At 37.7% G+C, this 72,089-nt stretch overlaps 3 protein-coding genes and 1 non-coding gene across 5 annotated transcripts; 2 read left to right on the top strand and 2 right to left on the bottom strand.

Annotated features, from left to right (window-relative positions):
• Positions 1 to 29,358: 29,358 nt before the first annotated feature.
• Positions 29,359 to 37,264, top strand: LOC118484036 (cell division control protein 48 homolog A-like; the record flags this gene model as incomplete). Its single annotated transcript, XM_035979919.1, has 2 exons — positions 29,359 to 29,381; positions 36,889 to 37,264. Coding segments are annotated over 2 exons (399 nt in total), but the record flags the coding sequence as incomplete, so codon positions are not given.
• A 3,953-nt stretch (positions 37,265 to 41,217) lies between these two features.
• Positions 41,218 to 41,303, bottom strand: LOC118484630. The gene has a single exon (XR_004873733.1). It is a non-coding gene; the product is annotated as a small nucleolar RNA SNORD25 (small nucleolar RNA).
• Positions 41,304 to 42,023: 720 nt separating this feature from the next.
• On the top strand, positions 42,024 to 44,708 carry LOC110869567 (protein FAR1-RELATED SEQUENCE 5-like). The gene is made up of 3 exons (XM_035979918.1): positions 42,024 to 42,299; positions 42,852 to 44,406; positions 44,482 to 44,708. The coding sequence occupies exons 1-3, from the start codon at positions 42,276 to 42,278 to the stop codon at positions 44,706 to 44,708; spliced, it is 1,806 nt and encodes a 601-aa protein (XP_035835811.1). The 5' UTR covers positions 42,024 to 42,275.
• A 1,993-nt stretch (positions 44,709 to 46,701) lies between these two features.
• On the bottom strand, positions 46,702 to 52,810 carry LOC110872091 (increased DNA methylation 1). Of its 2 annotated transcripts, none has more exons than XM_022120858.2 (9): positions 52,537 to 52,807; positions 50,639 to 51,916; positions 49,790 to 49,919; positions 49,601 to 49,692; positions 48,740 to 48,984; positions 48,571 to 48,657; positions 47,615 to 47,714; positions 47,105 to 47,315; positions 46,702 to 47,024 (listed from the first exon to the last, which is right to left on the bottom strand). In XM_022120858.2, exons 1-9 carry the CDS (start codon positions 52,633 to 52,635, stop codon positions 46,855 to 46,857), a joined length of 2,412 nt encoding a protein of 803 aa, XP_021976550.1. In that variant the 5' UTR covers positions 52,636 to 52,807; the 3' UTR covers positions 46,702 to 46,854. The 2 variants fall into 2 exon arrangements, 1 of the variants encoding a protein (XP_021976550.1); XR_002554138.2 differs by lacking the exon at positions 46,702 to 47,024 and adding an exon at positions 47,407 to 47,539 and having other exon boundaries at positions 47,180 to 47,315; positions 52,537 to 52,810.
• Positions 52,811 to 72,089: the final 19,279 nt, after the last annotated feature.

Genomic DNA, 72,089 nt, shown 5'->3' with positions numbered 1-72,089 from the left:
TTTTTGTCGTTTCGAGCGTATGTTTTGTCATTACGTGTCATTTTATGAAGTATATTTTCTATACGTGTCGATCTAATGACATTTAGTTCCATGCGGTGTCGTATTCCATGATTACGTGTAATTTTGTTTGGAATCCACTTATACTCTAACGTGTCGTACGGTATCATAACTTGACATATTTTGTAATGAAATATCGGATTGTGGTGTATATTGTCTATACGTGTCGTGTTATAACGTATTATGGTGTATTATGTCTCTAACTGTCATATTGTTCCGTATTATGGCATATTATGTCCATACAGTGTCGTATTTTTGCGTATATTGTCGATTATCGTATCCATTAAACAAACAAAAAACACTTGAAATACGTTATACAAACAAAATACCTATAAAATAAAAAATTAACCTATATGATACATATACGGAACATTTACTACACCTATATATGCTCATACGAGACCTATACCTCACCTATAATATAGTATACTATACTACATCGTACGATATATATAGGGGAAGATTCATTTGAGAAGAAAATTTAATTGAGAAGAAAAAGAACAAAGGGTAATTTTGTAATACATTAAATAGTTTTTTCACTTATCTCATTTTGTAGGATCGGTTTTCGACTCCCGAACGATTGCGTATCGACACGTGTGACGTGCGGAATCTGTACACGTGCATGGACTGAACACGAGAACGTAATACAAACGTGATTCTATTCAATATACGACAAGTATAAAGCACCACGAATCACCTTGAGCACTTTCTCTCTCTAGACTCTCTATCTCTCTAACATTCAAAGCTCCAAGTCTCTCAAATGGAAAAAGTCCTAAAACTAAGACACTACTCTCCTATTTATAGGCCAAGGGGTTTAATGAGACTTCTCATTAATTACAATATTGCCACCTTGTCTTTTCACTAAATATAACACTATAATGTCTTGATTTCTTCAGCATCTGCTACGGACTGGATTGACGGAGGCGACAGACATAAATGTACTAACACACTTATTATCATTTTTACTAATTAATTAGTCATAATGACTATTATCCTTCACACTAACTTTTTTTGCCTACACACATAAAAAATTATCATAAATATTTCGAAATTCATCCTACACGTTGAAATTTATCCTACACAACTCGTAATTTATTTTACACAACTTGTAATTTATCCTATATTTTAAATTATTTTATTTTATTTTATTTTTTTGAAAAAATATATATTTTGAAGATAAGTTACAAATTATTTAATGTAGTTAGCTATTAAAGAAGAAGCCTACAAATTAATAACCTATGTAGATTTACCAATGTACCCTTATAGTAACATTAAATACTTATATTAAATGAAGTAAAATAAAGCATTCTTATTAGTAGAAATTTATTCTTTTTTCTTCTTACAAAAAATTTCTTCTCATTTGAACTCTCCACTACATATCTATATATACTAATAAATGAGATGATTTTGGTCATGTGTCATGTGATGGTGGAGCATTTTTGCTGATGTGGCATGTTAAGGTGGATTAGAAGGTGATTTTGGGAGGGAATCCATCTCAATTCTCAATACACAAGCCAAAATTCTCAAAACACAAACCAAAATCAATATAGACGCGGGATCTGGCTTTAGTCGGGTCAGATTTTTAGGCTTCTAGATATGTGGATTCGGATCTACTATAAATTCATTTTTTTATTCGTTTTTACACACCGTCTTTCATAACAACAATAGAAATAGGGTTTCTTCTTCAATCCCTCTGCGCTCCTCCATCAATGTGTGAACCTGATTGGAGAACATGCTCCTTCTCCATGATACAACATCGCAAACACTAATTCTTCAAGCTTAGCCTCTTTGTGTCTAAAGATCAAGGTACGTATCTCTAAACCTAATTCATTAAATTCATTAACACGTATTCGAAATCCCATAGTTTTGTTTATGATTGTTTGGATCGGACTAATGGATCACCCACTTCCACCTTTTTAAAACATAAACACAATTAGGGTTTCTTCTCCATCTCTCTTCCGCTTCTCTATTCTCCATGGCTCTTAGATGCTGCTCCGTCAATGTGTGACCCAAAAGTAGAAACATGCTCCTTTTTCATCATACAACATCGCAAACCCTAATTCTTCAAGCTGAGATACTTTATGTCATAATACAACAACGCAAACCCTAATATTACGGATTTTTGATGTGTTGGTGATGATGTTAGGGTGAATACAACCATCAGGTATTGCATCTTTTTTTATACATGTTAATCTGTTTCTTAATCTATTATAATTCACTGATTGTTATAAATTAATCCGATTGAGCCTTAAAATATTGTACTGCGATGAAGACGATTGGAGTATGTGATGGTGGTCTTACAGCAGATCTAGGGTTTAATGATGATTCCAGGAGACGGCTAGGACTAGGCTTATGGTGCGAGATAGGAAGGGCGGCTCATCATGGAGGTGGTGTTGGCCGATAAGATTTTGGTTGCATCTTATATGGTGGAAAGAAGCAAACCGATTGAAAAGGATTTCCAGCGAAGCTTCTGGTTCCCTCAGCTCAATTTATACTCTTCTATACGTTAAAGTCACATTTAGATTAGCCATCTTGATCGAAGAGGTATTTAAAATTTTGCTTTAAATGTCATCTAGTTCCTTTTTTTGGCTTTATAACTTTCAACCATTTTTCTTTAATCTTTTGAGGATTGTTTACAATTGGAATGAGTGATAGGAAGGTTTGATAACTGGTTTTGATTAGCAAGTTTTACGCAGGTTATTATCTTTGGCTATACTCCCTTTAAGCTCCGGTGTATCTGGCCGCCATTCTCGAATAGGTCGTTGCTGATGTAAGTTTGGTTGTTGTGTTTTCTGATTTAGAGTGTGCTGGTTTTGATTAGATTTTGTAAATTTACCCTCTTTTTCCCTTGATTGTAAAATAAAAGACTATTATTATTTTTTGGTTAGATTTTTTTTGTAATATATTGTCAAACTATGGGCGTATTGATTTCTTATCCAACTAGCTTCCCGTAGTGCAATGTTTTGAGTTGATGAAACTGATAATTTTGCACCATATACATACATATTAATTAAAGTTTTGTTTGATACCTAATTAAAATTTTTGCTAAAGTTTGTTACATTTGTGGTTTCCCTTTCGTTAGCACATAAAACTGATTTAGAGTAACTTTCCGTTGAAGGGACGAAGGTGTGGTAGTGTTCTGGCGGTGGAAGCGGTGCTGGCGCGGAAGTTTACAGGTTCCGGTACTCCGGAGTGGCCGTGGATGAAGCAGTTGAGGGATGGTTGAAGACTGACACAGTAGATATGGTTCAACGAAGGCACGCAGTAGGCCGTCACGTGACCTACAGACCGGACGACACATCAGCCGTGAGTGGGGATGCGATTTGGGTTGAAACTTTTGCGAATTCATGTATGCAGTAAATTCGTTCATTTTCAAAGGTATATGATTCATATGTATATCATACATTTTGAATGTTTTTTATTTTTATTTTACTGAAAATTCACCTCAGAACCTTTTTTTTTTGTTTCATTAGGCTTCGAATTTTACATTTAGCGTTTTCTAAAATTTATTGTTAAGCAACTATCCATTAGTAGATATAGTAGGTACTATAAATAAACAATTTGGATTCTTTTTGTGCTCTGTAGATTTCAATTAGAGGCAACATGTTCGGAAATTTACTTAGCTAAAATGGAAATGGTTCAAATGGGTCAAACATGTTAAAAGTTTCCTAAAGTTCTGATGTTTTGATAATGTTTCAGTTGTTCTGGAAAATTTGTCAAAATCCAATTTGATAAGCACGGGAGAATATCAGGAGCAGCCATAAGGACCTATCTTCTAGAAAGGTTTCGTGTTTGCCAAATAAATGACCCTGAGCCCAACTATCACTGCTTTTACCTATTATGTGCAGTACCACAAGAGGTATCGTGTTTCGTAAATCGTAACTAAATTGTATGCAAAATATTTTTATTACCTGATGTTATATACTCTTCTATAATCAGGAAATTGAGAAATATCACTTGGGGAACCCAAAATCTTTTCATTATCTTAACCAGTCAAAATGCTACGAGCTTGCTGGTGTAAATGACGCCCATGAATATCTTGCCACGAGGAGAGCTATGGATGTTGTTGGAATGAGCAAAGAAGAGCAGGTATTTTGTATTTCCCTAAGAAGTTTCTTTTTTGTTTTTTTTAATAAGAGGTAGTAATTTTAACCCATTTATGAGTAAACTGGTTGGTTGATTTCGGTTAAGTGGGTAAAATTTTTGAAATAGCTAAAATGGAAATGTGTCAAATGGGTTAATTTAAGAAAATGAGTTAAAATGGAAACGGGTCAAATGGGTTAATTTAGGAAAATAAGCTAAAATGGAAATGTTGAAAAGCACCCAAAGTGTATTTTAAATGCATAAAACCTTCTAAATCATTTTAATACGAACTGCATTGTAATAATATAATTTTCTTAATCATTAATCAACAGTAAAATTCCACAAAGAAAAGACTATTTACAGGATTTTTAGAATTATTACCTTTCTCTTACTCTTACAGGAAACGATATTTAGAGTTACTGCTGCTATTCTTCATCTTGGCAATATTGAATTTACCAAAGGGAAAGAGATTGTTGATGCATGGAATGTCTGTTGACTTCGTCTAAATCAAGTCTTAGGTCAAGACTGGTCAAATTAGGAGCTAGAAAGTCAAAATTGTATTTTATGATTTAGTTTCGCTTGTATGTACTCTTAGCTAGAAGTTCCGCTTATATGTCATTAGATAGGTTCGCTTATTAGGTAATTGAGAAGGTTCCGCTTATGTGTTATGCACTATAAGCGAAACCACTAGGACTATAAATAGTAGACATAAGCGAAACCTTGTCATTCATGCATGTACGTTGAAGCGAAACTGTTGAGAGCATTTGGTACCGGAACTCTGTCAATTTGTAATCAGAATGCAATAAAAAGAAAGGAATTGAATAGGAAAGCTGTTGTTACTTCATTTACGTTGATTTCGCCTTCGTACGTGAAGATGAACGTTCTCTACTGACTATTTAGGGTCGGAACACGGTCCAACAAGTGGTATCAGAGCTCAGGACGAGGAGTTCATACTACTACAGCTCGATTCTACCGATTTCTCTGATTTCTACTCACTTTCTCTTATACTTTATCGATTTGAAGTGGTTCCTACGGTTGAAATGGCCTAAATTTTGACTATATCGTGTGATATACAGTAATACAAACCCTAGAAAGTTTCAAGTTAAAATTCGGACTAAAACATGGTGAAAACTGGTTAGAACTAGGTTCCGCTTGTACGGACTTCGAAGGTTCCGCTTGAAAATACATAGTTCCGCTTGAAACGAACTGAGAGTTTCGCTTATTCAGACAAGTAGTTCCGCTTATTTGTGCATTTTCGCTCATAGGTTTCGCTTGAAGGAACATAGTAGTTTCGCTTGTAGTGACAATTAAGTGGTTTCGCTTTTCAGTCACTGATAGTTTCGCTTATCCGGATTTGTTGGTTTCGCTTATAAGGACAACTTGATAGTTCCGCTTATAAGAACACTTGTAGTTTCGCTCATTTGAACCATATTGTTTCGCTTATACAGACACTTCTAGTTTCGCTTATCAGTCAAACACCGTTTCGCTTATTTGTCACATTTTTCAAAATCTTGAAAATTTTTCTAAGTGTTGGTTGTTTTTGCAGGTACATTCACGATGGATGATATTTTCTTAAACCCATTCAGCGACATGTACGCGTTTGCTGGAAATTCCGGAAATGATGATACATCGTCAAGCAATGTGAATGAGAACCCTCCGAAAGAAAAGAAAAAGGAAGCCTGGGAATCGGAAAGTTAAACCCCCAAAGCTTATGGCTATCGAGGAGTACAGTAGGTGGTCCAGAAAGTTTGAAGATTGGATGATGGCATTTGCATTTCCCAGTTGGAAGAGTTTGAAAACCGGCTATGATCAAGGAAACAAAAATGGTGAAACTTTATCTTCAGCTGATGAGATTGAATCGTTTGTAGCTGAGCAAAAATGCGTGGCTTTGTTGTTCCAGTCTGTCCGGGAAGACATCATCTCTTTGATCGATTATACGAATGCAAAAGATCTTTGGCAAAAGTTAGAAAAGAAATGTTTAGGAAGTACTGAAATTGTAAAAAGTAAAAAGAAACTTCTTAGGAAAGAGTTTGATATGTTTGGTTGTCTTAAGAATGAGTCAGTTTGTAAAATGATAGAAAGGTTCGGTCATCTGAAGCTGGAATTAGCAAGACATGGTATCAAATATTCTGATGAAGAACTTGTTGACAAACTGTTCGATTCATTACCAGACGAGATGGATTGGAGATATTATGCGCTGATGTTGAAGAACACTATTGCTCCTGAAAATTTGAAACCAGATTTGGTGATTGAGAGACTTGAAAGTCACGAGTTGGAACTGAAGAAGACGTACAAAGTCAATCACTCATCTTATCAACAGAATTTGGATCTGTACTATCCGAAAAGCATGATGCCAAAAGCAACTTCTCCTAAAACTGCATTTTCTACTGAGAATGTGTCGACAGCAAGCAAAGAAAGTCAAAGCAGTCAAAGCAGTGGAAGTCACAGTGGTTATCACGGTGGATCTTCATCATCTGCAAGTCATTCTGATGCGAAGTTTCAATGCAACATTGCAATAGATTTGAAGAATGCACAGAATTTTGACGAGGAGTCGGCTAAGCAACAAATGGTTTTCTTAGCGTCGGTGTTAGAATCGTATGAAGGATTAGTAGCTGGGAAGATAGGCAACACAAACCTAACGAAAGAGGACTATGACCAAATAGATCCTGAAGAAATGGAGCTAATCGATATTCGTTGGGCTATGGCTAGTGTTGTTCGTCGTGCTCAGCGTTTCAAGGAAATAACGGGCAGAAAATCAATTGGTGGTCCGTCTACAAAATTGGGTTTTGATAAATCCAAAGTGACGTGTTTCAAGTGTAAGCAGAAGGGTTACTTTAAACGAGAATGTAGAAACGCGTATGCTGATGAGTCGGAGAATCCTTTCAGAGAGGATTACTACAAGAAGGCAATATACCATCAGAATAAATCTGAGCTGCCTACATTGATGCAGAGTGAAGACAACAGAGAGAAATCTAGAGCTCTTGCAGTGATTTATGATGATGAGGGGTATGATTGGAGTAAAGAGGTCCTACCAGAAGAAGATGCGGTCGGTTACGCATTCATGGCGAAAATTGAACCTATTCCGTGGAAAGATGATCGTACTAAAGAGCAGAAGTATAAATACAGAAAAATGATTTCTGAAAACAAAATAATTAGACTTTCTGGTATCTATCTGGAAGCGAAGAGAGCGAAAAGATGGGATCCGGACAGGGAATGTTATCTTGATCCGTATGGAAACATTGCCATCGACCACAAAACTCTTGATCTGGAAGCCTTAATCAAGGAAATGAAAGATGAGGATGAGTATTGGCAGAACAAATGGTGGGGAACTCCAACTGAGAAAATGAAAGAAGAAGAGAAAGATGAGAAAGAGAAAAAAGAGAAAGAAGAGATTGAGAAAACAAAGAAGATTGATACTGGAGTTATCGATACTACGCAAGAGTTGACTGCAGAGAACCTGAGAAAAATGGCTGACAAAGTGCTGGCTGCTAAAGCACTTGAGGTAGACTCTAACTCCGTGTCTGATTCAAAAGGCCAGGTCAGTCCAAATTCGTCAACGAATGCGTCAGGTAAAAAGATCGAAGGAAATGCTGATTGCAAAAATTGCAACAAAGAGTGCAAATTTTGTAACACTGTCATGTATCTCAACGGTGAGAAAGTTAAAAAATCTGATAGCAAAGGTCAAAAGCGTTGAGGATCAAATTCTTGGTCGTGACAAAACAGTTAAAGCTTCAACTGAACGAATTAAAGAATTAACTGCTCAAATTGAAACTGATAAAATTGAACATGAAAAAATTAAACGAGAAAATGAAAAGTTAATTCTTGAAACCGTCAGATTTCTGAAAAATTTGAAAAACTCAAAAGCACTGTGAAAGATAGTGATGATCGAAATGGTAAAACTTTTAAAGAAAACGAGCATTTAAAAGCAGTGCTGAGAGTAAAAGAAGAATCAATTAACAAACAACTGGATGAAATCGCTAATTTGAAACTTAAAGTTCAAGAGGCTGAAATTGAAAACGAGCGAATCCAGTTGAAGCTTAATAGCTATAGTTCCGCAAGTTTTGTATTGCAACATATTGTTCCCAAACCCATCGGGAAAAACAAAGCTGGCGAAGACGTGTATTCTGATGGAACCGGGGTGGGTTTTCACAAAGTTCCACCGCCGATTTTGCATAATTACACGAAAAAGGAATCTGGTTTGGTTGAAATTGAGGAAGAAAGTGAAGTTAAACTTCCGGAGAACATTGATGTCACGTTCACATCTTCCAATGACGATAGTGTCCAAAATGATATTGTAAAAGGTGTTGTTGAAAATGTACTAAAAACAGATAGTGACACTACTGAGGAAGATGGGTGTTTCTTGGACAAATACATTCCGAAACAAAAGTCCAAGAACAACTTAAGTGAAGAATCAAATCTTGTCATGTACAATATGTTGGGTTCGGATATGTTGTTTTCGGATCCAGAGTTTCCGATCGAGAATGTAAACATGAACAAATTGACAAATATTTTCAAACTGGTAGAAGTCGAATTGTCAGCAGTGAATAATCTGAGTCAAAAGAAAAGTAAAATGAGGTTTGAGAAAGAAAAAGTTTACAACAAGAAATCTGTTAATCCACCAAGTTTTTACAATAACAACAGAAACAACTGGTCGGGTGGTTATAAGGAGGGTAAATCGTATCAGAAAAGAAATGTTCCAAACAAGAGGTTTGTCGAGAAGAAAAAGTTTGTGAATAGTTCGAGTTCGCTTGCTGATGAAGAAAAAGAATTTTTTTCAAAATCAAACAAAGAATTTTTTGAGAAAAGAGCTTCTCAATCTCAGTCTGAAGGCACAAGTCGAGTGGCTGATACTCGAACTTGCTTTAGATGTAATCAAGTTGGTCACATTGCACGAAAGTGTACCAATGTGAAGCCTAAGACTGAAACTGTGAAGACTCAACAGAAGAAAGTTGATGTGAAGGGTAAAACACCAATTGTTGTTGAGAAAAAGAGTGTGAAAAATGAACCCGTAAAGAAGTTGGTAACTAAAAACGATAAATTTTACAAAAGGGTTGCATTATCTCAACAAGTTTGGAAGCCAAAGATTGAGAAGAAAATTTCAACTTCTGAGGTGAAAAAGGCTGAAGAATCAATTACAGTTGATTATGATGCAAAATTTCCACCTCTCAAGGCTGAAAATTTCAAAATTCAAATTGCGAGAGTCAAGGTTACACCTAAGGCTGATGAGGCCTGGGTGGACTCCATGTTTGACTAAACAGTTTGAATTGTCGGAGCTTCCTAGATCGCGAAGCATGAATCGGCATCTTTCTTGAAGTTGTTTAAGTCATAGTTTGTTATGTGCAGGATCTTCCAAAACTTGTATCCAGATGGATCATGGACAGTGGAGCGTCAAGACATATGACAGGGAAGACCGCGTTATTGTATGATGTGAGAAATATAAATGGTGGTTACGTAGGTTTTGCTGGTAATCAAGGAGGAAAGATTATAGGTGAAGGAACGTTATCCAACGGAATCGTAACATTTGAGAGAGTTAACTACATTGCTGAGCTGGAGAACAACCTGCTGAGTATCTCCCAGATCTGTGACAAGATGTATACTACTCATTTCACTGACAAAGAATGTTTGATCTTGAAACCGGGATTTGTGATACCTAAGGAATGGATCATCATGAGGGCACCAAGAGTCAATGATCTGTACGTGTTGGACATGAGCGTAACTACTACAACCACGGGTCAGGCTTATTGTTTTGTGTCAAGGGCAACTGAGAAAAATCAAGATTATGGCACCGGAAAATGGGGCATATTCACCTAAGGAAGATGAATCACTTGGTGCATAATGATTTGGTCACAGGAGTTCATGTCAAAGGTTTTCATCTGGAAGGAGAGTGCATAAGCTGTGTCAAAGGCAAACAGAAGAAAAAGTCACACCCTACAAAGCAAGTCAATTCAGTTTCAAGACCATTGGAAAGACTTCATATGGATTTGTTTGGTCCAGTGAATGTCAAGAGTATTACAGGAGATTACTACTGTTTGGTCGTGACTGATGATTATTCCAGATTTTCGTGGGTTTCATTTTTGAAAACGAAAGACGAAACGTTTGATAGTTTGATGGCGTTGTTTAAGAGAATTGAGAACCTGTACCAGAGGCCTATTAGTAGAATTAGAAGTGATAATGGTACTGAATTCAAAACAGTAAGATGGAAGAATTTTGTGATGAACGAGGTATACTGCATGAGTTTAGTGCTCCGTACACTCCACAACAGAATGGAGTCGCAGAACGCAAAAATCGGACGCTAATCGAGACGGCTAGAACTATGCTTGCAGATTCAAAGTTACCAATTAATTTCTGGGCTGAAGCTGTTTCCACCGCATGCTATACGCTCAACGGGGTACTTACTGTCAAGAAGTTCAACAAGACGTGTTTTGAGCTAATCAATAACCGCAAACCGAATTTGAAGTATCTAGAACCGTTCGGGTCACCATGTACAGTGATAGAGCCTCATGGAAAGTTTGGTCCGAAGAGCATCGAGGGAATATTTGTTGGTTATGCCAATCCAATGCGACGTGTCTTCGTTCCAAGTGAGAAGCGGATTATTGAAGCAGCAAATGTTGAATGTCAAGGTTACACTATGCCGCCGCAGAATCCTGGCGATTCATGGAAATATCATTATGATAAACTTTGGGATTCGTTTGACATGAGAGAAGATTCAGAGGATGATGAAGATTTCTTTGATGAGCTGGATATTTTGCGAGAGTATGAATCGCAACTAAGGTTCCCAGCGGAGTATTCTAGAAGACCTCGGGAAACTACAAATGATGATGAAGCAGGTCCTAGTCATGCTGGTGAACATGATGATGAAGTTGCTCCTGGTAATCAGTCGGAGGTGAATGATAATCAAGAAGCTGAAAATATGCCAGTTTTTTATCATGGTGATTCAGACTCTGAGGGGGAGCAGATCCAGTTTTCAAGTCAAACAAACCAAGTTGGTGAACAAGATGCAGAACAGAATGTTACTAATCTGGAGGGAAATGTTGATATTCCAAGCGAAGTGATGCCGCGAACTCTATCTTATCATCCAGAGGAGTTAATCATAGGAGAACTGCATTCAGGCGTTCGTACAAGACGTCAAATAGACCAGGGCTTAACATGTTTTTATTCTACAGTAGCACCTTTACAAACTGAATTTTCATTAAGTTGTTTTATCTCGCAGGTCGAACAGAGAACTTACAAAGAGGCGCTTACTGAAGACTCTTGGGTCATAGCGATGCAAGAAGAGCTAAGTCAGTTTGAAAAGTTAGGAGTGTGGAAGTTAGTGGATTTTCCGGATGGTCAAAGGAAAATCAATACGAAATGGGTATTCAAGTGTAAGAGAGACGACAGAGGAGTGATTGTAAGGAACAAAGCTCGACTCGTTGTTCAGGGCTTTAGTCAACAGGAGGGGATTGATTTTACAGAAGTCTATGCTCCTGTAGCACGACTAGAGGCTATCAGAATTTTCCTAGCATTTGCATCTTGGAAGAACTTCAAAGTTTATCAGTTGGATGTAAAATCGGCGTTTCTTTATGGGAAGGTCAAAGAGGAGGTTTATGTCGGTCAGCCGCCCAATCCACAAGAACAAAGTTTATCTGCTGGACAAAGCGTTGTATGGTTTACACCAGGCCCCGAGAGCCTGGTACGAGACTTTGTCTCAACACCTACTCGCTAACAGCTTTATCAGAGGGAAAGTGGATGCCACTCTCTTCACTAAAGAGGTTGACGGACATCTTCTGATCGTTCAGATTTATGTAGACGATATAATTTTTGGGTCAACGAATGAGAAATTGTGCAAAGATTTCGAACAGGTGATGAAGCAAAAATTCGAAATGTCATCAATGGGGGAGATGAAGTTCTTTCTGGGTTTACAAGTTGAACAACTTCCTGAGGGAATTTTCATTCACCAGACGAAGTACGTGCATGATATTCTTGAGAAATTTGGAATGTTAAGTTCTACTCCTGCTGCTACCCCACTTGAGACTAATCATGGGATTCACCTAGATCTCACCGGAGACAGGGCTGATGAAACGTTCTACCGTTCCATGATAGGTTCTTTGATGTATCTAACTGCTTCACGTCCTGATATCATGTACCCAACGTGCCTCGCAGCAAGATATCAATCTAACTCGAGAGCTTCGCACATGATCATTGTCAAGAGGATATTACGTTACTTGAAAGGAACACCCATATTGGGGTTGTGGTATCCTAGAAAAGGCGATTTTACGCTCGAAGGGTATTCCGATTCGGATTTCGGATGCTGCAAAGTCAATACCAAATCAACGACTGCAGGATGCCAGTTCTTTGGACCTAGATTGGTTACCTGGCAGTGTAAGAAACAAACGTCTGTGGCGTTATCTACATGTGAAGCGGAGTACGTTTCTGCTAGCAGTTGCTGCTCTCAGATCCTGTGGATACAGCAACAGATGCGCGACTACGGTTTGCAGTTTCTTAACACACCTCTGCCGCAATAAATATAACTAAGAATCCAGTACATCACGCTAAAACTAAACATATAGAAATTCGTCATCACTTTATTCGCGATTGCTTCGAGAAAAAGCTGATACGAATTGAGAAAATCCACACTGACGAACAAAAAGCTGATTTGCATACCAAAGCTTTTGATAAAAATCGATTTCAATATTTGTTAAAACTTAATGGTATGAAATTGCTTTCAGTGTCGGATGGAATTGTGAGCGTTGATGAGAGTACTGTTGCGGATGACGACGAGAAACAATCTGCAATGGTTTGTCGATTTTTTACGTGTTTTGGTATTTAGGGGGAGTAGATAGTTTGTAAATAGATATATTTTCTGAAAATACAAAAACAGTAAAAAATGCAAAAATACAAAAACATGATAAAATCTGAAAAAGAGCTTGTGTATATAGGGAAAATGATAGTATATTGGCTAGACAATTACAGTATGCTAAAGATTTGTAAAGACTAAATGAGTTAAACAGTCTCACTAATGATGTGTCGATAGGTTTTCGCACATTTAGTAGATTTATTCGGGATATAAACCTAAAATTTCAAACTTGTGAAATTTGTGGGGAACACTACTTGGATATATAGGTAACCCCTGAAATCTCGTTTGAAAGGTCTCGTATTCTGATATACTAGGTTTTTATACTCAATGATGTCTGGGGTATTATTCCGGGACTTCTGCTGAACGGAAGTTCTGACCTAGTCCTTGGCTAATACTTTCACCCAATGCTTGAAATATAGCATAAACCCTCAGCATGCAGATGAAACAATAAAATTGATAGTCGCTGCTGTTGTATCTAAAAGATCCTCTAAAGGGGACATACTGAAAAGTCGAAGCTGATATCTCTCTGCGTATACGGAAGTATCGACCTGAGATCCCTCAGCCCTCGCATACCTAATTTATGAACAGATATCATTGTAGTATACTTACCTGTAAGACTGAATATTGGGATTCTGGATACGGGAGTATATTCAAGAGGTGGGACACATGAATTGAGCTTACTGCATAAAACATCTAAATCGTATCCTGAATAGATTGAAATCTGTGTGAGAATTTAAGATGGATCAGTATATCGACAATCGAGGTGAATTGTTTAAGTCTGAGCATGTAATTAAGCTTAACGGTACTAGTAATTTGTCTAAAAAGCTGATATGATTCCCTGACACGCTCGCCAAAAATAAGTTTGTATACAGTTCAATTTCTTTATATTCTGCAATTTAAGTTTTCTGTTATGTCATTTAGTAGTTTAGAACACATTATAAAATCCAAAAAAATTTTATTTCTGTTTTAGTTTAGACAAACCAGAGTGGAAAGTTGATTGTCTGATTCTCGAGATTTGAAGCAGATGCAGGAGATTCTGAGCTGAAGAATGAGGAGAGCTTACTTTGTCAAAGATTGAGATGTTTTAAAAGTTAAAACAAGTTCATTAAGTTGATGCTTGTTACATTGTTTTTAGAAAATGTGAAAATGTTTTTATAAAATCAGTTTGATTCGTCAAATGATCAACCAGGGTCATTAAGTTGAACTTGGTAGATTAATTGAGTATCAGGGTCATTAACTTGGACCTGAATACTTGAGTGGATTTCTAAAGCTGATTGTGTTAATGATTTATTGTTGGAAAGATAGTTTGTAATGTTATTGGTTGAGTAACAGGTTTGGACTTCATTATTCCCAACGATAGCTAAATGTCAAAGCTTGAACCAGATTTCTCAGATTCTAGCATATTGAGAGGGGGAGTCTGTGAAAGGGGGAATCTGGATCAACAGTCAATGGGAAGATAGAAGTTAGAGTCAGGAAATGATCCTGAAACCTGTGAAGAATGCTTTTGATGAGAAGACAGAGAGTTGGAGAAAAGACCAAGACTGAAGACTCAAGAGCTGAAGACTACGTCAACATCCAAGGGGGAGTCTGTTGATGCATGGAATGTCTGTTGACTTCGTCTAAATCAAGTCTTAGGTCAAGACTGGTCAAATTAGGAGCTAGAAAGTCAAAATTGTATTTTATGATTTAGTTTCGCTTGTATGTACTCTTAGCTAGAAGTTCCGCTTATATGTCATTAGATAGGTTCGCTTATTAGGTAATTGAGAAGGTTCCGCTTATGTGTCATGCACTATAAGCGAAACCACTGGGACTATAAATAGTAGATGTGACAACTCGAGTTTCCGAGATTCCACTTTCGCATTTATTGCACGTTCACTGTTTGTTTAATTGCTTACTTGCACAATTGGTTTGCTTTGTAACTGTATACGTTGTGATTTGATAAAGTGTATTGTGATTGTTGCAAGGTTATGTGTTATTTTATGAATGATTGAGAAATACATGAACTTGGTGATGAAACTGTAAATTATATGTGGAGTGGGTATTTTGTGTAAAGGATGATACTTAGGGGTGTTTAGTGGTAGTAGTGAAAATAAAAATAAAACCCCTTAACCCTAATCATTCTCACTAGTTTTCATCATACGTCACTTCAAATCATTCTCTCTACAATCATTCTCACATCATTCTTGGCTATCATTCATGGCTACACAAGTTCTCTTGCATCAATCTTGATCTTCCAATCCATCTAGAATCAATCTAAGGTAAACATTTTCTAATTGTTTGTTGTTAATCCTTGATTATGTGATTCATGTAAAACCCTAGTTCTACATACAATAGTTCTATATTTATTGATTGATTCTGATTATTGTGAAATGGATATGATTGGTTGTGTAATCATTTTCCTGATGTTAAGATGCATGATAAGAACTGATTGTTAATTGGATTACAGCACTGGCCAATGTGTGAAATTAGGATTCTTGATCGAAGAACGTAACTGTTACATTGCTTATCTTATGTTTCTGTGCGACTAGGGTTTTGAGTCCGAATTATGTGATTGAAGTATGTCCGAGTTTGTTAATGCTTATCCAGTCCAAAGTTTTGATTAATACCATGATAGGTCCGAATTTTATATACAATTACAAGGTCCGAGTTTTGTTTAAACATACAAGGTCCGAACTTTTGTGTAAGGTTGTATAGGTCCGAACTTTGCAAAGAGGGTATTGTCCGAATTTTGTTTATCACATATGGTCCGAATTTTGTGATGAGTAATTAGTCCGACGTTTGTGATGATTTTCTAGTCCGACTTTGTGTGATGCATAGACAAGATCCGACTTTTGTATACATGATATGTCCGACTTTCATTAAGCAAGAATGGTCCGACCTTTGATGGTTAATGATCCGACTTTTGAATAATATACTAGATTGGTCCGAATTTCCTATGTTATGAATGGTCCGACTTTGTGTTGTTTATGCATAGTCCGAACTTTGGATTTAAACATGAGTGGTCCGAGTTTTATGTATTGTGTTAAGTTGTTAAGTGATTAACTCTATTAGTTTGTTAATTATGTATAGCCTATTAATACTGGAGGGCATGTTGTTTCTTTCAAGCATGTTAACTGAGTTAAGTTATGCATGTAACTTTGTTAAAATGTAACTCTGTCATATATGATAATCCAGTTAAGCTTATTAACTCAGTTAAGTGTATTATTGGATAAAGATATTAGAATAAACTGTGAAAGACTCTGATGTGAAGTATGAAAGACATGAAATTGATTAACTGCTTATATGATACATGAGATTAACTGTCAAGCACTTTGTGACATAGATTGTATGTGAAACTTGACCAACATGAACTGACTGTGTGTAAATGCATTACCTTAGGCCTTGATTGATTGATTGATTGTTTGCGAGCACATAGTTTAGCATACCGAGCAAACCAAGGTGAGTTCACACTCTTTACCAGGCATGGGATTCCTGGGGTTTGGGAATGGGTTGAATGATGGAATTGAACGATTTCTCGTACTTACACGGTTACTAGACTATCTACCATGGTCCTCGGGTTAAGCAGGACACTTACGTAAAACCTACGTAAACAAGCACATACTACTGTCTTCCAGAGTCAGGAAGGACACTTACGTAAAACCTACGTAAACCCCACGCGTACCACTGTCCTCGGGTAAAGAAGGACACTTACGTAAAACCTACGTAAAGCTCGTACGTACTACTGTTCTCGGGTTAAGAGGAACACTTATGGTTACGAATAGTCTAGAGAATATGCAAACATGGGAAGCCCCCACCAATAGAACATACTATCGGCCTAGTAGAGCCACATGTGACGAACAAACTTACTATTACGAACTTACTTACCGTGAACTTGCTCAACTAGTTGTTGACTCTCTGTTACATGCCTTGCAGGTCGTTAGGTATACATGGAGCTTGCACTGGGAGGCGCGGTCGTTGTGGACAAGGATCGTGATTGCTTTGATTAAACATTATGACATTACATACTTTATCTATGTTGGGCTTTTACTCATATGCTTCCGCTAAACGTTGAATTTATACTTATGTTTTGAACACCTTTCATGTGGATTGGTTTGGTTAAATTACATTTACGTTTACTATTTACATTGTTCTATATGATTGGTGGCTTGATCCTGGTCAGTCACGCTCCCAAGGGGTAGTACTCCGCGTGTGGATTTTGGGGGTGTGACAGATTGGTATCAGAGCCATTGGTTATAGAGAACTTGGTTTTAATATGGGGAAAACGTTTTTATTAAAACCAGACTATAACCAGTACAGTGCTCAACGATCCACAACGACGCCTCGCTCCACGTGCAAGACTCAACATCCTAGGTAATAAGGTTTATGTTTATTGCCTACATGCTAGAATTACATAGAACTTTGCTCGTGGTATGCTTAGATTACATTGCTCACTATTTGTTATATCTTGAGAACACTTGTGTGCTTACTCCCTTCTGTCATCGCACTATTCGCGAACCTCTCTCACTTACGTTACATTTGCTATGAAGATCATGGCCGGACGTATCAACTTGACTTAAGCCCAGTTGACGGCTCTCATTAACGAACGAATTGCTGCGGCACTTGCAGCCATACAAGCAGGAGGTCAACACGCTCAGTCACCTATTCGCACCTTCAAAAATCTCAAGGATTGCCGACCTAGTACCTTCAGCAGTACAGAGGGAGTTGTAGGCCTCCTCCATTGGTTCGAGAGGCTCGAAACTGACTTTGACGTGTGTGATTGCCCTGAGTCTCGTAGAGTAAAGTTTGCTACTGGAACACTCGAAGGTGCTGCATTAACCTGGTGGGAAGCACAGGTTCAAATGTTAGGGCTGGCAGCTGCTAATGCCACCCCTTGGAACGAGTTCAAGGACCTAATTAAGGAAGAGTTTTGCAGTCGGGAAGACATCCACAAACTAGAAGTAGAGTTCCTCAACTTACAGATGGCGGGGTCTGAAATTGAGGCTTATACGAAGAGATCAAATGAATTAGCCACATTTTGTCCCACTATGGTAGACCCTCCCACCAAACGCATCGAGCTGTATCTCAAGGGTCTGGTGCCCGAAATTCAGAGTCATGTGACCGCAGCTAATCTTGGCACTATCCAGCAAGTCACTCGGCTTGCTCATCGTCTCACAGACCAGGCAGTAGAACAAAACAAACTACCGAAGTGTGTTAAAGTTGCTACTACATGTGCTTCTAGTGACAACAAACGCAAGTGGGATGGAAACCTGAGCAATGGATTAGTTCCGGTTCAGCCTCTGCCGCAGCAGCAAAAGATAGATGACTACCAGAGTCCCAGTCAGCAATTTTCTGGTAGTCGTGGGCAGAGTGGATATCGAGGAAATCATCCAAAGTGTAACAGATGCAATAGGCACCACAGCGGTCAGTGCAACAAGGGTCGTTGTCAGAGGTGTCTCAAGATAGGTCATGAAGCTAAGGATTGTCGAAGCTCACGTCCTGTAACTCAAGAACAGCAACGGCCGCCTCAGTCTCCACAGAATCAGCAGCAACAACAGAGTTTTAAAGGATGTTTTCAGTGTGATGCTAAAGATCACTACAAGAGACATTGTCCGCAAATAAACCAGGACCAGACTCAGAACCATGACAATGGAAACAGGGACGACAATAGGGATAGCATTGGGGGTAACAATGGAAACAATGACGCCGGGGCCGCATGTACGTGATTGGTCAGGGTGACGCAAGGAACGATCCTAACCTAACAATGGGTAAATTTCTTCTTGACGACTTTTATGTTACTGTCTTGTTTGATTCGGGTGTGAATACCAGTTATATGTCCTTGAAAGTTAGTCAAATGTTAAAACGTGCACCAACTCCCTTGAACACCAAACATGTCGTAGTGTTAGCTAAGGGTAAAAGTCTAGAGGCCACACATAGTTCAGGGTTGTAACCTTATCCTCGCTGGTCAGACGTTCTCTATCGACCTCATTCCTATAGTTCTGGGCAGCACCTATAGCTCGCGCACCGTATGGCTTAGCACCATCAGAATCGGAAGAACTATCGAAGCAACTACAAGAGCTCTTGGATAAGGGCTTTATTCGTCCTAGCTCTTCGCCTTGGAGAGCTCCCGTGTTATTTGTGAAAAAGAAGGACAGTACTTCAGGATGTGCATTGATTACCGCGAACTAAACAAGGTCACCGTGAAGAACCGCTATCCTCTTCCACGTATCGACGACTTATTCGACCAGTTGCAAGGGTCGAGCTACTACTCCAAGATTGATCTGAGGTCAGGTTACTATCAGCTGAGAGTCCGAGATGAGGACGTCTCTAAGACAGCATTCAGAACTCGCTACGACCACTACGAGTTCTAGTCATGCCGTTCGGGCTAACGAACGCGCCTGCAGTTTTCATGGATCTTATGAACAGGGTGTGCAAGCCCTATTTAGACAAGTTCGTGATTGTTTTCATCGACGACATTCTGATTTACTCCAAGAGTCAGGAGGAACACGAGCAGCACTTACGACTTATCTTGGAACTTCTTCGAAAGGAACAACTGTACGCCAAATTTTCAAAAGGCGACTTCTGGCTTCGTGAAGTCCACTTTCTAGGCCACGTGGTAAACAAGGATGGGATCCATGTTGATCCATCCATGGTGGATTCGATCAGGAACTGGCCTACACCGCGTACACCAACAGAAATACGCCAATTCTTGGGTTTGGCGGGTTATTACAGACGGTTTATCAAGGGTTTCTCAAGGATTGCGCAGCCGCTTACACTACTGACACAGAAGGGTGTCACCTATCGTTGGGGTAATCCCCAGGAAACCGTTTTTCAGCATGTGAAGGATAGACTATGCAGCGCACCTATTCTCTCATTGCCAGAGGGCACGGACGATTTTGTGGTCTATTGTGACGCATCGACATAGGGGCTTGGTTGTGTATTGATGCAGCGAGATAAAGTTATTGCTTATGCTCCGCGCCAACTTAAGGTTCACGAACGGAACTACACGACGCATGATTTAGAGCTGGGAGCTGTTGTTTTTGCGCTTAAGATATGGCGACACTACCTGTATGGTACCAAGTGCACTATCTACACCGATCACAGGAGTCTAGAGCATATTTTCAAGCAGAAGGAATTGAACATGCGGCAACGTCGATGGGTTGAACTACTCAATGATTACGAATGTGCTATCAAGTACCATCCAGGCAAAGCCAATGTTGTGGCTGACGCTCTCAGTCGAAAGGATACTGTACCTAGGCGTGTACGAGCCTTGCAGCTTACTATTCAGTCTAGTCTTCCTGCACCGATACGAGATGCTCAGGTAGAAGCATTGAAACCAGAAAATATCAAGGCTGAAGCCTTACGCGGTTCAAGGCAGCGATTAGAACAAAAGGAAGACGGCGCCTACTATGTAACGGGGCGTATTTGGGTCCCACTGTATGGCAGTTTACGAGAACTTGTGATGGATGAAGCACACAAGTCTCGCTACTCGGTACATCCAGGTTCGGAAAAGATATATTACGATCTCAGAACTACGTATTGGTGGCCAAGCATGAAAGCTCTCATTGCAACCTAAGTCAGCAAATGTTTAACCTGTACAAGGGTCAAAGTTGAATATCAGAAACCATCAGGCCTACCTCAGCAACCTAAGATACCGCAATGGAAATGGGAGGAAATTTCCATGGATTTTGTCATTGGCCTGCCTAGATCCCAGCGTGGGAATGATACTATTTGGGTGATCGTAGATCGACTCACAAAGTCTGCACACTTCCTAGCTATTAAGGAAACGGATAAGTTCTCCACACTCGCAGACGTATATCTTAAGGAAGTTGTCTCAAGGCACGGAGTGCCAACCTTCATTATTTCAGATCGTGATGCATGATTCACTTCAGAACTGTGGCAAGCGATGCACAAATCTTTTGGCTCTCGATTAGACATAAGCACAACATATCACCCTCAGACGGATGGGCAGTCTGAGCGCACTATTCAAACTCTTGAAGACATGCTTCGGGCATGTGCTATCGATTTCGGCAACAGCTGGGAAAAGCATATTCCTTTAGTGGAGTTTTCATACAATAACAGTTACCACACCAGCATTCAGGCCGCTCCATTCGAGGCATTGTACGGACGTAAATGCCGGTCACCTCTCTGTTGGGCAGAGGTGGGGGATAGTCAAATCACAGGTCCAGAACTTGTAGTTGATGCTACAGAACGAATTGCACAGATACGACAACGCATGGCGGTAGCTCGCGACCGTCAGAAAAGTTACGCTGATAAGCACAGGAAACCGCTCGAGTTCCAAGTTGGGGAACGAGTGCTACTCAAAGTCTCACCCTGGAAGGGTGTGGTTCGTTTTGGTAAACGGGGCAGACTCAATCCACGATATGTTGGACCATTCGAAATCATCGAGAAAATAGGCAAAGTGGCCTACAAACTGAACCTACCAGCTGAACTCGGTGCAGTTCACAATGTTTTCCACGTGTCGAATCGGAAGAAGTGTCTGTCGGATGAGACCCTCATAGTTCCTTTGAAGGAGCTCACTATCGGCAAGCGGTTGCAGTTCGTCGAGGAACCAGTAGAAATCAAGGACCGGGATGTTAAGGTCCTCAAGCACACTAGAATACCTCTTGTACGAGTTCGTTGGAACTCCCGTCTTGGCCCAGAGTTCACCTGGGAACGAGAAGACCAAATGGAACTCAAGTATCCCCAGTTATTCGAAAACCGTGCAACCACTACTGAGGCTGAAGCTACTACAGAATTTCAGGACGAAATTCTAAATCAACGGGGGGATGATGTGACACCCCAGGAAAACCAGTAAACGATACAACTTAACCAGCTTCCTCAGTAACCGCATGCTAAATTTCGGGACGAAATTTCTTTCAAGTTGGGGATAATGTGACAACTCGAGTTTCCGAGATTCCACTTTCGCATTTATTGCACGTTCACTGTCTGTTTAGTTGCTTACTTACACAATTGGTTTGCTTTGTAACTGTATATGTTGTGATTTGATAAAGTGTATTGTGATTGTTGCAAGGTTATGTGTTATTTTATGAATGATTGAGAAATACATGAACTTGGTGATGAAACCGTAAATTATATGTGGAGTGGGTATTTTGTGTAAAGGATGATACTTAGGGGTGTTTAGTGGTAGTAGTGAAAATAAAAATAAAACCCCTTAACCCTAATCATTCTCACTAGTTTTCATCATACGTCACTTCAAATCATTCTCTCTACAATCATTCTCACATCATTCTTGGCTATCATTCGTGGCTACACAAGTTCTCTTGCATCAATCTTGATCTTCCAATCCATCTAGAATCAATCTAAGGTAAACATTTGATAATTGTTTGTTGTTAATCCTTGATTATGTAATTCATGTAAAACCCTAGTTCTACATACAATAGTTCTGTGTTTATTGATTGTTTTTGATTATTGTGAAATGGATATGATTGGTTGTGTAATCATTTTCCTGATGTTAAGATGCATGATAAGAACTGTTGATTGTTAATTGGATTACAGCACTGGCCAATGTGTGAAATTAGGGTTCTTGATCGAAGAACGTAACTGTTACATTGCTTATCTTATGTTTATGTGCGACTAGGGTTTTGAGTCCGAATTATGTGATTGAAGTATGTCCGAGTTTGTTAATGCTTATCCAGTCCGAAGTTTTGATTAATACCATGATAGGTCCGAATTTTATATCCAATTACAAGGTCCGAGTTTTGTTTAAACATACAAGGTCCGAACTTTTGTGTAAGGTTGTATAGGTCTGAACTTTGCAAAGAGGGTATTGTCCGAATTTTGTTTATCACATATGGTCCGAATTTTGTGATGAGTAATTAGTCCGACCTTTGTGATGATTTTCTAGTCCGACTTTGTGTGATGCATAGACAAGATCCGACTTTTGTATACATGATATGTCCGACTTTCATTAAGCAAGAATGGTCCGACCTTTGATGGTTAATGATCCGACTTTTGAATAATATACTAGATTGGTCCGAATTTCCTATGTTATGAATGGTCCGACTTTGTGTTGTTTATGCATAGTCCGAACTTTGGATTTAAACATGAGTGGTCCGAGTTTTATGTATTGTGTTAAGTTGTTAAGTGATTAACTCTATTAGTTTGTTAATTATGTATAGCCTATTAATACTGGAGGACATGTTGTTTCTGTCAAGCATGTTAACTGAGTTAAGTTATGCATGTAACTTTGTTAAAATGTAACTCTGTCATATATGATAATCCAGTTAAGCTTATTAACTCAGTTAAGTGTATTATTGGATAAAGATATTAGAATAAACTGTGAAAGACTCTGATGTGAAGTATGAATGACATGAAATTGATTAACTGCTTATACGATACATGAGATTAACTGTCAAGCACTTTGTGACATAGATTGTATGTGAAACTTGACCAACATGAACTGACTGTGTGTAAATGCATTACCTTAGGCCTTGATTGATTGATTGATTGTTTGCGAGCACATAGTTTAGCATACCGAGCAAACCAAGGTGAGTTCACACTCTTTACCAGGCATGGGATTCCTGGGGTTTGGGAATGGGTTGAATGATGGAATTGAACGATTTCTCGTACTTACACGGTTACTAGACTATCTACCATGGTCCTCGGGTTAAGCAGGACACTTACGTAAAACCTACGTAAACAAGCACATACTACTGTCTTCCGGAGTCAGGAAGGAGACTTACGTAAAACCTACGTAAACTCACACATGCTACTGTCTTCCGGAGTCAGGAAGGACACTTACGTAAAACCTACGTAAAGCTCGTACGTACTACTGTTCTCGGGTTAAGAGGAACACTTATGGTTACGAATAGTCTAGTGAATATGCAAACATGGGAAGCCCCCACCAATAGAACATACTATCGGCCTAGTAGAGCCACACGTGACGAACAAACTTACTATTACGAACTTACTTACCGTGAACTTGCTCAACTAGTTGTTGACTCTCTGTTACATGCCTTGCAGGTCGTTAGGTATACATGGAGCTTGCACTGGGAGGCGCGGTCGTTGTGGACAAGGATCGTGATTGCTTTGATTAAACATTATGACATTACATACTTTATCTATGTTGGGCTTTTACTCATATGCTTCCGCTAAACGTTGAATTTATACTTATGTTTTGGACACCTTTCATGTGGATTGGTTTGGTTAAATTACATTTACGTTTACTATTTACATTGTTCTATATGATTGGTGGCTTGATCCTGGTCAGTCACGCTCCCAAGCGGTAGTACTCCGCGTGTGGATTTTGGGGGTGTGACAGTAGACATTAGCGAAACCTTATCATTCATGCATGTACGTTGAAGCGAAACTGTTGAGAGCATTTGGTACTGAAACTCTGTCAATTTGTAATCAGAATGCAATAAAAAGAAAGGAATTGAATAGGAAAGCTGTTGTTACTTCATTTACGTTGATTCCGCCTTCGTACGTGAAGATGAACATTCTCTACTGACTATTTAGGGTCGGAACATGGTCCAACAGAGATTGATTCTTCAGTTTTAAAAGACGATAAAGCTAAATTTCACTTAAAAAGTGACTCTAGAACTTCTTAAGTATATCTTTTTCTCAAATGCTTTGAAAATGTTTGAGTTTTATAATTTTTTATAGAGTGGTAGTGAATCTATGAGTTCTTATTTTAGGTGTGGTTCTAAAGTTGTTCCATAAAAGAGGTTAACAAAATGGGTGGGTTAACCAGTTAACGGGTCAAACATGTTATGGTCAACGTAGAGTATGCATATTTGTATAAAAGTTCCTTAGAGTGTGGAATAATTGAATAAATCAATCATTGTTAGTATTTTCACCTTTCAATGCATGTAGTCTTTTGAACATGGAAGTGCTACTCAAATACGAGAATTGGCCGAACAACTCACCGGGCATGTTCTAACACTGAGTCTTCAGATGTATGGTTGTCGGGTTATTCAAAAGGTAAATTGAACATTTTGGTTTTGTGAAATTGACAAACCTTCAGTTGATGTATTTGAGTTTCTATTTATTTGATCAAATACTTTTTGGCTTTGTTTTTTTAGGCTATCGAGGTTGTTGGTGCAGTCATCTGTCGTCTTCGTCTTAATATCGAGTCTCGGGTTCGTTGCGGATTTGATCACAGATTATGTCATCATCTTTGATGATGACATCACAATGATGACATCATCATTGCATCATCTCACATAAGACAAAAGATATGAAGGTCAAGTTAGATCTAACCGTTTGAATGGTCCAATAGGAGGCTGCCGTTTGAAGATAACCATTTGATTAGAAGGTTCCGTTTGAAATGTCTTAACCATTTGAAATGCATATCGTTTGAATAGTGTCCGTTTGAATTAGCTGACTGTTTGAAGGGTTCAGTTTGAAACTTGTAACCGTTTGAGCATGTTTCAAACGGAAGTGTCTTCTAGTATAAATAGGCTTCAAACTGTCATCATTTGTAACGGTTAGGCAAAGTAATACCGAAGTGCTGCCGGTATTTCCTCTCATTGTAAACACTGTTATTTGAATATACAAGAGGTTTAAAGTGTATTTCTAGCTGTTTTTCACCTCCGTTTCTTTGTTTCCGCCTTTGAAACGGACTAGAGCTCTTCCGAATGACTCATTCAGGTTGAAATCGATCCTACAATTGGTATCAGAGCTCAGGAGGAAGAGATGTCGCAAAAACAGCTCGTTTTCATCACTTTTTCTGTTTCTACACCATTCTTTCTCAAAAATTAAAATTTTTCACGGATAAAATCGGCTCAAATTCACACATCTTGTGGGTAATCGTGTATTAACAAATCCTGGAAAGTTTTAGACCGTAATTCGACTTAAAACTGATAGAAAACTGCCAGACCGTTTGAAAGTGTTCGATAAATTGCTGATGTCATAGTTCATTCCGTTTGAAATCTGAACCATTCCGTTTGAAATGCACTTGATCGTTTGATAATTGGGCATGACCGTTTGAAAACATGGCTTCCGTTTGAACCAATCGCTTGAAATTGGGCATGTCCGTTTGAAAGTATCATTTGAAGTGCACCGTTTGAAACAAACACATCGTTTGAAAACCGACATACAGTTAGAAAAATACATTGAAAAGTGTGAACCGTTTGAATTGTCAGCATATTGGAAAAGACATCACATGTATTGTGTCAGCCCACTACATAAAATCGGCCCAATAGTATTGATTTGCACTTGATGATTGTCGGCTGCATGTTGTGCCCATGTGAACTAAACGTTATCAAACATTAATAATTCTTGTCGGCTATCAAGTTTGTTTGTACACCTCATTTCTATTCTCGGTCCAATCAGCAATGGTTTAATATCAAATTTGTCAGACATCTCAGATCAATGAGAATTAAATTGACGGTTAAGGTTGTTGGCTAAATGGTATTTGAGGCCCAATCAGAGTTTTAAATTTTTTGGTCCAATCATCAACTAGTGATAAGAAAGGTTAAAGGTTCAATTGTTAAATCATTAAATAAATATATTTGCGGCCCAATTAAAAGATTGATAGTTGGCATCATTAAAGAAACGGCCCAAGCATTATTCGGTTCAGTGGATTTAGAAGTCAGCCCACGTGATCAAGATTCTCGGCCCAAGTCATATTCTCGGTTCAATTTTATATGTGTTGAACAAATATATTGGGAGTTTTCGGCCCATGTGTTACTGGTAAAAGTGATCAAGTCATTTTTGTCGCATCGAGCTTACAATCAAGAAGTATAGGTCATTTGGATTTAAGTCCAGGTCACACGATTTGAAGTTTCATCAGGTCGTTTGAAAGTCCGTTAGTCTGCACGTAAAAGGGTCAGATCATTCGAATTTGATCCGGGTCATAGCTGTTCGCACATTTTGACATCAAAATCAGTCCACACAAAATATTCACCAGTCCAAGTATCAGTTTGTTTCAGTTAAATTGATAAGTATTTAAACTGATCATTTGTTTTTGTGTTGTCCGGTAATACAGGTGTGAAACATGGATACTGAGTTTTACAACGCGTTCGCTACAACCCCTACTAGTCCATCCGACATTGCTAAGAACATGACAATGGAAAATGAAACCGGAACAATGCAAAAAACCCCCGAAACTTATGGGAATTGAAGATTATCACGGATGGAAGAAACGTTTCGAGAATTGGGTGCAGGCGAATCATCTAAAAGCTTGGGAGAGCATCGAAACTGAATATGTTAGACCACAAAACGCTATGAGAGTTGATAAAATCATTTCTGAATTCAGTGAACAAGAGAGGGAAAGTTACAAAACAGAAAAAATAATGATCAATTTGCTACAACAAGCTGTTAAGGAGGATATATTTGTGTTGCTTCAACACGATGAAAATGCTTATTCTATCTGGGAAGCTCTTAAAAAGAAATTTGAGGGAAGTACTGAAATGTTACAAAGTAAAGCAGCTTTGTTGAAAAAGGAGTTTGAACTGTTTACATGTATGCCTGGTGAGACGACCAAGACTCTTATTGAGAGATACTGTCATCTTGTTCGCTCCATGTCACAGTTAAAGATTACAAAAACTCCAGCTGAATGGGTTGAAAAGCTTGCTGATGCATTACCGCAAAAGGAATGGGGTACATATCTGATGATATTGAAGAATTCCGGACAGTTTATCAGGTTATCTATTGCACAGTTTATCGAGAAGCTGGAGGCTCAGGATCTGGAGCAGCAGAAAATTGCTAGAATGAACAGTTCAACTCATCAACAAGATATCAAATTGTACTATAAAGGAAATGTTCAAACTGCTGAAGCCAGTCCAAAGATACAAACTACATTTAGTGCTGGAAATCAACCTATACCAAGCAGTCAAGGATCAGTCAACTCTAGTGGTTTTTCAACGGTGAATCCTCCAAGTGTTCAAAGTGCATCTGCTGGTAATGGACATTCGATTCAGTGCAATGTAGCTCTACATCTTCAAAATGGTCAAAATTATTCTGAAGAAGTTGTAAAGCATCATATGGGATTACTGGTCACTGCATTAGAATCTTATGAAGGGTTGATTGCAGGAAGAATTGGCAATCCAATGCTGACAAAAGAAGATTATGACCAGATCGATGCAGAGGAGCTAGAATTGATGGACATCAAGTGGGCCTTGGCGAGTGTTTTGAGGAGAGCTGAAAAGTTTAGATTGATTACAGGGAGAACTGATTTCTTGGATGCAAACCTTTCTAACTTAGGTTTTGATAAATCTAAAGTTGTTTGTTTTCGTTGCAGGGAGAAAGGTCACTTTAAAAGAGAGTGCAAGAATCAGTAGCCAAGAGGAGAAAAGGAATCGTCTGGGAAAGATGATTATTATAGGAAGACCATTTATCAGCAAATCACTCATCAACCGCATCAACAAAAAGAACCTCAAACGGCACATGGAAGAATGATCGAGGATGCAAACAGGAAAGCTTACTATGGCATCATTGATCAAGACGATGAGAAAATGGCAGAAGGTTTTAGCTGGGACAAGTTTATTCCAGCTGATTCAAATGTTAAAGCGTTCATTGCACATATTATTCGAAAGCCAGAAATGCTAAAGGAATGGATGGAAGTGTTATCTGATGAAGAGAAGAGTGAAGATGAAGGATCTGTTTCTTCTGAAAACAGTTCATCAGAAACAAGTGATAGTGATGAAGAAATTGAACAGATTAATATTGGAAAAACTCACTTATCTTCTGATAGTTTTGAATTTTATTTTGCAGAAAAACTGAAGAAACTGAAAGAGAGGAAATCTGCAAAGGAAATGAAGGAAGTCAAAGTGATTGAGAAGATTGTGGAAGTTGAAAAGAGAGTTGAAGTCGAGAAGATCGTTGAAGTCACAAAACCCTGTCTTACATGTTTAGAGTCTTGTAAACAATGTATAGAAAAAGATGAGAGGTTTAGTGAGTTAGAAAAGTTGAAAGAACAATTGTTGTTTGATGTAAAGAACTTGAAAAAGTCATATGATGTATTGAACAGGCATGTGAATAGTCTGGAGAAGACTAACTCTGAAAGAGAAAAAGCATTGAAGATGATGAATGCTACAATGATGACAAAGCAGAAAGAGATCAACTTGTACATAGAAGAATGTGCAAAGTGGAAGAAAGAGTTGGATAATGAAGCAGCTGAGAATGAAAGAATCAGAAGACTGCTGCAAAGTTACAAAGGCTGTGACTACATAATTGATAGAATTTATCCGACAGTTGAAGGTTTTGAGGCATTTAAAGATGAACAGCCAAAGAAGAAGAAGGATACGGGTAAGAAACAGGGTGTCTGTTATAATAAGTGTCCGCCTCCGATTTGGGAAGGGTACTCGCCTAGAAAACCTAATGAGGAAGAACTAAAACAGGCGGTCAATATTAAGCTAGAATCCGAGATAACCGATGTTTTACCGGACAATATTGACGTCACGTTCACAGCGTCCGACACAGATCATGAGTCTGAACTGATAAAACGAGTGGTCGATCAGGTGTTAGATAAGGATGAGGAGTCAGAGTCAAAGCCGAGTCCGAAAGTTCGTGTCAGTCAGTCGGGAGTTCAAATTCGTCCGAAAAGAGTTCAAAATCATCGGAAAAACGGGTTTACAGTAAAGAGTTTTTATTGTCAAAATCTATTTTGAATGACGAAACGTTTGAAGTTGCATATACTTTGAATGATTCTGACAAATTATATTTTGATAAAGAGTTTCCAATAAGAGGTGTCAAAACTGATTTGATAAGAAAGGTTTTCAAACTAACAGAAATTAATATTTCTGAAATAAAAGATTTAAATCTTAATGGTAAACCTAAATTTTACACCTCAAGAGTACAACAAAGATTAAACAAGAAAAAAGGTTACAATTTTGGTTTTGGTTTTCAAAAGAAACCAAACCAAAATCGTAGCTACAAAAAGAAAGGACTTGGTTTTACTCCACCAGAAAACTATAAAAATGGAAAATTTTCTAAAACAAATACAAAATTTGTTTCAGGTACAAGCTCGGAAGAGGAAGCAAAAAGCTCATTCTGGAAACAAACAAATCAAGAATTTCTTGCCGAGAAGAAAAAGAATGGAGCTTATGTGAAGAAAGAAACAAGAACCTGTTTTCGATGCAATGAAGCTGGTCACATTGCATGGAACTGTCCGAAAGCGACAAACACAAAACAGGGAGTTTCTGGAAAACTGAAAGAAGTTATTGTTGATAAAACCGAACCACCAACTGAACAATTTAAAGTTTTCAAAAATTCAACATTTGAAGTTGGTGAGTGTTCGAAGAGATTTTACAGGCGTAGTGTGAAACTTGACAACCAAAAATGGGTTGTTAAGAAATCTGAGGTAAAATCTGGTAATGAATCTGATTCCACAAAATCAGAGGAGCCACAGTTTGATGAGAGTGTTGAAAACTCAGTTCCTTCAATGGATGACGAGAACTTTCCACCATTAAGGACTGAGAATTTTAAAAGCAAAGTTGGAAAGTCTGATATCTCAAATCAGAGTTTTTCTGAAAAAGATAACTTTGATGTTGAGAAAGCATTTAATGGTAAAGTGAAGAAAATTTTTGGAAAAATGGTTGATGGAAAGGTGAAAGGGGTAAAGGATTTCTACGCTAAAAAGAAAGCAACTTACACCCCAACTAAATCCGAATTGAAATCACCCAAGGCTGGTCAGGCTTGGGTGGACATTTTCTTTGCTTGAAAAACCTGACTTGCCGGAGATCCCAAGTTTGTAATCGTGGATCAGGAATCGGCATCATTCACGTATTATGAGTTTGTATGAAAATTCTTAAAATTGTAATAATTTTACAGGTTGAATGACTACGCCGGAGCTTCCAGGTTGGTAAGTGCGAAGCAGGAATCGGCATTCTGATTGGTAAAATGGTTTGTGTAGAGGTGACATACCTACAAGTGGTATTGTTTGATTATTTTTACAAGTGGTTTAGAGGTTGCTTGATTGCAAACAGTGAATCAGGGACATTAAGTTGTACTTGATTTACTACTGTTGATAAAACTGACAAGATGATGAACCATATCCCCGTACTTAACCAAGTGGTAAACTTACAAGTGGTAAAACCAAACTTATTTTCCGGAAAAATCATTTTGATTAAAACATACTTAAGTGTTTTGAAATCTAAATGAGAAAATAGTTTGTTGATAGGGGGAGTTCTGATTGTTTATGCCAAGTGAATGGCGAATTGATGCGATTTGATATCGGTTGTCATGTTTCTGTACAGTTTGTTTTCAATTTTCGTTAATGTGTTTGCATTTTAGGGGGGAGTAGAAATTTTCAGAAAATCCAAAAACATTAGAAAATTTGAAAAAGACAAAAACATGATAAAAACAAAAAATGAGTTTGTTGAGAAAAAGAGAAAATGATAGTACATCAGTGGACTATCACAACATACTAAAAAATTGGAAGGTTTAAAAGTGATAAACAATCTTACTGCAGATGTGTCAGTAGATTTTTACACATTTAGTAGATTGTGACGAGATATAAACCTAAAAAATTAAACTTGCTTATTCTGTGGGTTAACAAAACTGCTTGGATATATAGGTAACCCCTGAAATCTTGTTTGAAAGATCCCTTATTCTGAGATACTAGGTCTTTATGCTCAGTGATATCTGGGGTATTATCCCGGGACTTCTGCTGTATGGAAGTACTGACCTAGTCCCCGGATAATACTTTCTGCAAATGCTTGAAAAAGCGCCGCCCTCAGCAAATCGATGAAACAATAAAATTGATAGTCATTGCTGTTGTAAAAAAGATCCTCAAAAGGGGACCCACCGAAAAGTCGAAGCTGTCATCTCTCTGCGTATACGGAAGTATCGACCTGAGCTCTCACGGCCCTCGCATCTAACCCCTATACAGATATCAGCTGTGGTATACTCACCTGTAAGACTGAATATTGGGATCTGGATACGGGAGTATATTCAAGTAGTGGGACACACGGATAAGTTTATGTTCTTAAAACATTAATATCGTATCTCGGAACAATTGAACTTTGTGTGAAAATTTAAGTGGACAAATATACTGACAATCTAGGTGAATTGTTTAGAACTTAAAATGAAATGAAGCTTAACGGTGTTGGTGATTTGTCTCAAAAACTGATATGATCCTCTTACACGAACTCACAAAATAGTGTATGTAAATATTTCTTCTCTGCATTTCATTTCTTTACATTCAAAAATCCAAAAAGATTTTAGTGTGTTTTAGCATAAATTTTTGATATATACAAAAAGATTTTCGACAACTGATATTGAAGAGCTAATTTTCAAAATTCTGAGTGCTAAACATGATGAACAGATGGTTTGGGAGAGTGTGTTGTTTTGATAATAAAAATTATATATCTGCAAATGGTTTATCAAAAATTAACATTGTAAAATCATTCTTTGAATGTATACTGTCTGCAAGTGATTCATTAGATGATGAGATTATTTTTTTTACATGTTATCATCAGAGAATTTATTTTTGGGTAGAGAATGTGCAGGATATCTGAAGATAGAGTGCCAGGTTCCGATACCTGAAGACTTGGTGATTTCAACATGCCAGACTGCGATCCCAGCATATCGAAAGGGGGAGTCTGAAGACATCCAAGTAGAGATTGTTCGTGGAGAGTCTGTTAGTGATGATAAAAAGAGAAGAGAAAAATTTGAGGATGCTTACACTGTGAGATATTTCAGAGAGTGTTCAGACTGATAAAGACTGAAGTCGTTGAAGACTCGACACTTAAGACTCGTCAACATCTGAGGGGGAGTCTGTTGGTGCAGTTATCTGTCGTCTTTGTCTTAATATCCAGTCTCGGGTTCGTTGCGGATTTGATCACAGATTATGTCATCATCTTTGATGATGACATCACAATGATAACATCATCATTGCATCATCTCACATAAGACAAAAGATATGAAGGTCCAATTAGATCTAACCGTTTGAATGGTCCAATAGGAGGCTGTCGTTTGAAGATAACCATTTGATTAGAAGGTTCCGTTTGAAATGTCTTAACCGTTTGAAATGCATATCGTTTGAATAGTGCCCGTTTGAATTAGCTGACTGTTTGAAGGGTTCAGTTTGAAACTTGTAACCGTTTGAGCATGTTTCAAACGGAAGGGTCTTCTAGTATAAATAGGCTTCAAACTGTCATCATTTGTAACGGTTAGGCAAAGTAATACCGAAGTGCTGCCGGTATTTCCTCTCATTGTAAACACTGTTATTTGAATATACAAGAGGTTTAAAGTGTATTTCTAGCTGTTTTTCACCTCCGTTTCTTTGTTTCCGCCTTTGAAACAGACTAGAGCTCTTCCGAACGACTCATTCAGGTCGAAATCGATCCTACAGAGGTTGTTGACCTTGACCAACAAACAAAGATGGTTACGGAGCTTGATGGTCATGTGATGCGTTTTGTACATGATCAAAATGGCAATCATGTTATTCAGAAGTTTATTGAATGTGTACTAGAAAATGCTATTCATTTTATAATCTCTACTTTCTATTGTCAAGTTGTAACTTTGTCAACCCATCCATATGGTTGTCATGTCATACAGGTATTAAATCCTATTTTTAGTATTTGGGGTACTGATATTTTCATTTGATCAATGATGATTTTGAAGTTTCTTAAAATATTTTGTGTAACAGAGAGTTTTGGAACACTGTCATGACCTTAAAACACAAATCTTAGTATCTATCAATATGCTGGCCCAACATCAATATGGAAATTATGTCATTCAGGTATGTTGTCGGAAGTGCCTGAACATTTTAGAAAATTTGCATTATTTCAGAACATCATATCATTTCTTTAATGAACAGTAACACCCTATTGTAGGAAATTATTATAATAGATTAAGAATTCGTATTGTTAATATAACAAAAGATGTGTCTTAGGAATAGCCCCTAAGACACAACCTCTATTTTTATTGTTTTTCTTTGCCAAATTAAAAACAATGCCATCCAACCCGTGTTTTTTTTTTCTTTTTGTGTATTCAACCCTTCAACTTTTAGCATTTTCACTTACGCCCCTTCAGCTTTATAAAAAAATTGTAAAATGTCATTTTGACCACCTCGAGTTTTACATGCTTATTTTTGTGTATGTGGGTCAAATATAATATATTTTCGTACTTATTTCTATGTACGCTTTTGGTTGGTCTACGTTTATTTCGGAAACAAGTTGGGTCAATTATATTACGTTTTCATTAGGCGGTATAAATTCGAGTTACTTCACGTTTCGACTCCACCACAACGCGTGATACCATTCTTTAACGTAAAAAACACTATTTTCCTACGTGTTTATTTTTAAGTACGTTTCGTTATAAAAGTCCATGTTTAAATTGGGTGGATTTGTTAAAAAACTTAATCATGAAAATGTAATTGTTTGTTTTCATTGGCTCTATCTTTGTTTGATAGTTGGTTTTATAATATCTTGTTGTTAGAATTTTTTTTAAGAAGCATTGGCTATAAGGATATGATTTATAGTTGGAATCTTTTTGATGCTGATCCAAGTAAAAAACAAGTGTCTTGTCTGTGCCATTATAAACAACTTGGATATGTTGACAATTTTACAAATTGGTTTTTCACTATGTATGTATGATTATGGGTTATAAAATTCAAACTTAATGATCTAAATGTGTTTATAGGTGATCCTTTGCATAGTTTGAGAGTTAATTAAGAAGATCCTAATAGTTCGATTACTTTAAGATGTTTTTGTTAATTTGTTAAGGGATATTTAAGTCTTGATGATCTGGTTCAAGTATGAAGAGAATTTTATGGGAAGATGATCCCAGATAGGATAAAGTATTGACCTTTTGATTATGCCAATTCCCTTTTTTTATTAACTGTATGTATGGTTAATGAGTTAGTTAAGGTGTGCCGGTTTTTAGGATAGGACTTATGAGAAACTTAATTGTGTATTTACTATTGTATTTGAAATTATATTTCGGTCTATCCAAGTTTGTAGTTTTCTTAATGTCTTGAAATAAGGTCTGTTTTATGATGGTTAACATTGATGCCGCTTATGGAAATAGATGTGAGTCATATTGGACATGGACTGATTTCTTAACTGAAAATTCACTGTATAGAGCTCCTTTACAACTCAACATAGTTGTTAATAGCGAGCATAGTGCTCACTATAGCGAATAGCGTAGCGAAGCGGTTAGCGGCTAAATAGAGGGATTGGAAATAAAAGGAGTGGCTTAAATAAATATGACTAACTTCTCATGTTTTGTTCTTGGTGTCATAGGCAATCCTAAAGATGTTGAATGGGATTGGATCTGTTGATGATATCCTAGAGTTTCATTGAAGGAGTTAAAAGCATGGAATGGGCATCTATCTCAATAGCAGTCGCCTTCACCTCCTGCTGCTTTTGGTAAGTTGATTTTTTTTATAACCATTAATTCAAGCGAGTAGGGGTGTAAACGGACCACACAAAAATGCGAGGGAGAAGAGAGACATGAACCCAAATATAACACAGAACCAATAAAATGAATGTCAGTTGCAAAGAATGTGTAATCATATACATGTTGTAAGGAAGAGGCTAATTTGATATACTAACCAGTAGATTTATAAGTTTTCTCTGTTCATGTTTCTACTTACTTATGTAATAGACCATTTTCAGCTTTATACTTTGTATACACTTTTGTATTTCTCAATTTAGCTTATTGGTAATGTTATTTTCTTGATTTGTCCTACTATTAAAAAGTTATGTGGTCAAAGATTAGATTGCTGCTATTATGTGGTCAAAGATTAGATTATTGCAGTACTATTTTACTGAGGTTGGCTCTAAATGGTTCCTTACATGGAATAATCAGGTCAGTATCATCATATGTCCTGTAAGATTAAGCATAGGATGAAAGCCCATGGGAATAACATAGCTAATTTTCTTTTAAAAACGGTAAGCAAATATCACCTATCAGACTTCAATAATATACTAAATTATTTTGAGGTATACATTCAGTATTTTGTCTCGTCATCGGGTATGGGTACTGGGTGGTGGGGTGTGGAAAAAAATAAAGTATTGGCATACAGGGTTGTTTTGTTGTGGTACATAGTATTACATTACTAGCCCAAATTTTTTGTTAATCTCATAGTTAGACACGTGAAGCTTTTTGTTTTCACCAGCATGATTCTGAATCTTTAACCAACGGGCCTTAAGTGATTAGAGCTGGTCGATGAATATATAAGATACATTATAACCAAGAAATAGAGAACTTTGTTTTTTCAGTGAATTGCAGTTATATAGATTATGCACGTGTTGTGAGATTTTAAATCCGATAAAGCTTCACTTTTTTTAAAAGTCTTCATTTTGACCCGTACTCATTTTTGTTAATTCCCATTTTGACCCGAACCAAACTGACTCCTTTTAAAACGATCCGCACACATTTCCCTTTTGTATTTAGACTATAAAAGACATATTTTAAAAAGTTAAAAGAAAGTAAGTTACAAGTATGCTACAAGTGACAAGATGGTGGGTGGGTAAATACTTTTTCCCCTTTTAAGATAATTGATGTTTATGACAAAAATATAATTATTACAATAATCTAAATTATTAAATATAATTAAAAAAGTTTAAGCTGTAAAGCATGATGCAAACCTTTATATAAGGACATCCTTTTATTAGACAACAAATCTTTTTTTTTTGTCAAAATATTATAGAAAAAGGGTTTCTTTTAATATTTACTTAAGTAATGGAACGTTTCTTTTTCAAAGTTTATGTACTCTAATATATTCCTTTGTGTTTTAATGTGTATAAAATCATAATATTTTAAATATATAATGGGTTAGCTTAACTGTCGATTTGCAGATTGTTGACTTCTTTGAGTTCGGACGTAAGTTTATTGTATGTTGTTTGTAATTGGATCAATCCTAACCCATTTTCATATTAGGTATCTACGTTACACATGCTAAATGATTGACTTTGTTCTTATACATTTGTTTATGTTGCAGGTTAAAGTAGTTGTTTGTAATTGGATCAGTCCTAACCCATTTTCATATTAGGTATCTACGTTACACATGCTAAATGATTGACTCTAATGGACGGGTTGAAATCCCGTGCTCACGTTATTGTTATGGGTGCAACCAACCGTCCCAACAGCATTGACCCCACTTTGAGACGATTCGGCAGGTTTGACTGTGAAATCGATATCGGTGTTCCCGATGAAGTCGGTCGGCTCGAGGTGCTCCGCATTCATACCAAGAACATGAAGTTGGCTGAAGATGTGGACTTGGAGAAGATTTCGAAAGAGACACATGGATATGCCGGTGCTGACCTGGCGGCTTTGTGTACTGAGTTGGCACTTCAGTGTATTCGTGAGAATATGGATGTGATCAATTTAGAAGATGAGTCGACTGATGCTGAGATTCTTAATTTGATGGCAGTTACGAATGAGCATTTTTAAACCGCCCTTGGTACGAGTAATCCATTTGCTCTTCGCGAAACGGTTGTCGAAGTTCCTAACGTTAGTTGGGAATATATCGCTGGGCTCGAAAACGTTAAACGAGAGCTCCAAGAGGTAGTATTCCTATTTATTTGTTTGATAAATTTTTATTTTTATAAATGATTGGTGATCTAAAATATATAATCGGTGAGCATTACCTTGAAGTTGGATATGTCTTTGACATTATGTTATCATTTTGTGCATTCTGCAAGTTTGTAGGGCTCATGGAGTCTTGCTTAATAAGTCTTGATGAATTATATGGTATGTTTGAAATTGGGTTTCAAGTTGTAAGTATGACATGGTACTTCTGCCTTTCAAACCGGTATTTCTATATTCCTAATTTTTGTTACGTCTGTGCTTATTTCTAATGATTTTTTTCTTATAAATTGCACATATTGTACGTGCCTACTATAGGTATCAAACAGAGTGGGACCGAGACAGGCTTATGAGCAAGGTCAAATTGGGTGTTTTGATTTAAGAAGAAAAAGATTGGGTTGACCCATACACTTTCTGTCCAAAATTTATTAAGTTTTGTAAGTAAATAGCATGTCAGGAAAAGTATTCGCAGTTTATGTTTTTTTTTTTTCAATAAAGTGGTTTAGGAGGTTCTATGCATGAAAAACAATTGGGATGAATTTGAGTCATCTGGTTTGATTAAATTTTAGTTAACTCATTAGTGGTGAAATATAAGTGGTTCAATTTCGAGTATTAACTGGTTTAGCTTTTCATTTAAAATGAAATGACCATTGTATTGATTATAGATGGATATAAGACCATTGTTTTGATTGTATAGAAGGCGGTTAGATCGATTAATAAGGACCTTAAAAGCAAATGTTGATCTTAAGGAGTTTTTGGTTCTGGATGTAGGGAAGGAGACAAAGTAAGGTTCTGGCCAGACGAGTGGGTGGTAGAAAGCAGGTTGAAGGACAGGTTCCTTCAAATTTTCACCATGGTGAAGCGTAAAGATGTGTCCATTATGGACAACAAGAAGGTGGGTGGTATCTGCTGGGATCTTGAGTGGAACCCCACGCTCACCTCTGCTGCGGAAAGAAACGACTGGGAAAGGCTGTCAAGTTTTTTGGGCCAACATAATATTAGTAAAACAAGGGTCTTACTGGTGGATGGAGAAGCGATGTTGTATCTCTAGCCTGAGCAAGGAGAACTGGATTAAATTCAAAAAAATGGACTATGGTTAATTTTTGTTTCAGTTTACTGCAGTTTTTCTTTTTTGTATTGTTGTCCCTCTGGTGTATGCTCTGGTCCCTTAGCATCTTGCTAAGTGGAAAGAATTGTTTATGTTTTTAATGAGAAGTTCTCCTTTTGCTGGTCATATTATACTCTTATACATTTAGTAACTTAGGGTGTCATCGTATACACATGCCTTTTCAAACCGTTTCCATTTATAACCTCCCACCATTTCATAACTTTAGACATATCGTTTCACTTCTTCCTAAACCTTCCGGACACGTCGCTTTGTGTGTGTTTTCAAATTGAAACAGTTGCACGTGTACGGTTCTGTCTTTTCTATCCCCACGAACCAGTGTAATTTTTTTCTTACACAGAAGTTAACAACGAATAAAATACCATCTTCCTTTCCGTCATCTTCCAAAACAGACGTCGCGTCGCTTCATCGGAAGGCAGTGCGGACTCAGTTACATATGTGGCTCAAACTCCCTATGGGCAGCAGTAATGATTTGGTCATTGATATGCTGCAAAGCATGAACGGATTAACGGCTTCCATGAAGAAAAAAGGATATTACACGTGCATTTTAAACAAACGATTTGGTGAATTTGGAGACACAGGAACAGAGTGGACAACTTTATTGATATGCTGCATTTTATTCAATGGCAAGAGAACTTCGTTGTTCAAGCATTGGACAAAAGGCATTGAGGTATCATGGGTGAATGGATGAGCGTTAATTTTTGGTTATTTGTGCTGAAGCATCTGCTGAACTTGCATGTAATTTGGTTTAGCCTTAGGGTTTAAATTTAGGGGTTAGCTTTAGTGTTTAGGGTTTAGAGTTTTTGGTTAGTGTTCGACGAGTCGATTCCAATGCTGCTGGAATGAGCTCAATCGGAGTTCGTTTGACCTGATTTCCTACACTTCTTAGGTTAAGGATATATATATTTTTTATAATATACACATATGGATATTTTAAAAATTGACTATATAGATACGTACATCTATTGTTTTTAAATAAAAAGATTCATAACCCGTGAGCATTCACGGGTGATAACCTAGTATGTATATATATATATATATAGGGAGCGTTAACATACAAAAGCCCTTATCATACTTCACGTACGCGACAATCGTAACCATCAGATCAGGGCTATAATAACGCATGAAACAATTAATAACGCATGGATCCGTTGGTTTTGTGATAATCACGCATGGGAGCCAAAAATCACGCATGGGAGCCCTTATCATACAAATCACGCACGTTATATATTAATCACGCACGTTGTGTTTTGGTCGCGTACGTTGACGTACGTTAAGCCGTGAAGTACATTATACTTTCTCTCTCTATATATATACTAAACCAATACTACACCATCTTTTCAGTCACACAAAGAAAAAACAATAATATACCATGAACATGGTATAGATAAAATATAAGTGGAGTTCTTCGGGTGAAGCGTCACTCTAAACCGACTTCCTACAAAAGTCGATTTTGTTAGGAAATATATGCCTTCGATTGCCACGGATTGTATATGGTATTCTTAAAAAAAAGAATGTTTTATTTAAAAAATAAATATTTTTTAGAAAACATTGTTAAAACCATAAATAAATGTATAAAAAGTTTATATTATAAAAAAAAAAAAAAAAAAAAAAAAAAAAAAAAACCCTCATCCAATACAATCCGTATTAGACCTATAGGACCCGTATAGGTTCAGTCAACTAGACAAAATCTAACAAATTAGTCTTTATTGAAAATTGTTGAAAATTAAAAAGGCTATACGACATTGAGGATTTCTTAATGGGGTGCCAATAACATGACACTTAATAGAAACTCCTTAAAACTCATATTCATCTCTTAATAACAATTTAGCTAAAGCTCAAAATTTCTTGTAAAAATATTTTCTTCGTATACCTAAAACAATAAGAGAAGTATCCCTAAAATTGTTCCTCAAATGTAGATTTTAATCTCGAAATGTGACTGCAAAACAAGTTATCAGATAAAGAAACAAAAGTAATATTTACCAAAAACAGGGAACCAAGATTTGTTGATTTGACAAAACCTTAGAAAAATAAAAACCCTGAATTCGGAATTCAATATTTGCCTCCAGAACAAAGCCATCAAGAAATCGATCATTAGATCTCAAAACTTGCAGCTGAAAGAAGAGGCATTCACTCATCACAATTTTAAAACAAAAACAAATCCATATATTACATGATGTAGTTTCCCAACGTCCAAATGCACCATCAATAGACACTCTAGGGGTGTAAACGAGCTGAGTCCGAGCTCAACTGGGCTCGAGCTCGGCTCGTCATGTTTTTATGAAGCTTGAGCTCGAGCTCGGCTCGTGAGTAAAACCCAAAGCTCGAGCTCGGCTCGGACTATTTTGAAAACAACCTCAACTGAGCTAAAAGCTCGGCTCGAGCTTGACTCGCCAATGTTATCATCATTATTAATATATTATATAAAAAATAAATAAATTTTTGTTTGGGCTCCTTTATGCTCGCGTGTTCCAAGCTCGAGCTCGGGCCCGATAGCTAAACGAGCTCTAATTCAGGCTCAAGCTCGGGCTCGTTAAAGCTCGGCTCGTTCGAGCTTTTAACCGAGCCGATAACGAGTAGCTCCCGAGCCGCTTGGCTTGTTTACACTTTACACCCCTGCTCAGAAGCCACAAAAAACAAAAATAATTAAATGCATAAGTTTGAAAACTATAATAATTGTATTGTTTGGAAATAAGACTCAGTCCCTTAGATGTTCATAATAAATTGCGATCATGCTCGCAAATCATTACAGGTCTGTATTGGCTCATCATAGTCGCTCAAAATGATAATATCAAAATAAGTGCTAAAAAAGTGAATATTATGTAGCTGTTCGAGTGTTCTTCAACAAAAAATCGACAGAAGAATAAACAAATCCACAAACAGCACGATTAGTGTTGCTTCTAGGGAACGAGTCAGACAGAAACAGAGTTAATTCATGCCGACCAGATAAGCGAAGCCTTAATAATGCATATACATCGAGTTGTTACCTTTAACGGCAGAGGATGAAATATAAACCCTAATGTGAATTTGGAGGGGTGATCCTATTCCCACCCCCCTAATTCCTGATTACACCCCCCTATAAAAATATCACATCCATCAATCATTTGGGTTTTGTTTTTAGTCTTTCTTTGTCTTTTAGTTGTCTTTTTTATTTTATTTTATTGTCTTTTTTATATGTTGTTATTATTATTATTATTATTATTATTATTATTATTATTATTTACTATTAGTAATAAATTATTATTATTATTATTAGTATTATTATTATTATTATTATTATTATTATTTACTATTAGTAATGAATTATTATTATTATTATTATTATTATTATTATTAAAATTGATAAAAAGAAACGTGGTTTCAAATTATTAAATTCAAACATGGTCATTTTAGACAGAGCTTTTTCTAGAGTAAATTCAAACATGGTCATTTTTTTTACCTTTCAACATGGTCATTTTATTGTCCTTTTTCTATATTAAAAGGAGGTTCTCATGAAGATTTGGAGAGTTATTTAGAAGCAGTGAATCAACTGAAAAAAATTGTTCGGTTTTTCAGCACTAATAAAAACCTTAAGAGCAGCATTGGAGTGATTACCCATTCTACAACTTTGCTTCAAAAGGCTTCGTTAATGCTCGAGGAAGAGTTCAGGCAGCTATTACATGCTTGTTCAAAGAGTGATTACTCATTCTACAACTTGTTCAAAGAGTGATCTATTTATGTTTAATCATAGCATTCAGAAAAGTTAAAGAGATGTCTGGATTTTCAACAGATCAGGTATAGTTTTTAATTCCCATGTTTCAAGTTTCAACTTAGTTATATAATCAAGCTAGGTTAAGAGTCTTGTTTTAGTTTAAATGAGTTTGTTTGGATAATAAAGTATTAACTTTGACTTTTGGGTATATTAATCCTTGTAATGGGTATATTTATCACACCACTTATTTTATTGATATTTTTCATCCATAATGTAACGAACTTGTGTGATGGATGGGTTATTTTTTAATGGCAAAGTAAGTATATTTAAATAATATAAGTTTAATAGTACGGAAGGAATCATGTAAGTGGTGCACATGGAAACCTCCGAAAATATTTGTAAATTGAGAATGAGCACTAGAAACATGTTGTATTTAAAAAAAAAATGCATTTCCAATTTTATAAGTTATGGATGATCCTACCCAAACCATTTGCAAAAATAAAGATTTTTTTAAGTGTAACTCAAAATACCTACCAGTTGTATCTTATTCTTTTTGTCCCAGCATCAATGACCGCAACAAAAACACTTTTTCTTTTACAAAATGAACATTATAACTAATATTAGTTCACTTTTAGGTGTTCAAGTCTCGTGAAGAGTTGATGGAATGGGTTAGAAACACCGGACGTAGTCTTGGTTACGCTATTGTGACTAAAAGATCGAAAGCTAAAAATGGCTACGTGTCTAAAGTTGTACTTATGTGTGATCGTGGTGGTGTGTATAAATCAGATAAAGATTCAAGTAGAGAGACCGGCACTAGAAAGATAAATTGCCCGTTTGAAATGGTAGCGAAATTTTCAAAAAAGAATGGTTCTTGGACGTTAAAAGTAAATCCTGGTGAGCATAATCATCCACCCGGAGAATATATGGAGGGACACCCAATCCTCAAACGATTGACACCTAATGAACACCAATTGGTGGCAGAGTTGACGGGGAAGGGTGTGTTCCCAAAAGATATTTTAGGTGTTATCAAGGAGCGTGATGAAAATAATGTCTCTACAATTAAAAACATATATAACGCACGTGATAAAATTCGAGCAACGGATCATAAAGGGAAATCTTTGATGGAGGTGCTAATGTCTCATTTAAATGATAAAGGGTATACTTTTGAAATTTCTACCAATAGAGTTTCAAACATGTTGGAAGACTTATTCTTTGTTCCTAAAATCTCATACAAGTACTTCCTTGATTTTCCACATGTGTTGCTTATGGATGTCACATACAATACGAACAAGTATAAATTGCCTTTTCTTGAAATTGTTGGTGTAACTTCTACCAACAAGACAATCTCCATAGCTTTTGCAGTTATGCGTAAAGAAACAGAGGAGAAATATCTTTGGGCATTAAACTGTTTAAAATCAACTCTAGATGAGAGGAGCATGCAACAACTACGTGTTATAGTTACGGACAGGGAGTTAGCTCTGATGAATGCATGCGAGAAAGTTTTTCCGAATGCTACCCGATTACTTTGTAGGTGGCACGTTTCTCAAAGTATATTTAGAAACTGCAAATCATTTTTCGCCACGGATCATGATTGGAAAATCTTCAATACAATGTGGAATGCACTCGTTGGATCTCAAACGTGGACATCATTCCTCCAAAATTACAAGCAACTTCAGTCAATGTTAATACATCATCAAGGTATGTATTATTACTATAATTTTGTTAGTATTATTGTTACCATCGTTATCATCATTATTATCTTTGCAGATGTTTTGGATTACTTGAATAGTACTTGGTTAAACAAGTATAAAGAAATGTTCGTGTCCGTATGGACTAACGAATGCTTACATTTCGGAAATCAGACAACTAACAGAGCTGAAAGCCAACATGCCAAGCTAAAAAAATTCTTGAATTCAGCAAATTGTACCTTAGATAAGATTGTTCGTCACATTGATGAAGTAGTGAACTCGCAATATACAATTGTTAAAGATAGCTTCGAAAAAAGTAGAACTGTTCTAATGCATAAACACAACCTACCAATGTTGAAGCTATTACATGGCTCTGTTTCTCATGAAGCACTTGATATAATAATAGCAGAGCGTCATTTAAAGCGTTCACATTGTCGTTGTCAAGTTCGTAAGTGTTATGGATTACCATGTGCTTGTGAAATCTCAAAGTATAAGAAAGCAGGTCAGTGTATTAAACTAAGATTCGGTCGATGTGCTTGGTAATATTTAAAAGCTGACAACTTATGTTTTAATGCAGGTCAATCTATTCCTTTAGATTCGGTCGATGAATTTTGGAGGAAACTCGAGTTACCAGTATATTGTGAGGATATTACTTGTGACGTCGAGTTGGAAAGTTTTAAACAAGCCTTCGATAATCGATCCATGCCTGGAAAGAAAAGTTTACTACAAAAGTTAAAAGCATTAACCAATCCAAGTATACCTTTTCTTGAAGAGCCTGATGTTAAAAAAAATACTCGTGGATGACCAACTACAAAATCCAAACAACAAACAATACCAAACCCTGCAATTCCTAAACCGCCCCTTCAACGAAGCTACTCTCAGAAGCCTCCAAGGCACAGTTCATTTACGAACTATCAAGAGCAGGATTACAAAGATGTGTTCACGTCCTTGGCTTGGTCAGGATTGGGGTTTGCACCTGAAAAACACTGGATGATTATGCCAGAGGCAGGATTCTTGATTGCGAACAAGTTCAATGTGATCGTTCATTTTTTATCTCAAGAAAAAAGAAACAGTTCTACTTGTTTTTCGCTTTGGAGAGGCCCTCACGAGTTCCCAGAAAAAAAAAATAATTACAATTGCACACGTGAATGGTAACCATTTTATAATGGTAGAATTACAAGGAGAGTATCCAATGGCCAGCACAAACAACCTATGGAAATTAATGAGAGAAAATGATGCAGCTGGCTGGGAGAATATATTTGAATCACGTCAAAATATGTATAAGTCTTGGATAGCACAACCTGCTACATTTGGGGGAAGTATAGATTAAACCTCGGTATGTAAATTATTAAATGATAATAATTTTGTAAAAAAGTACTTATTTTTATATAGCTTTTGTTACAGCTATAAATATAATTTGATAAATTATAACAATAAAAACTAATAATAAATACTATATCATAAAAACAATAATAATAATAATAATAATAATAATAATAATAATAATAATCATAATAATAATAATAATAACTAGTTAATAAACAAATACAAACAAATAAATAATAATAACTAGTTAATAAACAAATACAAACAAATAAATGAATAAAAAAAGACAACAAAAAGACAAAACAGGCTAAAAACAAAAAATAAATGATTGATGGATGTGATGTTTTTAATAGGGGGGGGGGGTGTAATCAGGAATTAGGGGAGGTGGGAATAGAATGAGCCATTTGGAGTTGAGTTTGTGAGGAGTTGTTATATAGAGATGGACTGGTTACATCCGATGGTTGATGCGACTTTTCAGAAATAGACGGCTCAGATGTATTCAGCCGTTTATAGAATAGAAAAGAGTCTCTTCTTTTTAATGATTTTCTAGTTCCAAATTAAGGATGTAAACGAGCTACATTGAGCACAAGCTCTTCTAGACTCGAGCTTGGAGCATTTAATTTTAAAAGAGTTTGGGTCGGTTCTTGGGTATGTATAGGGTTCTGTATTTAACTGTGACTCGTAAGTGTTTTTTTAAACTCAACTTTAACTAGCATCCGCTTATTTATTATTTATTAATTATTTTATTAGTTTGTTTGTATATTTTAACTATTACACATATATTAAAATATATAATCTCTATATGCGATATAATATTAATTTTTAATTATTTCTATCATTTTTATATATTTATTATAGAATATTATATTTAATATATTAATTAAAAATTATACAAATATATAATCTCTATATGCAATATAATATATAATTTTTAATTAAACAAGTCTAAACGAAAGATTAAGCTCGGTTTGAGCTCGTTTAATCTCGAATCAATTCGAGTTTTTAGCAAACATAGCTCGGCTCATTTACAACTGAAATTGGTCGTGTTTGCAAAGCTTTGTACTCAGTTTTTTTTTCTATTTATCATTTTAACTTAGTTTTAATATAATTATTATATTTTTTACTTTTTTTAATTCTCTTTAGTATTATTTGAAAAAGGTTGAGCCCTCATTTTAATCTCTTATTATTTTAAGTATCCATTCTTTTTATGTGCCAGATTCGGTATTAACTAATACTCAGCTCGATTACCAAAAACATACATATTTATTTACCCAAATCATAACATTTTTTTGTCTGTGTAATAATAATATAGTAATTCACTGTTCTTTAGTTCTTATATTTCTATTTTCCTTGAAAATAATACTAAATAAAAAATGAAAATAGTGAGAAATGTATTCACGAGTAATTTTTAACAAATTAACGGGTATTGGGTGGGTATGGAACACGGTTTCATTTGGGTACAGGATTGGGATAACCAAATACATGTCCCATTGACATCCCTATGTACAACTCGGATTGACCATTGGATCATATTTCAAAAGATAACCCGGGTTTCATATCATACCTTCCCCCTCGTCTGTTTGCATGTGTTCTTACTTCTTACATTACTTGATCGTTACTTTCATTACATATTTTTACATTCGCTGTTGGAAAGACGCGTCAACGACACAAATTTTCTCCTATGATAACATTTCAGAAAGCCACCGCTTACGCTTTCTCTAGGCTTAGACGCTTGTGATTCTTCAAATACATCATTAACTCTATCTAAATCTAAAATATTTCTGCACCTATTTCCTGCAGAGACGATACAACAACAGCCAAATGTAAAACATACGGGACATTTTTTATAATATATATTATAACAAAAAATATACCTTTGGATGTGCCCGGTTTTGTGGAAGGAGGGTCTGTCACAAGGAGTTTGTGACACATTGTGGTGCCTTGAAAATCAAGAAACGCGCAGCCTAAAAACTTAAATTTATCTGATTCGGTCATCGCAGAGAAACCAAATGATCTGGTCCATGTGTGTAGAACGCTTGATACGGCAGGCAAAACGAGTCTTTCGACTCCTAGTTCCTTGAGTTTCTGAAATTTTGCACACAATATAAGTGAAGTATCTGATAATTTGCTAAATATCTAAAAAACCAACAGTAAAGACAAATAAGCGATGTTTTACATAGCTATTGGTCAAACTGATTCAACCGGATGACATTATTTCAATGGATGGCGGAGATCTAAGACGATTATGTGTGATCCCCGCCTTCGAGTCTACGCCACGATCAAAGGCCAAAAAGCGGTTCATCGGGTTCCTGATTATTTAATGGCTTTCATTTGAACCCACTCATGTAAATGCAAAAACATAACGGAAAATAAAAATATGATACCCTTTCAAGTTCTTGCATGAGAATATGACACATTCCTCGCCTGCGATATTGAAATCTTGTACCAACAAGCGGGACTTCAGCTACTTTCTCCCCATAAACCCTTGCAACAAAGATCAAAACATTTTAGATGCTCATTCATAAATACATAAATTGTGGGTTTGATAAAGCGTAATATGCTCCGAGGAGTTTCGGTCCTAAAAGCAGAGGCCGGAGGCGTGAGGCGCAACATGTGCAGTACGACTTTCTTCTTTTTTTTTTTTGTGAAAAAAAAGTTTTTTTATATATATTAAATATAGCGAATTTTAATAAAAAAATTGGTATGTTTTTTAGGCTTTTTTAGTTAGTTTTTTTGTTCTCATTTAAACTAGTTTTTTCATGATCCATCCCCAAGTTGCATATCCCTCATCTGTTTTACATATAAACCCCTATTAATCATCATTAAGTTGTTTTAGTTGTTTTACCCAACTTTGACCCCGAACTACATGAGGCGAGTCTTTTGCCCCTGATGTCTATGCAGTTAATATCCGTGGGACATCGGTTTTCGGCCCTCTACAAAATACAGATCCGGAATATCATATTACCGGCGATATTGACCGATATTGACTGTTACTTTGGATTCCTTGGTTGATGTGGACTCGGAGGAAGATTTCATGGCTTACGATTAGATCATGTTTTAAATATTGGGACTTTTGAGTTTTGACTTTTGATATTGCTACTAATATTACACATGTTTTACGTTTTATATATGTATATATAAATTTTGCTTGATATTAAAATTACCGATATCCCACCACAATAACCTATATCTCAAATATCGCCCTAGACTGATATTTGATTTTGGACGCTATAACTACATAGCCTGATGTGTTTTCCACAGCGCCTCACGCGCCTTTTTAAACCAAACATAAAATAATCAAAATTAAAGGAGACTAATTAAACTTGAAACATAATAACACCTCACTGCAGCCGTCGATAGTAGCTCATCATCTTTCTCCAAAAGAACCGTATAAAAGCCCTTGAAATTTAAACGTCGTAGCTCTGACCTATAATAATTTTTATTCCATATTACCACAAGATAATGCGGGTATAAATATAATTTAAATGAAAAAAAAAAAACTATCTTACTGTCTACAAAAAACAACATCTTCGACTATATCGCCCCCGGTTCGAGGTTCTTTAACAGGCTCAAAACACTCATGCATCACACTGATAGCGACATTAAGTTTGCTGTAATTCTCTATTGATTCCTCCGTATCCGAGGAATCATAATTAGAATGTTCGAATGTTTTGTTTTTTCGTAGGGTCCACGTTAAGTTGCCTTTTCCAATCGGTATTGACTTTCCCAGAAGCCTTTGAAGACCCGTATATATCTGCAAATCCCATATGTAGAAATCATAAAATCAAGATTCAGTTTTAAGGTAGCAACATCCTAAAATTTTTTACTCATTCTAATAAAACAGAAACTAAAAAAAAAAATCTGATATTAAAAAAATTTCTATACCTTTCAATGAGTCATAAAACAAGTGAATTTTTATTATAAAAAGCATACCAACATAAGAATATGAGTAAAGTACGCGGATGGTCCCTGTGGTTAACCAAATTTTTGGATTTGGTCCCTAGTTTTCCAAAAGTACACAGATGATCCCTATGGTTTGCACTTCATAACGAATTTTGTCCTCAACTTTTGCCAAAAGTACATAGATGATTCTTGTGGTTTGCACTTTGTAACGCATTTAGTCCCCAACTTTTAGTGACTAAATGCGTTACAAAGTGCAAACCACAAGGACCATCCATGCATTTTTGGCAAAAGTTGGGGACTAAATGCATTACAAAGTACAAACCACAGGGACCATTTGTGTACTTTTGGAAAGCTAGGGACCAAATCCACAATTTTGGCCAACCACAGGGACCACTCGTGTACTTTACTCTTAAGAATATATTATAACTTGATAAAGAAACGCGATATAAAAAAAGTTTGATGCATACCTCTTCACATCTCAAACTACAGAACCAATTTGCTTCAAGACAACTCTTCAGCTTCAAATAATCTTTGCTTCTTTTCAAGCACCCTATATGATCTATTACATAAATTTTAATAAATTAATTATAAACTACGATAAAAAAGTTTATACGTGAGTTTAAAATAACAAGACAGAGAGAATTGAGCCTACATACATTGTTTTCCGCACTGTTCACAATTTATAATGTTAGTTTCCACTATTTCTTCATAATATTCACTAAATGTGTTTTGATTACAAATTCTGCAACAGCATGATGGACAAAACCATTCGCCATCTGGCACTTCCTAATCGATCAAAAACGAAGTTATCCATTATTATAGCACAACAAAGTTAAAGGTGATAAGACGATCGGGTGAGTAACGGGTCAAACCAGGGCTGGGTTGAAACAAATCATATTTTCAAGCACTTTTTGTCAATTTTGTTTATATATAATTAGTGCGTTAACTATGATTAATGAAACAATAGTCTTACAACAACAATCTTAATCTTTAAATAACATGATTTATGAAGTTACATGCATTGAAATAGATTTTAGAAAACTTTTGACCCGTTTGACTTTTTTTATTTAACCCGTAACGCCCGTTTGAGATCAAACACAGTCGTAAGTAAATGGGTCGAGACTGTCGCCTTTAAAGAAGTTAATAAGCAAGAATTAAAAAGTCATTTTTTTTCATATGGGTCAAACGGGTCAGAGTTTAAAAAAAGTAATTTGTTTTCATACGGGTCAAAACGGGTGGGCATAGACCACATCATCCTACAAGCAATTTTTGTCTATGATTTTTCTATAAATAATAATCTTAATCTTTAGATGAAATGGCTTATAAAGTTACATTCATTATAAATACACTTTGGTAGTCTTTCAACCAGTTCGACCCATTTGACTTTTTTTATTCAACCCGTTTGAGATCAAACACAGTCATAACTTATAAGTAAACATGCCGAAATTGTCACCTTTTAAAAAGTTAAAGAAAGAAATAAAAAGGAAAAATACCAAGAATATTACCTTTAATCCTACACAAGACGTATGAAACGACGATGGACATTGGTCACACAACACTAATTCCCCTCCGTATTGACAAACGGAACATATGTAATCACTATCCGTTCCTATTTCACACCGCCTTTTCTTCAATCTCGAACTTTGATCAAGTTTAACTTGCAATTGACAATCTAATAACGACCTACCATCTTCAAGAAATATGTTAGCCGAGGGTAGCCCACCGTTATCACTACCCCTACCCGCATGTTTTTGAAACTTTACGAGACTAAAAACATGTTTACAACAATTACATTTTATGCCATTACGAGTTACTCGACCTACCTTTAATAGACGCCTATCGTTCTTACAACAATACTGTACTTTTGCTCTTGGTAGAACAACGTTGTTATCTATCAACCAAGTTAAAACGGTTCGTGGGGTCCGGTACTTAGGTAAAACTTCTATACGAGCTCGTTTACTTGACAGTTCCGCACGATTAGTCCTTAATGCTTCGTCGTTTTTAACCACTTTCTTTTCATCAGAAATGTTTCTATATTTGAAACTAAGATTCTCGTAACCGGACTTAATAGCCACAACTGCGTCTGGGTTCGTATCGAAATCCTCTGAAAACGTTAATTCGTGCAAAAAATCTGTCATTAGCATCTTAAATTTACCTACCATCACCTCTTTAACGGTTTCTTTCCAATTTTCTTTAACGGGGCACGTCCACTCTTTCATTTCATCGACAAAATATTTTGTCATCCTCAATTCATACCAAATTTGTTTAACCGAAACAAAAACGGGTAATTCAACCTTAAATTCCTCAAAAATTTCGAGAAAAATCCAATCCCCACGAACCCTCCATTTGTCGGTAGTAGCATCCCAATCTTGAGTAACCCTCAAATTCTTCGACAAAACCCTCGATTCATCGCCCAAATCCGGAAAGAAAACTAACCGTTCATGCGAATGATCATCGTCGTTATGATCGAATATAACACCTTCCCACCATGCATCTTCTAGAAACACATCGACACATTGTCCAAAATGATAACAATTTTTATTATGCAAAACTCTAGGTGGGATCGGTCTGATTTTACCGCGATAATTAGGGAAATTAGAGGGTCTCCAATTAGTGGGAATGATACCATCAACTGCGAATAAAACTGGGATGAACTGAACAAGATTTGTTGAATTATCATTACAGAAGAGATGATGGTACTTCACTACACGAATTTGAGTCATGTGTTTGATCACAGTTGCATGATGCCATGAACCTCGGAGCCCTTCTTCGACACTTCGGACCTAAACAAACAAACAAACAGACAGACGTACCTGGTAAAAATTTCATCAAAAGGTAACAACCAAATGTAGCTGGTAAAAATCCAACCAAAAGGTAACAAACAAGCGTGCACGGTATAAATCCAACCAAAAGGAAACAAAGGCGCCTAGTAAATATCCCATCAAAAGGTAACAAATAGACAACCAGAAGCGATTTCTAGGCGACACTGAGACATAATGTTTCAAAACATGAAACAAGCCTGAAAGAAACCAAGCGATTTCTAGGCGACACTGAGACATAATGTTTCAAAACATAAAGAGGTAGACCTCCGACTAATCGCCGCCTAGGCGCCGCCCAGAAGCGATTTCTACAACACTGATTTCAGGTGAAGATTATAAAATATACTACACTGAGTCAAAACATAAAGCAAAAAAGAAAAATCCCAAATTCGTCATTTATAGCATGAATAATAATTGGTAAGTTATGCCCTAACACTAAGAATCAAATAAAGTAAAATTACTACAGTAAAACCCCCCAAAGTATCTTTGCATTGGGGGTTAAATGATCAAACATGAACCCCCACAAAAACCCTTTAACAAAATTGAAACTTTTTCAATGCAGTGAAGGAAATGAGTGAATTTACTTCAACTTGTTCGTTAGGAAGAAGCTTTGGAGCGTGATTGAGTTTCTGGCGTTTTCTTGATTGCTCCAAAATTAGTTGTGTTCGAATGTCTGCCGCCATTGATGGGTTTGGGGGGTGTAGAGTGAAGTTGTAGTTGGTTCACTTCATTTGAATTTGGGGGTTTAAAGTTTGAAATGTGTTTTAAATGGGAAGTTGTTGTGGTGAGGTATGATTCAGACTGTGTCGTTTGATGGTTTGGGGAGATTGTATTTGTACGAGATGATATTTGATAGGCTTATCATTTATTATGGTCTTCCTATGTTCAGTTTTAGGGATGTCCAAGAAGTGAAGTGGAGTTTGTTTTGAAGCTTTCTCGGATTTAGCTTCGAAATAGTTCGTTTGATAAGGTTTAGTTTGAAATTGAGCCGAGCTGGCTTGGCTTGGTTAGTAAGCGAGCCTAGTTTGGCTCGGTTCGTAACGAGCCGAATTGGATTAGTCTGGCTCATTAATTAGCTCATAGCGGTTTGACTCAGATTATTTTACCTTTAACATATTTATTTTTATATACATATAATATATTATAAAATTTTGGTTATTGTTTGCGAGTATTTATTAGTGTAGTTGGATATTTTATGGTCACATCCGTCCTAGGGCCCATTCGTGATTATGGTCCATCCGTCCTAGTCAGGTTATAGCGAATGGGTCTCACCTATAAATAGGGGTCAAGGTCTTGTCATTTGTATCTTTTGGTGAACTAGAGAGGGGAAACTCTGTCCATTTGGTTTCGTGGTTCTGTAACTGGGTATTATCAATAGAAACCAGTTTAATTAGCTTGTTCTTGTGCACGTCACCTTCATACTCGGATTCCGCACGAGATATGGAATCAAACTAGCCGGTCGAAGCATTCAGGATCACCGAAACGGTCCTCACAAGTGGTATCAGAGCAGGAGACCGGTTTCAAGGACTGAAGACACAAGTTTCAAGCAGATTCAAGCCGATTTGGATCTGAATTCATCATCTTTCTACTCATCTTCTTCAAACTTAAAACACAAAATTAACGTCGAATTCATGGACAAAATTGACTGATTTTTGGATATGTTGTGCAAAATCATGTTTTCATAAATCCTTGAAAGAATCAGATCAAATTCGAATTAATTCACTGAAAATTCTTGGAAAACCATGAAAAACGTAAATTGAAGTTTCGCGTTCGTCCGAATCGTTCAAGGCACATTCGTACGAACGTGCATAAAAGTCAAGTATTGGAAGAATTGTCACATCCGTACGAACCGGACAAGTCCAATTCGCACGAATCTGTCTGTTGTTGTTAATTTGTTCACATTTGTCACATTCGCACGAATCGGTCACATTCACACGAACGTGATTCATATTTCTTGTTTTCAAAGTTGTTTGATCGTTTGTTGATTTTAGCTGATGTTAAACATGGATTCTGAATTGTATAATGCCTTTGCAACCATGCCGGATTGGGTGTCTCAGACTTTATGTCACACCCCCAAAATCCACACGCGGAATATCACCGCTTGGGAGCGTGACTGACCAGGATCAAGCCACCAATCATATTGAACATGTAATTAATATCAAGTAAAATAAATGCAAACCAATCATTCAATACGATAGGTGTTCAAAACATAATTATAGTTTCAAAGTGTAGCGGAAGCATAAGTATGAAAACCCAATGTATAACATAAGTTCAAATGTTTAAATGTTTTAACATGGCATCCACGATCCATGCTCCACAACGACCTGCTCCTCCCTGTGCAAGCTCCATGTATCTAATGACCTGCAAGGCATGTAACAGAGGATCAACAACTAGTTGAGCGAGTTCACAGTTTATAGTTCAGTAATTGTAATGGTATAGTAAGCCTTGTGTTCGTTCATTAAGTCATGTATCGTATTAGTTCGTATCGCGGCCCTCTAGGCATGTATGCGAAGATTAGGGAAAGTTTCCAAGCATTCTAGACTAGGTATGTTTGTATCGCGGCCACCCGGCACCTGTGCGAAGATTTTAGCGCATAGTTCGCAGCCTTCCTAGGCATGTGTGCGAAGATTAGTCATATTATCGCAACCAACCCTGGCATGTGTGCGAAGATCAGTCATATTATCGCAGCCAACCCTGGCGTGTGTGCGAAGATCAGTTCTATAAGCATCACTAGTCTAGCAGTATCTTAACCAATCACCTTCCTCACCCGAGGATCATATCACTACGTTCCATTATCTAGAGAAGTACAAATAAATAAATCAATCCCATTCCCACCCTGGGAACCTCATGCCTTGGCTGTGTGAACTCACCTTGGTTTGCTCGGTATGCTTAACTATGTGCTTGCAATTAATCAATCAAGTCCTATAGTATGCATGTATATTAAATCAGTTGTATGTCGTTTATATCACGAAGTGTTTAAGCAATCATCGTCATGTTTCACATAACAGTTAATTCACGTTCATCAAATAATACATCATACGACAGAGTAATTCAGAACCATTAGGGTTACCGCACATACACTGAGCTTATATACACGGTTAACACAACTCAGTTACATACCACATACCTGACATATAGAACAGAACTCACAGTTAAGCATTTAACAGTTCACAGGGTAAATCACTTAACAGATAACGAAACTCGGACCAATCACTTGTTCTTAAAACTCAGATCAAACCATAACATACAAAAGCTCGGACACCCCTTGTATCTCTATGAAAGTCGGACATGTTGACATGTATTAAAGGTCGGACAAGGTGTAAGGATACAAAAACTCGGACCATATGATTATGATGTAGCAAAACTCGGACAAAGGTGGGGGGGGGCTTCCTGTTTAAAAGTCGGACTAGAGGCCCCAAGGCCTAAAGTTCGGACCCCTTAAATGAGCAACAAAGTCGGACCAGTGCTCATCTCCCAAAACTCGGACCCTATGCTTGATGCCTTAAAAATTCGGACTCAATGTCTTATGTGAAAGTCGGATATAGCATGAATAACACAAAACTTGGACATAAAGGCTTCAAGATATTTGGACAAACACATCAAACAAAACATCGGACCTATGTGTCTTGTGAGAAGTTCGGACTAAACAAGTCTATTAAAGGTCGGACATGAGGCTTTGCTTTAAAACTCGGATCACATCTATAGTTTAAAGATCGGACCTTTGTGTTATTCTAAAATTCGGATCATAGATCATTGTAAACGTCGGATCAACTATACAACATATTATTCGGACTCCCTTAGTGTTATAAACTCAGACAAACATAAATCCAAAACTCTGACTAACCATTATGCAAACTTCGGACTAGCAACATTCACAAAACTCAGACAAATCAATCATGCTTGAATTCCAATCATTGCACAGAATCAAAAGAATCAGAGCAGTTACGTTCTTGTTTTCATACGAACAGAAAACCCTAATTACAAACACTGGCAACCATTGTAATCCAATTATCAATCACAATTCTAGCATATCATGTATCTTGACAACAATCAACCATTACACAACTAATCACCATCATATTTCAATAATCAGAATCCAAATCAAATATTCACAGAACATCATATGAAGAACTAGGGTTTTCATGAACACATAATCAAGAATTGATAATAATCAAGCAATCAATAAACAATTACCTTGTATTGATTCTAGAGAAAATGTGGAATCAAAAGTGCTGAATGTCTTGTGCCAATGATGATGGTGATGATGATTGCCAGAGAATGTGAAGTACGTGTTTAGTTTCTTGGGTGGTGATTAGTGAAAGGAATTAGGGTTAAGTATGATTAGAGTTTCACTAATTTCTCTATACATCCCTAAGTGTCATATTTTACACAAGTACACCATTTCACAACAATTTCACAGTTTCATCACCAAGTTTATATATATGACAAGTCTTTCATAATTAACAAACAACCATGTACAATCACACAATACGATTCATTGCACCAAAACGTATACAATTCCATAGCAACTAATTGTGCAAATAAACAACTAAACAATAAATGAACGTGCAATAAATGCGAAGTAGGAATCTTGGAAATTCGAGTTGTCACATTATCCCCAACTTGAAAGAAATTTCGTCCCGAAATTTAGCATGCGGTTACTGAGGAAGCTAGGTGAGTTGTATCGTTTACTGATTTTCCTGGGGTGTCACATCATCCCCCCGTTGATTTGGAATTTCGTCCCGAAATTCCGCAGTAGTAGCTTCAGTCTCAGTAGTGGTTGCATTGGTTCCGAATAACTGGGGGTACTTTTCTGTCATCTGGTCTTCGCGTTCCCAGGTGTACTCTGGGCCACGTTTGGAGTTCCAACGAACTCGGACAAGAGGGATTCTCTTGTGTTTGAGGACCTTGACATCCCGGTCCGTGATTTCAACTGGTTCCTCGACGAACTGCAACCGCTCGTCGATAGTGAGTTCCTTAAAAGGAATTATGAGGGTCTCGTCTGACAGGCACTTCTTCAGATTCGACACGTGAAATACATTGTGAACTGCACCGAGTTCAGCTGGTAGGTTTAGTCTGTAGGCCACTTTGCCTATTCTTTCAGTGATTTCGAACGGTCCAACATACCGTGGATTGAGCTTGCCTCGTTTACCAAATCGAACCACACCCTTCCATGGTGAGACTTTGAGTAGCACTCGATCCCCAACTTGGAACTCGAGCGGTTTTCTGCGTTTATCAGCGTAGCTTTTCTGGCGATCACGAGCTGCCGCCATGCGTTGTCGTATTTGTGCAATCCGTTCAGTAGCGTCGACTACCATTTCTGGACCTGTAATCTGACTATCCCCCACCTCTGCCCAACAGAGAGGTGACCGGCATTTACGTCCGTACAATGCCTCGAATGGAGCGGCTTGTATGCTGGTGTGGTAACTGTTATTGTACGAAAACTCCACTAACGGGAGGTGTTTTTCCCAGCTGTTTCCGAAATCAATAACACATGCCCGAAGCATGTCTTCTAGGGTTTGAATCATGCGCTCAGACTGCCCATCCGTCTGAGGGTGATAAGCTGTGCTCATGTCTAATCGAGAGCCAAAAGCTTTGTGCATTGCTTGCCATAGTTCCGAAGTGAATCATGCATCCCGATCCGAAATAATGGAGGTGGGCACCCCGTGCCTCGAAACAACTTCTTTCAAGTAGATGTCTGCTAATGTAGAGAACTTATCCGTTTCTTTGATAGCCAAGAAATGTGCAGACTTTGTGAGTCGATCTACGATCACCCAAATAGTATCATTCCCGCGCTGGGATCTAGGCAGGCCAGTAACAAAATCCATGGAAATTTCTTCCCATTTCCACTGTGGTATCCTGGGTTGTTGCAGTAGGCCTGAGGGTTTCTGGTACTCTGTCTTGACTCTCGCACAAGTCAAACATTTGCCGACGTAAGTTGCAATGTGGGCCTTCATACTAGGCCACCAATATGTAGTTCTAATATCGTGGTACATTTTATCCGAACCTGGATGTACCGAGTAGCGAGACTTATGAGCTTCATCCATCACAAGTTCTCGTAAACCGCCGTATAGTGGTACCCAAATACGTCCTGTTACATAGTAGGCGCCGTCTTCCTTTTGTTCTAATCGTTGCCTTGAGCCGCGTAAGGCTTCAGCCCTGACGTTTTCTGGTTTCAATGCTTCAACCTGAGCATTTCGTATCTGTGCAGGAAGATCAGACTGGATAGTGAGCTGCAAAGCTCGTACACGCCTAGGTAAAGTATCCTTTCGACTGAGAGCGTCTGCCACAACATTGGCTTTGCCTGGATGGTACTTGATAGCGCATTCATAATCGCTAAGTAGCTCGACCCATCGTCGTTGATGCATGTTCAGTTCCTTCTGCTTGAAGATATGCTCGAGACTCCTGTGATCGGTGTAAATAGTGCACTTGGTACCGTACAAGTAGTGTCGCCATATCTTAAGCGCGAAAACAATAGCTCCCAGCTCTAAATCGTGCGTCGTGTAATTCCGCTCATGAATTTTGAGTTGTTGCGAAGCGTAGGCAATAACTTTATCTCGATGCATCAATACACAACCAAGCCCCTGTATCGATGCGTCACAATAGACCACAAAATCGTCTGTGCCCTCTGGCAGTGAGAGAATAGGTACGCTGCAAAGCCTATCCTTTAAGTACTGAAAAGCGGTTTCCTGGGAATCTCCCCAATGGTAGGTGACACCTTTCTGTGTCAGCATAGTAAGCGGCTGTGCGATCTTCGAAAAGTCTTTGATGAGTCGTCTGTAGTACCCTGCCAAACCCAAGAATTGGCGTATTTCCGTTGGTGTACGCGGTGCAGGCCAGTTCCTGATCGAGTCTACCTTGGATGGATCGACATGAATCCCATCCCTGTTCACCACATGGCCTAAGAAGTGGACTTCACGAAGCCAGAAGTCGCATTTTGAAAACTTGGCGTACAGTTGTTCCTTTCGAAGAAGTTCCAAGATAAGACGTAAGTGCTGCTCGTGTTCCTCCTGACTCTTGGAGTAGATCAGAATGTCGTCGATAAAAACTATCACAAATTTGTCTAAGTAGGGCTTGCATACCCTGTTCATTAGATCCATAAATACGGCAGGCGCGTTCGTTAACCCAAATGGCATGACAAGGAACTCGTAGTGACCGTAGCGAGTTCTGAATGCGGTTTTGGAGACGTCCTCATCCCGGACTCTCAGCTGATGATACCCTGACCTCAAATCTATCTTGGAGTAGTAGCTCGACCCTTGCAACTGGTCGAATAAGTCGTCAATACGAGGAAGAGGATAACGATTCTTCACTGTGACCTTGTTTAGTTCGCGGTAATCTATACACATCCTGAAAGTGCCATCCTTCTTTTTCACGAATAGTACTGGAGCTCCCCAAGGCGAAGAGCTTGGACGAATGAAGCCTTTTTCCAAGAGTTCTTGTAGTTGCTTTGACAGTTCTTCCAGTTCAGTTGGAGCTAAACGATATGGTGCGCGAGCTATAGGTGCTGCTCCTGGAGCTAGCTCTACTTGAAACTTGACCTGGCGATGAGGCGGTAGACGAGGTAAATCTTCAGGAAACACTTGAGGAAAATCACGTACAACTGGAATATCCTCTATTCTTTTCTCTTTCGTCGATGCATCCGTAACAAGTGCCAAAATGGCAGTGTGCCCCTTTCGTAAACATTTCTGAGCCTTCAAGAAAGAGATGATGCCAACCACAGCACCACTCTTGTCGCCTTGAACTTCGAGAGGTTCTTTACCCGAACGAGGAATACGAATGATCTTCTCCTTACAAAGGATCTCTGCCTGCTGCTTGGATAACCAATCCATGCCAATGACGATATCGAAACTACCCAAAACTATGGGAATGAGATCAATCAAGAAGGTCTGACCAGCTAAGACGATGTTACAACCCTTGACTACATGAACGGCTTCTACACTCTTGCCATTTGCTAACTCTACGACATGTTTGGTGTTTAGGGGTGTTGGTGTACGTTTTAACATTTTACTTGCTTTTAACGATATATAACTTGTATCCGCACCCGAATCGAACAAAATAGTAACATAAATATCATCGAGAAGAAACTTACCCATAACCACATTGGGATCATTCATTGCGTCACCTCGACCCAGCACAAAAGCACGGCCCCGAGCTTCGTTGCCATTGTTGTTCCCACCATTGTTGTTGTTGTTGCCATTTCCCTGATTGTTGTTGTTGTTGCGATTCTGGTTCTGGTTTAACTGGGGGCAATCACGCTTGAAATGACCTTCAGCCCCACACTGAAAACATCCCCTGTTGCCCCGCTGTTGCTGCTGCTGATGCTGGTTCTGTGGAGCTGGTGGTGGGTGTTGCTGATTCTGATTTGCAGGTCGCGAACTCCTGCAGTCTTTAGCTTCATGCCCTAACTTGAGACATCTCTGACAGCGCTCCTTACGACACCATCCACTGTGGTGCCTGTTGCACCTATTACACAATGGGTGAATTCCCCGATATCCACCCTGCCCTTGATTGCCTGAAGAGTGCTGACTGGGACTCTGATAACTGTCAGTCTTTCGATGCTGTACCTGTGACTGAACTGAAGCTGAACCTTTATTGGAATCCCCATCCCATTTTCTTTTGTTGTTACTGGGAGTAGCAGAAGTAGTAACAACGGTAGTGGTAGCACTGATGCGTTTTGGCAGCTTGTTCTGTTTCACTGCCTGGTCCGTGATACGATGAGCAAGGCGCTGAATAGCCTGGGTATTATCAAGATTAGCCGGTGTCACATGGCTCTGGATCTCTGGCGCTAATCCCTTGAGATACAACTCAATACGCTTAATTGGAGGGTCCACCATAGTTGGACACAGCACGGCCAGCTCGTTCGACCGTTTAGTATAGGCTTCAATTTCTGACCCAGTCATTTTCAAATGGTAGAACTCATCTTCCAGCTTGTGGATGTCTTCCCGTGTGCAGTATTCACGTTTAATCAGTTCCTTGAAGTCATTCCAAGGGGTGGCGTTAGTAGCTGCCAACCCTAGGATCTGCACTTGTGCGTTCCACCAAGTTAACGCAATCCCCTCTAAAGTACCAGTGGCATACTTGACCCTGCGAGCCTCAGGGCGTTCACACATTTCGAATACTGATTCTAGCTTCTCAAACCAATGGAGGAGTCCCACTGCCCCCTCGGTGCCACTGAATGTGCTTGGACGACAGTCCATGAAGTTCTTGAAAGTACAAACAGGTTGCTGAACGTGTTGACCTCCTGCGTTTGCAGCTGCAAGTGCCGCAGCTACTCGTTCATTGATAAGTGCCGTCAACTGGTCTTGAGTCATGTTCACACATCCAGACATGATCTTCATAGTAAAAGTAGTGTAAGTGAGAATGGTTCGCGAGTAGTGCGATGACAGAAGAGTGTAAGCACATAGGTGTTCTCAAGCAATAACAAATAGTGAGCAATGTAATTTAAGCATACTACGAGCAAAGTTCTATGCAATTCTAGCATGTAGGCAATAAACGTAAACCTTATTACCTAGGATGTTGAGTCTTGCACGTGGAGTGAAGCGTCGTTGGGGATCGTTGAGAGCACTGTTCTGGTTATAGTCTGGTTTTAATAAAAACGTTTTCCCATATTAAAACCAAGTTCTCTATAACCAATGGCTCTGATACGAATCTGTCAAACCCCCAAAATCCACACGCGGAATATCACCGCTTGGGAGCGTGACTGACCAGGATCAAGCCACCAATCATATTGAACATGTAATTAATATCAAGTAAAATAAATGCAAACCAATCATTCAATACGATAGGTGTTCAAAACATAATTATAGTTTCAAAGTGTAGCGGAAGCATAAGTATGAAAACCCAATGTATAACATAAGTTCAAATGTTTAAATGTTTTAACATGGCATCCACGATCCATGCTCCACAACGACCTGCTCCTCCCTGTGCAAGCTCCATGTATCTAATGACCTGCAAGGCATGTAACAGAGGATCAACAACTAGTTGAGCGAGTTCACAGTTTATAGTTCAGTAATTGTAATGGTATAGTAAGCCTTGTGTTCGTTCATTAAGTCATGTATCGTATTAGTTCATATCGCAGCCCTCTAGGCATGTATGCGAAGATTAGGGAAAGTTTCCAAGCATTCTAGACTAGGTATGTTTGTATCGCGGCCACCCGGCACCTGTGCGAAGATTTTAGCGCATAGTTCGCAGCCTTCCTAGGCATGTGTGCGAAGATTAGTCATATTATCGCAGCCAACCCTGGCATGTGTGCGAAGATCAGTCATATTATCGCAGCCAACCCTGGCGTGTGTGCGAAGATCAGTTCTATAAGCATCACTAGTCTAGCAGTATCTTAACCAATCACCTTCCTCACCCGAGGATCATATCACTACGTTCCATTATCTAGAGAAGTACAAATAAATAAATCAATCCCATTCCCACCCTGGGAACCCCATGCCTTGGCTGTGTGAACTCACCTTGGTTTGCTCGGTATGCTTAACTATGTGCTTGCAATTAATCAATCAAGTCCTATAGTATGCATGTATATTAAATCAGTTGTATGTCGTTTATATCACGAAGTGTTTAAGCAATCATCGTCATGTTTCACATAACAGTTAATTCACGTTCATCAAATAATACATCATACGACAGAGTAATTCAGAACCATTAGGGTTACCGCACACACACTGAGCTTATATACACGGTTAACACAACTCAGTTACATACCACATACCTGACATATAGAACAGAACTCACCGTTAAGCATTTAACAGTTCACAGGGTAAATCACTTAACAGATAACGAAACTCGGACCAATCACTTGTTCTTAAAACTCAGATCAAACCATAACATACAAAAGCTCGGACACCCCTTGTATCTCTATGAAAGTCGGACATGTTGACATGTATTAAAGGTCGGACAAGGTGTAAGGATACAAAAACTCGGACCATATGATTATGATGTAGCAAAACTCGGACAAAGGTGGGGGGGGGCTTCCTGTTTAAAAGTCGGACTAGAGGCCCCAAGGCCCAAAGTTCGGACCCCTTAAATAAGCAACAAAGTCGGACCAGTGCTCATCTCCCAAAACTCGGACCCTATGCTTGATGCCTTAAAAATTCGGACTCAATGTCTTATGTGAAAGTCGGATATAGCATGAATAACACAAAACTCGGACATAAAGGCTTCAAGATATTCGGACAAACACATCAAACAAAACATCGGACCTATGTGTCTTGTGAGAAGTTCGGACTAAACAAGTCTATTAAAGGTCGGACATGAGGCTTTGCTTTAAAACTCGGATCACATCTATAGTTTAAAGATCGGACCTTTGTGTTATTCTAAAATTCGGATCATAGATCATTGTAAACGTCGGGTCAACTATACAACATATTATTCGGACTCCCTTAGTGTTATAAACTCAGACAAACATAAATCCAAAACTCTGACTAACCATTATGCAAACTTCGGACTAGAAACATTCAGAAAACTCAGACAAATCAATCATGCGTGAATTCCAATCATTGCACAGAATCAAAAGAATCAGATCAGTTACGTTCTTGTTTTTATACGAACAGAAAACCCTAATTACAAACACTGGCAACCATTGTAATCCAATTATCAATCACAATTCTAGCATATCATGTATCTTGACAACAATCAACCATTACACAACTAATCACCATCATATTTCAATAATCAGAATCCAAATCAAATATTCATAGAACATCATATGAAGAACTAGGGTTTTCATGAACACATAATCAAGAATTGATAATAATCAAGCAATCAATAAACAATTACCTTGTATTGATTCTAGAGAAAATGTGGAATCAAAAGTGCTGAATGTCTTGTGCCAATGATGATGGTGATGATGATTGCCAGAGAATGTGAAGTACGTGTTTAGTTTCTTGGGTGGTGATTAGTGAAAGGAATTAGGGTTAAGTATGATTAGAGTTTCACTAATTTCTCTATACATCCCTAAGTGTCATATTTTACACAAGTACACCATTTCACAACAATTTCACAGTTTCATCACCAAGTTTATATATATGACAAGTCTTTCATAATTAACAAACAACCATGTACAATCACACAATACGATTCATTGCACCAAAACGTATACAATTCCATAGCAACTAATTGTGCAAATAAACAACTAAACAATAAATGAACGTGCAATAAATGCGAAGTAGGAATCTTGGAAATTCGAGTTGTCACGCTTTAAACTTTGATAACAAACATGGAACACCATCTAAACCACCTAGGCTAATGAACTTAGATGATTATCGAAAATGGGAAGAGTGGTTTGCCGACTGGGTTCATGCTTACCATATGGAGTGTTGGTATGCTATCTTAAAAGAATATAAAGAACCATTGGACAATGATGGTCAAAACAAATTACTGATGGAATATAATAATAAAGAAAAATTAAAATTCAAAAATGAAAATAAAATGATAAATTTTATACAACAATCAGTGAAAGACAGTATTCTTTCTTTATTGCAACACAATGGACTGCTTTTTCAAATGCTTTAAAGTTTAAAGGTGAAGGAAATGAGCAGGTATTGAAAAGCCAGATAGCGTTAATGAAGAAAGAATTTGAAAAGTTTACTTATCTGAAAGGCGAAACACTTAAACAACTTATTGAAAGATTTTGTCACTTGATTAAAGAGTTGAAAGGGATTGAAAAATTTCGGGAAGATATGAATGACAAGCTCATTGATGCACTTCCAAAAGAAGATGATTGGTCTACATTTGTACTAATTCTGAAAAACAATATGGAGTACGAGACCATTAGTTTTAGCAAATTAATTCAAAAACTGGAAGCACACGAGTTAGAGTTAATTGTGAGTTTGTACTGCAAAGGTGGTAATTCATCCGATATTCAGAGTCAAAAAGTACAAACAACATATAGTGCAAAAGGTTCATCTAGATTTTTTGGTTTTTCAACAAACAACAACTCAAGCGGCAGTGGATTTGGAACATTCTCGAGCAACGAATCAAATTATTCAACTCCAAATTCAAAGTCATCACAGGGATCAAACACAAATTCAAACCAAAGAAACAAACAATCTCATGTGCTGCAATGCAATGTCACGGTAAATCTGCAAAATGCTCAAAGTGTGAATGAATCCACAGTGAAACAGCAAATTGCATTTCTAGGATCAGTTCTTGAATCATATGATAGTCTCATAGCCGGAAGAGTTGGAAACTGTAATATGATAAAGGAAGACTATGACTAGATTGATCCAGAAGAAATGTGTCACACCCCAACTGATGGCGGAATCATCGGGGCATGGCACTGAGCGAAACAGATTGTCCAGAAGTTTCCATACTAACTTTCATCACTATCTAGTTTAAATAACACGTCCCATACCGTGTCCCAAATAATAAAACAAATTATTACAATAACAACCAGTCAAATATTCTGTTCCAACAACTCAGATTTAAATGAATAATATAGATATTGTTCAAATGCTCCTAAAGACCCGGTCGGACAAGATCCACAGACAACTATGCTCTAGACGCTTGTTCCTGACAGACAACTATTTGTTGGGGGGCTCTAGAGCTTTATTCTAGCCTCGCTTTCCTAGCAAGCAAACATCTTAAACACCTGTCACATACGTTAAATACAGTCAATACATAGATGTAAAGGTGAGCATACAAGTTTGATAATAGCATATAGAGTTCGAAGTAGTTTACGCATAACCAGCACGTACACAGAGGAAAACGAAGCATGTTAATTATCGACATGGATCTATCGATACCAATGACTGCGGGTTGACTGTCCGAGACAGTTCGCAATACATGCTTACCACCGTAATCCATGCAAGTAATTATCCTTAACAACCCCCGTGTGAACGGGTGCTAAGTCCAAACTATAGTACTACGTCGTTAAGGCACGTAGACAGCATTCCACGTGTAAACACAATCAACAAGCATTCATTTAGTCACGTAATACATGCATATTGGTTAGCGTATAAAGTAATTGAGTAGTGTGTTCGATTGTGTTTTAGATAAGTAACGTATGTAACACCCAAAAGTGCTAAAGCAAAAAAGGGTTCGAGTATACTCACAGCGATTGGTTGATGGATTGAAGGGAGCGCTTGAGAGTAGGGTTAGCCTGAATAGTTCGATATCATAACGATGAGTAACACGTAGAATGGAAACAAATGATGAAGGGTCGAACAGCCTGGTTGATCGAACAACAGGTTCGATCGGGCGGGTTGTTCGTTCGGTTAGACAGTCCGTTCGGACAGTCTGTTCGATCGGCCGGTAGGCTCGATCGGCTGGACTGTTCGAGTGGATTGTTTCTTCCTTTGAGTAGGATATGTTTGTGTATGATAGTTTAACCTTTTGAAGTTTTCATTGTAGTATTTGAGAACACTGGAGTGTCCTTACCTTTCAGGTCGATCGATCGAACGGTCTGGTCGATCGGCCGGCTTAACCGATCGGTTAGACACTTCGTTAGTGAGTCCTCAGCTGGGTGTCACCTGATCGATCGAACAGCATGTTCGATCGGGTGGCACTCCGTACTACTACAAGTTGTAAGTCGATTAAGTGTTGAAGCATAGTATCTCATAATCCGATGAGTAATGTTATCAAACAGCTCGTTCGATTGGACATCACCTCGTTCAATACTATACTTCATGAAATTGTCAAAGTGTGGGGCCACTTGCTAGCCGATCGGCTAGCCTGGTCGATCGGCTGACATGTCCGATCGGTTGGGCTGTCCGTTCGGACAGTATAAACGTTCGGTCAGCATCCTGACCTGGTCGGCCTGTTCGTCTAACACCTTAGCTGTTCTGATTATTTGACGTTATATCGAGGTATTTTGACAACGAGCTGAACCATGGAACCTTCGTTCTTACTTGTTTCTCCGGTTCGGACAGGAACCACCCAAGTCTGGCCGATGAACGGTTCAGAACGGTAGTTTAATGTTTAACCCGAAATCGGTGAACCTCGTAGATAGAAATCCGAGTCTTGAACCACACAACCATTAGAATGTTTAATGAGTTGGCTCAAGCTCCGTTTCTACCGGTTTGAAGGCATTGAGTGTAAAAGAGTTGAAAGAAAGTTGGAATTCCTTCTTTCAATCCGTCACATCATGTAAATGTTCAGATCTGTGATAGATCTTAGCTTGTTTATGTAGAAATCGGTTAGATCCGAGCTATTCATGGTGGATTGAGGCCAAAACATGATGTTCTTGAAGAACATCATGATGACATCATCCTAGAATGCTTAGATCTTGATGATTTCATGGTTAGAAATCAAGATTTGAAAGATAGAAAGGTGTAGGAGTGTATATTGATCAAGAAAGTACAAGTTTTAGGATGAAAACTTACCGGAATCGGAAGAAATCTGAGAAAAGATGAGGAGCACGAGCTGGTCGGTCAGAGAGTTTCCAAAAGTGGAAAGAATGACAATGACAGCCCTATTTATAGGCTCCAAAAGAGGAAAGGGCTGGCCGATCAGCCAGGCATCCCGATCGGACAGCCTGCTCGATCGGACAGTCCGTCCGATCGGCTGACAGCCTGATCGATCAACAGCCTGGTTCGAGTGTTCGGTGCGACGATTTTCGATATTTCGATTTCGATTGAAGATGATACGAATGCGATAGAGTTTCCTATTCAAATTACATTTAGTCCCAATCACTATATCGAACATACAATCATCTATATTTCACACTATCCTTACGTTACCATTCGTCATAATTTGATTTCGATTGCATTCGATTTGAGTTTCGAGTTTCGATTCGAGTTCCGATTTATTCGACTGATCACCACACAAAACATAAAGTAAACACGCACAGGTAACACATAAGGCACACATACAAGTAATATAACACCAAATTCGCATAATTCGGGTTTCGAGTTCGATTGATGGTTCGATTAGCTTGATTATTGATTGATTAACTTTATCGCATTGTTACTTCCTACTAATCACAGTCGTAAGTCGGTTCGCGTCAATAAACGTTCGATTACTGTCACACCCCGATCTCCACGTGTCACCGGTGGGCCCGGTGTGGGGTACAGTGACGTGGTTGGCATCGTCATAGACAAACAACACAATATAATAATGCACAGCGGAAGCAGAATAGATACATTTCAACTTTAATTAAATGTAATAATAACATCATAAGTAGTTGAAACGGATCCACAGGCGGATCAAATAAAAATAAGATAAAATTGTTCAACAGTTTATTTTGTCGTCCGAGCTTGCGAGACTATAGTGGACGCTCTTAGGAAACAACCAGCCTAGTTCGTATAGTACCTGCACTTAACCTTTTGGGAAAATACGTCAGTTTACACTGGTAAATACAAATCAACTGACTCATTTTGAAAATGATTGAAATTGATTTAAATGCACAAGGCATAAATATTTTTATTAACTTGGGATAATTATGCAATATAAACTTGTGAACGAATTACATGTTACTCGTACATTTGGTGGCCCGGGATCTGCTGTCCGGGCTAAAGATTAAATGACACACCACATTAAAGAGTTATACACGCCGGGTGTACGCCTACACCCCGTGCTCTGGTCGTGGCCATCTTGTAAAATAATGCCAAGGATATCCGGGACACGGTCAATAACCCCCCAAAGCCTAAAGTAAGAACAAGACTGTTTAAACGAGTCGCACAAACTATTCAAGACTGTACACCCATAGGGTGCAGGATTTGTGCGCTCGATCAAGCGGTATTTTAAATACCGTACCCCAAGCCCGTATAGGGAAAATAAGTCAAAATGTATTTACCTGAGCAAGTATGAATCACAAACGGTAAGTGTAGGTAGCTTTTACTGGGCCTCCTAATCTGGAACAAAGGTTTATAATAACCTATTAGATTCCTAACGGGTCTTTTATTTAAGCCTAAGCTTGACCGGTTAGTTTTAAGGACGATACGGTACAAGCGCACGATTAAGCAAAAGACCGGGTAGAATGTGATTTAGACCCGACAAGTTTGAATACTTGTATAATATGGGTATACTAAATACATTCTGGATTTTGAGATAAAAATGATAACGTTTGACCCGTTTCGGTCAATTTACGCAAACTAGTTACGTAAACCGAACCGAACGCTAAAAGGGCGTTACGGGTAGCCAAAAAAGTCAAATGCAAGTTCCCTGAGATAATATGCTTTAAATATGATATAACATCAGTAAGTTATGTTCTATATTGCCCGGAATAATTTTAAACTCAATTTATGCCTTAGAAGGGCATTTTGGTCATTTAAAAGGTTATAAAAGAGTCAAATTGGAAATCTGAGTTACGGGTCTGAACCATACAGTAAATATACTTCATTTGATATATTATAACAGTAGAGTATGACCCGTATACAAAACTTATCATTTAAAATCAAACTATGCACCGTAGGGGTATTTTAGTAATTTCACAAGGGCTAAAACTGCCAAATCTGGAAATCTGAGTTCAAACATTTATACTTACTGTTATTATATGAAAATATACTAAATACATCAGTAGGTATGAGTCTTATATGTTTAAAATGAGTATAACGCTTACTATGCGTTAAAAATGCTAAAAATGCGATCTAGGGCCGTTTCCGGGTTTTCAAAAGAAAGCTGAGATTTTTATATTTCCAGAATGCTCAAAATAATTTATTTAACATATAAAATCAGTGGAAAAAGGTTTCGGGTCAAAAGGATGTATAAAACTCATTTTATGGCTTAAACGGTCAAAACCGGCATTAACCGAATCGACTAAGCGATCTAAGATACGATCAGCCAAAAATTAAATAAAAATCATCAAAAATCCCAAAATATTATATAACATCAGTGGGTAAAAAGTTTTGTATCAAAACGTGGCCTGAAATAGGTTATACGCGAAATGCGCCGTTTATGTAACTTTAAGATATAGTTTTACGATATCGGCCATAACTCAAAATCTGGACCACCAACTGATCTCAAATTTTCGGTGCAAGTTTATATATTAGAAATAAAGATTTCTACTCTTTCACTTTTCCAAAAATCACGTTTTATATCAAAAAGGGCAAAATAGTCAACTTTAAGCATAAATCGGAAACATGCAAATGAATCGGCTAAGTATAGACTCAAGTATCAAAAATTCCAGAAAGTTATACTAAAATAAAAATAGTTAAAAATACTCTCCAATACAGATCTCAAACATGCATGTACGGATCCGAATCGATAGTCTATGAAAAAGTCGTTTTACAAGACTTTCGGTTCCGATTCGTATTTATACTATAGATTGTCGAGTTGATTATGATAAAACACATTCTTATATTCATTATAAAGCTATTATTGATGATCAAACTGATTGCATGTCATCTACATTACCATTTAAGCTATTTTTCACAAAAACCATTTCTGTTGACTTTTTAGAAACAACTTTGACTCGACAATTAGCATGCATAAAGTGGGAATCAGAGAATACCCTTTTGAGGGTTTGTTTCCCACATAAATACCAACATATCAGTGGTTTCAATTTGAGAAATGACAGAGCTAAACTCGTTTAATCGAAAAGTCAAATAATAAGAACAACGGTTTGACTTTTAACAATTAATCAATGCAAGAACGAATTATAGAATGTTATGAAGGCTTACAAAGGTCCTAATGAAGCTTAGTTAACACTAGGAGGCTGCCTTGTCGTTCAGAATTGCTCCAGAAGTTGTCTTGAGAGTTTTGCAAGTTTGGTGTTCTTGATCACAATGTAAGAGCTCAAAGAAATGAATGAATAATCTGTTATATGGAGGAAATTCAGCTGATAAAGGGAGTTCTCAGTAGCCTAGGCATGCAAGGACTCTCATTGGTGATTTATGGAGGTGGCCACAGCTATTACACACTCAAATTCGGACCAAAATGCAAACAATTCGTGAATTTCAGCATCTGACAGGGGCATGCGGCCCGCTTCAGGTATCCCAGGCGGGCCGCCTGGGGTTCTGCAGGCCCAAACAGTTTACAACTTGGCAGCTTTGGTCCCTGATTTTGCACGCGATGTTTCGGCTACTTTTTGACGCGTAAACCCCCAAACTTGGTTTCTAAGAACCTTGGGACATTTACCAACATGGTAATGTCCTCGGATAACTTTGCGCTCAACCGAAAAGCCATGAAATTCGACGTTGACGCTTTTAACCCCTCAAGTACGGTTTTGGCCATAACTTTCTCATACGTTATCGAAACTTCACGAAATTTTTACCACACATTCTAGTGAGTATATTTTAGCATTACCAAGCTTCGGGTCTGCCAAAAGTTCACTCAGAGGTATAAATTCAACATGTTGACACTTTTGGCCCCTATAGTTTGTAATTCCTCACTTTTGGGCATTTTCCGCTTCGTATGATCCATGAACCATCCGTTTAAGGTTATAAACATTATGTAGGGTTATCATAGAGTCTATTTATCCATTGTTGACACTTTGGACCCTTACGTTCCATAGTTTTCACCGTTTGTCACTTTTAGTCCCTCTAAAGTTTGTTTTCACATATCGGAACCTTATGACACGTGTCAAGACATTATTGGACGAAATTTTTCGAGGTGTTACATCCTCACCCCCTTAAAAGAAATCTCGACCTCGAGATTTACTGAAACAAATGAGGATATTTCTCTTGCATCGTGGATTCCACTTCCCACGTATATTCGGGACCTCTACGGGCATCCCATTTGACCTTAACAATAGGTATATACTTCCGTCGAAGCTTCTTTACCTGTCGATCCTCAATCGACAAAGGTTTTTCCACGAACTTCAAACTCTCATCAATGTGTATATCTGTATGCGGTATAACCAGTGATTCGTCAGCGAAACACTTCTTCAAATTACAGATGTGGAACACGTTATGAATAGCGCTAAGTTCTTCAGGCAAGTTTAACTTGTAAGCAACTGACCCGACACGTTCGATAATCTCGAAAGGTCCTATATATCTCGGGCTCAGCTTGCCTTTCTTACCAAATCGCATCACACCCTTCCAGGGTGATACTTTAAGCAATACTTTATCACCTACATCGAAGTGAAAATCCTTGCGCTTAGGATCCGCATAACTTTTCTGCCTATCCCTGGCAGCTTTCAAACGATCGTGTATCTGCACGATCTTGTCCGTCGTTTCAAAAACGATATCTGGTCCTGACAACTGGACATCTCCAACTTCTGCCCAACAAATGGGCGATCTACACTTTCTACCGT

This window comes from Helianthus annuus, chromosome 11, assembly GCF_002127325.2.
Source record: "Helianthus annuus cultivar XRQ/B chromosome 11, HanXRQr2.0-SUNRISE, whole genome shotgun sequence".
Lineage (NCBI taxonomy): Eukaryota > Viridiplantae > Streptophyta > Magnoliopsida > Asterales > Asteraceae > Helianthus > Helianthus annuus.
The sequence above is the reverse complement of the archived record's forward strand: the minus strand, read 5'-3'. Positions and strand labels throughout refer to the sequence as shown.

Coding starts and splice junctions, on each gene's coding strand:
- LOC110872091 (XM_022120858.2), bottom strand. CDS start 52,635: ATGGCGGCAGACATTCGAACACAACTAATTTTGGAGCAATCAAGAAAA. Junction 48,658..48,739: donor GATGTTGTTTTTTGTAGACA/GTAAGATAGTTT, acceptor AAATTATTATAG/GTCAGAGCTACGACGTTTAA. Junction 47,316..47,614: donor TCATGCAAGAACTTGAAAGG/GTATCATATTTT, acceptor GCAAAATTTCAG/AAACTCAAGGAACTAGGAGT.
- LOC110869567 (XM_035979918.1), top strand. CDS start 42,276: ATGTCTGGATTTTCAACAGATCAG. Junction 42,300..42,851: donor CTGGATTTTCAACAGATCAG/GTATAGTTTTTA, acceptor GTTCACTTTTAG/GTGTTCAAGTCTCGTGAAGA. Junction 44,407..44,481: donor CTCAAAGTATAAGAAAGCAG/GTCAGTGTATTA, acceptor GTTTTAATGCAG/GTCAATCTATTCCTTTAGAT.